At 46.2% G+C, this 71,663-nt stretch overlaps 4 protein-coding genes across 4 annotated transcripts; 3 read left to right on the top strand and 1 right to left on the bottom strand.

Annotated features, from left to right (window-relative positions):
• Nucleotides 1–18,718: 18,718 nt before the first annotated feature.
• Nucleotides 18,719–22,852, top strand: LOC109762054 (hsp70 nucleotide exchange factor FES1). Its single transcript, XM_020320867.3, has 8 exons — nt 18,719–19,077; nt 19,495–19,586; nt 20,309–20,459; nt 20,830–20,957; nt 21,353–21,511; nt 21,586–21,768; nt 22,124–22,324; nt 22,412–22,852. Exons 1-8 carry the CDS (start codon nt 18,777–18,779, stop codon nt 22,433–22,435), a joined length of 1,239 nt encoding a protein of 412 aa, XP_020176456.1. The 5' UTR covers nt 18,719–18,776; the 3' UTR covers nt 22,436–22,852.
• Nucleotides 22,853–23,144: 292 nt separating this feature from the next.
• Nucleotides 23,145–26,751, top strand: LOC109762055 (DNA repair RAD52-like protein 2, chloroplastic). The gene is made up of 4 exons (XM_020320868.4): nt 23,145–23,755; nt 25,523–25,560; nt 26,009–26,100; nt 26,369–26,751. The coding sequence occupies exons 1-4, from the start codon at nt 23,466–23,468 to the stop codon at nt 26,513–26,515; spliced, it is 567 nt and encodes a 188-aa protein (XP_020176457.1). The 5' UTR covers nt 23,145–23,465; the 3' UTR covers nt 26,516–26,751.
• A 3,180-nt stretch (nt 26,752–29,931) lies between these two features.
• Nucleotides 29,932–32,074, top strand: LOC109762060 (UPF0664 stress-induced protein C29B12.11c). Its single transcript, XM_020320876.4, has 5 exons — nt 29,932–30,245; nt 30,996–31,107; nt 31,248–31,319; nt 31,425–31,639; nt 31,735–32,074. The coding sequence occupies exons 1-5, from the start codon at nt 30,136–30,138 to the stop codon at nt 31,838–31,840; spliced, it is 615 nt and encodes a 204-aa protein (XP_020176465.1). The 5' UTR covers nt 29,932–30,135; the 3' UTR covers nt 31,841–32,074.
• A 251-nt stretch (nt 32,075–32,325) lies between these two features.
• LOC109762059 (putative disease resistance RPP13-like protein 1) lies at nt 32,326–36,357 on the bottom strand. The gene is made up of 4 exons (XM_020320874.3): nt 36,074–36,357; nt 35,570–35,999; nt 32,802–35,234; nt 32,326–32,726 (listed from the first exon to the last, which is right to left on the bottom strand). The coding sequence occupies exons 2-4, from the start codon at nt 35,978–35,980 to the stop codon at nt 32,634–32,636; spliced, it is 2,937 nt and encodes a 978-aa protein (XP_020176463.1). The 5' UTR covers nt 35,981–35,999; nt 36,074–36,357; the 3' UTR covers nt 32,326–32,633.
• Nucleotides 36,358–71,663: the final 35,306 nt, after the last annotated feature.

Consider the following 71,663-nt stretch of genomic DNA (forward strand, 5'->3'; position numbering starts at 1 on the left):
TCTCCTTACCAAAAGAATCTGGATCTAAAATAATTGCAACCTCTACAAGACCCCTTTTGGGAGTTGGGAAAAAGAAAGCATATAGAGAACCATATTTGTGAGGACAGAATTGATCAAGACCAGCCGTCCTCCCATAGAGAGCAACTTGCCTTTCCAACTGCTCAGTCGTTTCTCTAAGTGCTCCTCTACATGTTTCCACTCTACATTAGTGAGACGTCGATAATGTATCAGAATTCCCAAATATGTAATCTGGAAATGGCCTTACGCACAACCAAACAGTTCAGTGTAATGTACAAAAAACCTCACTAGCTTCTCCAAAGTAGGCAAGCCGAGCATGGATTTTCCTGGCCTGAGTCTGAGCAACCCCATAGCTACTAGATCAGGATCCGAAGATGAGGAAGTCGGTGTGCTGGTCGATCGCCCCCTCAGAAAAATGTGAGGCGGGGCTGCACCTACCGTCGCTGAAAAACGCAAGCTTTGGAACTGACATGGCGTGTAGGTGGATGAGGTTAGGGAGGCAACAGGGCAGAGAGGCGACATGAAGGGATGGGTAGCGACTGTCGCCGTCGGCAAGTCAAGAACCGAAAGGGAATGCAGGTCTGAGATGGCAGAGACGGAGCCGCTGGAGCGCCGATGAGCCGAAGGAGCTAGAGGAAGCACAACAACCGGAGCACCGGGGCCAAATATCGCACCGGCGGGCGAAGCCGTCAAGCCATGGATGTTGGAGAATGCAGGTCCCTGGCTCGACAAGACCGGAGTGGTGCCCACAAATATCCACCGCTAAGCTTCAACCTCCCGTAAAATTCTCGCCCTCACTTCTACCATGATTTTTTACATCATGGAAGGCCCAAATAACGTCATGCAGGTGCGCCGCCGGCCCACCCAGAATGAAAATCTCATTTTCTGTCATTGTCATATAAGTGGGTGCCCACCACATCCAAGATGACACGTGTTTTTGTCAATATTATCATCACTCCATGATAGAAAATGCTTTCGTTCGGATCAAAAGGTCCTGGATGTGTCTTTTTCTTGTAGCAATTTCATGTATTTGTGGTTCAAATTTTGAATTATATCCATTAAATTTCAACTGAAAACTATATTAGATGGGTTGGGGGCACAAGAGACCACTTGTATCTTATTGCAGGATTTCTCAAGAGGATAATACATTCATCCTACACCTCCTGCAAATTGATAAACCTTAGGTTGTCCACTGATCATTGGTTGTATTTCAAGCATTGCTACTGGTTCGATAAACCTTAAGTTCATCCACTTGAGGGCAAATTGATGTTTTCTACAAGCCTCTGCATGCCCCAACTCCTTACTAATAGAGAGGAAGCAGGTGTTGGAGAGAGCAAACTAGCATGATGATGGTCCATGTGTGTTCGTGCTCCTCTATCACTCCGGCCTCCTCAAGGTCAATCTCGACGAGTTCCTCTTCCATCTGTTGATCTTTCCCTCCAACAAAATCCTCCAATCCGTTCACCTCTGACCGCTCATCCATCGCACCTCCCTGATCAACTGGCGACTCCTCTTCTACTCCTTGGCCTGCAGTGACGATCACGAGTGCATTAAGACTCATTGTGAGAAGCATCGCATATTCCCCATCAGTCGGCTTCAAACGGGCAGCATCTGCAAGGGAACCCATTCTTCGCCATCTCCGACGCCCGGTGTCACCTTGGACGCCTTCGATGTGCCTTCCACTTATAGCACGAGCTTCATTACCGCAGAAGGTTTCACTGTCATCGCGTGCTGTCGATATGGGGGAGCGTTGTGATCAGGAGGGCGTTCAAGGTGCCCTCCCCTGATGCCCTTGACTGCCTTAAGTATGCCATATCCGAGGTCGGGAAGGGGGTAGGATTCGTATGAGTTTTCAAATCTATCCGTTATACTGAAACATGACTCCCATCCTCAACCTTCCTGAGCCGATATACAACAAGCTCGCCCGGGACATGAAGACCTAGCGATGGAGGGGCGGACATGGTCGTGACTGGTCCATCACATGCCTAGGGACGTACATGGCTGCATCGCAGGAGGGCACAAGGCCAGGACGAGGTAGTGGTGGTGGCGGCGGCAAGGCTTTGCCCCTTGGTAGCCTAACCCTGACATGGAGACGTATGACAATATGACATTGGCACGATCCGATTTAACATCCATCAACCCATTTGTATTGTTGCATTTGTTTATTGTTTGTTCAAGTTTGGCGTTAGTGTAGGGGAACGTAGCAGAAATTCAAAATTTTCTACGCATCACCAAGATCAATCTATGGAGTAATCTAGCAACAAGAGGAAGGGGAGTGCATCTACATACCCTTGTAGATCGCTAAGCAGAAGCGTTGCAAGAACGCGGACGAAGGAGTTGTACTCGTAGCGATTCAGATCGCGGTTGATTCCGATCTAAGCGCCGAACCACGGCGCCTCCGCGTTCAACACACGTGCAGCCCGGTGACGTCTCCCATGCCTTGATCCAGCAAGGAGAGAGGGAGAGGTTGGGGAAGACTCCGTCCAGTAGCAGCACAATGGCATGGTGGTGATGGAGGAGCGTGGCACTCCAGCAGGGCTTCGCCAAGCACTGCGAGAGACGAGGAGGGAGAGGGGTAGGGCTGCGCCAAGAGAGAGATGTTCTCATGTCTATGGAAGCCCCAAAACCCCCACTATATATAGGGGAGGGAGAGGGGCTGCACCCCCATCTAGGATTCCCCCCAAGGGGTGCGTCCAGCCCTAGATGGGACTTGGAGGGGCGGCCAAGGGGGAGAGAGGGGGGCGTACCACTAGGTGGGCCTTAGGCCCATCTGAGCCTAGGGTTTCCCCCTTCCCCCCTTCCCTGCGCCTTGGGCCCCTTGTGGGAGGCGCACCAGCCTACCTAGGGGCTGGTCCCTTCCCACACTTGGCCCACGCAGCCCTCTGGGCCCGGTGGCCCCACCTGGTGGACCCCGGGGACCCTCCCGGTGGTCCCGGTACGTTACCGATAGCACCCGAAACTTTTCCGGTGACCAAAACAGGACTTCCGATATATAAATCTTTACCTCCGGACCATTCCGGAACTCCTCGTGACGTCCGGGATCTCATCCAGGACTCCGAACAACATTCGGTAACCACGTATATCTATTCCCTATAACCCTAGTGTCATCGAACCTTAAGTGTGTAGACCCTACGGGTTCGGGAACCATGCAGACATGACCGAGACGTTCTCCGGTCAATAACCAACAGCGGGATCTGGATACCCATGTTGGCTCCCACATGTTCCACGATGATCTCATCGGATAGACCACGATGTCGGGGATTCAATCAATCCCGTATACAATTCCCTTTGTCTACCGGTACAGTACTTGCCCGAGATTCGATCGTCGGTATCCCGATACCTTGTTCAATCTCGTTACCGGCAAGTCTCTTTACTCGTTCCGTAACACATCATCCCGTGATCAACTCCTTGGTCACATTGTGCACATTATGATGATGTCCTACCGAGTGGGCCCAGAGATACCTCTCCGTTCACACGGAGTGACAAATCCCAGTCTCGATTCGTGCCAACCCAACAGACACTTTCGGAGATACCTGTAGTGCACCTTTATAGCCACCCAGTTACGTTGTGACGTTTGGTACACCCAAAGCATTCCTACGGTATCCGGGAGTTGCACAATCTCATGGTCTAAGGAAATGATACTTGACATTAGAAAAGCTCTTAGCAAACGAACTACACGATCTTGTGCTAGGCTTAGGATTGGGTCTTGTCCATCACATCATTCTCCTAATGATGTGATCCCGTTATCAACGACATCCAATGTCCATGGTCAGGAAACCGTAACCATCTATTGATCAACGAGCTAGTCAACTAGAGGCTTACTAGGGACATGGTGTTGTCTATGTATCCACACATGTATCTGAGTTTCCTATCAATACAATTCTAGCATGGATAATAAACGATTATCATGAACAAGGAAATATAATAATAACCAATTTATTATTGCCTCTAGGGCATATTTCCAACAGTCTCCCACTTGCACTAGAGTCAATAATCTAGTTCACATCACCATGTGATTAACACTCACAGGTCACATCACCATGTGACCAACATCCAAAGAGTTTACTAGAGTCAACAATCTAGTTCACATCACTATGTGATTAACACTCAATGAGTTCTGGTTTGATCATGTTATGCTTGTGAGAGAGGTTATTAGTCAACGGGTCTGAACCTTTCAAATCCGTGTGTGCTTTACGAACATCTATGTCATCTTGTGGATGCTACCACGCGCTACTTGGAGCCATTTCAAATAACTGCTCTACTATATGAATCCGGTTTACTACTCAGAGTCATCCGGATTAGTGTCAAAGTTCGCATCGACGTAACCCTTTACGACGAACTCCTTTTCACCTCCATAATCGAGAAAATTTCTTAGTCCACTAGATACTAAGGATAAGTTCGACCGCTGTCATGTGATCCATTCCCGGATCACTATTGTACCCCTTGACCAACTCATGGCAAGGCACACTTCATGTGCGGTACACAGCATAGCATACTGTAGAGCCTACGTCTAAAGCATAGGGGACGACCTTCGTCCTTTCTCTCTCTTCTGCTGTGGTCAGGTCTTGAGTCTTACTCAATACTCACACCTTGTAACACAGCCAATAACTCCTTCTTTGCTGATCTATTTTGAACTCTTTCAAAATCATGTCAAGGTGTGCGTTCTTTGAAAGTATCATCAGGCGTCTTGATCTATCTCTATAGATCTTGATGCCCAATATGTAAGCTGCTTTATCCAGGTCTTCCTTTGAAAAACTCCTTTCAAACAACCCTTTATGCTTTCCAGAAATTTTACATCATTTCGGATCAACAATATTTCATTCACATATACTTATCAGAAATGTTGTAGCGCTCCCACTCACTTTATTGTAAATACAAGTTTCTAACAAACTTTGTATAAACCCAAAAACTTTGATCACTCCATCAAAGCGTATATTCTGACTCCGAGATGCTTGCTCTAGTCCATGGAAGGATCGCTGGAGCTAGCATACCTTTTAGCATCCTTAGGATCGACAAAACCTTTCTGATTGTATCACATACAACCTTTCCTTACGAAAACAAGTAAGGAAACTTGTTTTTGACATCCATCTGCCAGATTTCATAAATGCAGCTAATGCTAACATGATTCCGACGGACTTAAGCATCGCTACGGATGAGAAAATCTCATCGTAGTCAACTCCTTGAACTTGTGAAAATACTCTTTGCCACAAGTCGAGCTTCATAGACGGCAACATTACCGTCCATGTCCGTCTTCTTCTTAAAGATCCATTTATCTCAATGGCTTGCCGATCATCGGGCAAGTTCACCAAAGTCCATGCTTTGTTCTGATACATGGATCCTATCTCGGATTTCATGGCTTCTAACCATTTGTGGGAATATGGGCCCACCATCGCTTCTCCATAGCTCGTAGGTTCAGTATTGTCTAACAACATGATATCTAAGACAGGATCACGTACCACTCTGAAGTAGCACGCATCCTCGTCGTCCTACGAGGTTTGGTAGTGACTTGATCCGAAGTTTCATGATCACTATCATAAGCTTCCACTTCAATTGGTGTAGGTGCCACAGGAATAACTTCCTGTGCCCTGCTACACACTAGTTGAAGTGACGGTTCAATAACCTTATCAAGTCTCCACCATCCTCCCACTCAATTCTTTCGAGAGAAACTTTTCCTCGAGAAAGGACTCGTTTCTAGAAGCAATTACTTTTGCTTCCAGATCTGAAATAGGAGGTATACCCAACTGTTTTGGGTATTCTATGAAGATGCATTTATCCGCTTTGGGTTCGAGCTTATCAGCCTGAAACTTTTTCACATAAGCATCGCAGCCCCAAACTTTTAAGAAACGACAACTTAGGTTTCTCTAAACGGTGTCGTCTCAACGGAATTGCGTGGTGCCCCTTTTAAAGTGAATGCGGTTATCTCTAATGCCTAACCCATAAACGATAGTGGTAATTCGATAAGAGACATCATGGTATGCACCATATCCAATAGGGTGCAGTTATGATGTTCGGACACACCATCACACTGTGGTGTTCCAGGCGGTATTAATTGTGAAACACTTTCCACAATGTCTTAATTGTGTGCCAAACTTGTAACTCAGATACTCATCTCTATGATCATATCACAGACATTTTATCCTCTTGTCACGACGATCTTCAACTTCACTCCGAAATTACTTGAACCTTTCAATAATTCAGACTTGTGTTTCATCAAGTAAATACACTCAGCATCTACTCAAATCATCTGTGAAGTAAGAACATAACGATATCCACTGCATGCCTCAGCACTCATTGGACTGCATACATCAAAATTTATTACTTCCAACAAGTTGCTCTCTTGTTCCATCTTACTGAAAATGAGGCCTTTCAGTCATCTTGCCCATGTGGTATGATTTGCATGTCTCAAGTGATTCAAAATCAAGTGAGTCCAAACGATCCATCTGCATGGAGTTTCTTCATACGTTCTATACCAATATGACTCAAATGGCAGTGCCACAAGTATGTGGTACTATCATTACTATTTTATATCTTTTGGCACGAACATGTGTATCACTGCGATCGAGATTCATTTTAGATGCAAGACCATTGAAGGTATTATTCAAATAAACAGAGTAACCATTATTCTCCTTAAATGAATAACCGTATTGCGATAAACATAATCCAATCATGTTTATGCTCAACGCAAACACCAAATAACAATTATTTAGGTTTAACACCAATCTCGACGCTTGATCACATCAACCTTGGAAACACTTCCAACACATATCGTCATCTCACCTTTAGCTAGTCTCCGTTTATTCCGCAGCTTTTATTTCGAGTTACTAACACTTAGCAACCGAACCGGTATCTAATACCCTGGTGCTGCTAGGAGTACTAGTAAAGTACACATTCATATAATGTATATCCAATATACTTCTGTCGACCTTGCCTGCCTTCTCATCTACCAAGTATCTAGGGTAGTTCTGCTTCAGTGACCGTTCCCCTCATTACAGAAGCACTTAGTCTCGGGTTTGGGTTCAACCTTGGGATTCTTCACTAGAGCAGCAAATGATTTGTTGTTTCATGAAGTATCCCTTTTTCCCTTGCCCTTCTAGAAACTAGTGGTTTTACTAACCATCAACAATTGATGCTCCTTCTTGATTTCTACTTTCGCGGTGTCAAACATCGCGAGTTGCTCAAGGATCATCATGTCTATCCCTGATATGTTATAGTTCATCAGAAGCTCTAATAGCTTGGTGGCAGTGACTATGGAGAACCATCACTATCTCATCTGGAAGATCAACTCCCACTCGATTCAAGCGATTGTGGTACTCAGACAATCTGAGCACATGCTCAACGATTGAGCTTTTCTCCCTTAGTTTGCAGGCTTAAGAAACTTGTCAGAGGTCTCATACCTCTTGACGTGGGCATTAGTCTGAAATCCCAATTTCAGTCTTTGGAACATCTCATATGTTCTGCGACGTTTCAAAACCGTCTTGTCGCCACAATTTTAAACCGCTAGCATCACACACTGAACTATCACGTAGTCATCAAAACGTGTATGTCAGATGTTTCGTAACATCTACAAACGACGCTCGAGGTTCAGCACACCGAGCGGTGCATTAAGGACATAAGCCTTCTGTGGAGCAATGAGGACAATCCTCAGTTCACGGACCCAGTCCGCATAATTGCTACTATCAACTTTCAACTAAATTTTCTCTAGGAACATATCTTAAACAGTAGAACTAAAGTGTAAGCTATGACATAATTTGCAAAGACCTTTTGACTATGTTCATGATAATTAAGTTCATCTGATTATTTAATGAACTCCCACTCAGATAGACATCCCTCTAGTCACCTAAGTGATACATGATCCGAGTCAAACTAGGCCGTGTCCGATCATCACGTGAGACGGACTAGTCATCATCGGTGAACATCTCCATGTTGATCGCATCTACTATACGACTCATGTTCGACCTTTCGATCTCTTGTGTTCCGAGGCCATGTCTGTACATGCTATGCTCGTCAAGTCAACCTAAGTGTTTCACATGTGTTCCGAGGCCATGTCTGTACATGCTAGGCTCGTCAACACCCGTTGTATTCGAACGTTAGAATCTATCACACCCGATCATCACGTGGTGCTTCGAAACAACGAACCTTCGCAACGGTGCACAGTTATGGGGAACACGTCTCTTGAAATTTTAGTGAGGGATCATCTTATTTATGCTACCGTCGTTCTAAGCAAATAAGGTGTAAACATGACAAACATCACATGCAAATCATAAGGTGACATGATGTGGCCAATATCATCTTGCGCCTTTTGATCTCCATCTTCGAGGCGCGGCATGATCACCTTCGTCACCGGCATGACACCATGATCTCCATCATCATGATCTCCATCATCGTGTCTTCATGAAGTTGTCTCGCCAACTATTACTTCTACTACTATGGCTAACGGTTAGCAATAAAGTAAAGTAATTACATGGCGTTTTTCATTGACACGCGGGTCATACAATAAATTAAGACAACTCCTATGGCTCCTGCCAGTTGTCATACTCATCGACATGCAAGTCGTGATTCCTATTACAAGAACATGATCAATCTCATACATCACATATATCATTCATCACATCCTTTTGGCCATATCACATCACATAGCATACCCTGCAAAAACAAGTTAGACGTCCTCTAATTGTTGTTGCATGTTTTACGTGGCTGCTATGGGATTCTAGCAAGAACGTTTCTTACCTACGCAAAAACCACAACGTGATATGCCAATTTCTATTTACCCTTCATAAGGACCCTTTTCATCGAATCCGATCCGACTAAAGTGGGAGAGACAGACACCCGCTAGACACCTTATGCAACTAGTGCATGTCAGTCGATGGAACCTGTCTCACGTAAGAGTACGTGTAAGGTCGGTCCGGGCCGCTTCATCCCACGATGCCGCCGAATCAAGATAAGACTAGTAACGGCAAGTAAATTGACAAAATCGACGCCCACAACTACTTTGTGTTCTACTCGTGCATAGAAACTACGCATAGACCTAGCTCATGATGCCACTGTAGGGGAACGTAGTAGAAATTCAAAATTTTCTACGCATCACCAAGATCAATCTATGGAGTAATCTAGCAACGAGAGGAAGGGGAGTGCATCTACATACCCTTGTAGATCGCTAAGCGGAAGCGTTGCAAGAATGCGGACGAAGGAGTTGTACTCGTAGCGATTCAGATCGCGGTTGATTCCAATCTAAGCGCCGAACCACGGCGCCTCCGCGTTCAACACACGTGCAGCCCGGTGACGTCTCCCACGCCTTGATCCAGCAAGGAGAGAGGGAGAGGTTGGGGAAGACTCCGTCCAGCAGCAGCACAACGGCATGGTGGTGATGGAGGAGCGTGGCACTCCAGCAGGGCTTCGCCAAGCACTGCGAGAGACGAGGAGGGAGAGGGGTAGGGCTGCGCCAAGAGAGAGATGTTCTCATGTCTATGGCAGCCCCAAAAACCCCACTATATATAGGGGAGGGGGAGGGGCTGCGCCCCCATCTAGGATTCCCCCCCCCCAAGGGGTGCGGCCAGCCCTAGATGGGACTTGGAGGGGCGGCCAAGGGGGGAGAGAGGGGGGGCGCACCACTAGGTGGGCCTTAGGCCCATCTGAGCCTAGGGTTTCCCCCTTCCCTGCGCCTTGGGCCCCTTGTGGGAGGCGCACCAGCCCACCTAGGGGCTGGTCCCTTCCCACACTTGGCCCACGCAGCCCTCTGGGCCCGGTGGTCCCACCTGGTGGACCCCCGGGACCCTCCCGGTGGTCCCGGTACGTTACCGATAGCACCCGAAACTTTCCCGGTGACCAAAACAGGACTTCCCATATATAAATCTTTACCTCCGGACCATTCCGGAACTCCTCGTGACGTCCGGGATCTCATCCAGGACTCCGAACAACATTCGGTAACCACGTATATCTATTCCCTATAACCCTAGTGTCATCGAACCTTAAGTGTGTAGACCCTACGGGTTCGGGAACCATGCAGACATGACCGAGACGTTCTCCGGTCAATAACCAACAGCGGGATCTGGATACCCATGTTGGCTCCCACATGTTCCACGATGATCTCATCGGATAGACCACGATGTCGGGGATTCAATCAATCCCGTATACAATTCCCTTTGTCTACCGGTACAGTACTTGCCCGAGATTCGATCGTCGGTATCCCGATACCTTGTTCAATCTCGTTACCGGCAAGTCTCTTTACTCGTTCCGTAACACATCATCCCGTGATCAACTCCTTGGTCACATTGTGCACATTATGATGATGTCCTACCGAGTGGGCCCAGAGATACCTCTCCGTTCACACGGAGTGACAAATCCCAGTCTCGATTCGTGCCAACCCAACAGACACTTTCGGAGATACCTGTAGTGCACCTTTATAGCCACCCAGTTACGTTGTGACGTTTGGTACACCCAAAGCATTCCTACGGTATCCGGGAGTTGCACAATCTCATGGTCTAAGGAAATGATACTTGACATTAGAAAAGCTCTTAGCAAACGAACTACACGATCTTGTGCTAGGCTTAGGATTGGGTCTTGTCCATCACATCATTCTCCTAATGATGTGATCCCGTTATCAACGACATCCAATGTCCATGGTCAGGAAACCGTAACCATCTATTGATCAACGAGCTAGTCAACTAGAGGCTTACTAGGGACATGGTGTTGTCTATGTATCCACACATGTATCTGAGTTTCCTATCAATACAATTCTAGCATGGATAATAAACGATTATCATGAACAAGGAAATATAATAATAACCAATTTATTATTGCCTCTAGGGCATATTTCCAACAGTCTCCCACTTGCACTAGAGTCAATAATCTAGTTCACATCACCATGTGATTAACACTCACAGGTCACATCACCATGTGACCAACATCCAAAGAGTTTACTAGAGTCAACAATCTAGTTCACATCACTATGTGATTAACACTCAATGAGTTCTGGTTTGATCATGTTATGCTTGTGAGAGAGGTTATTAGTCAACGGGTCTGAACCTTTCAAATCCGTGTGTGCTTTACGAACATCTATGTCATCTTGTGGATGCTACCACGCGCTACTTGGAGCCATTTCAAATAACTGCTCTACTATATGAATCCGGTTTACTACTCAGAGTCATCCGGATTAGTGTCAAAGTTCGCATCGACGTAACCCTTTACGACGAACTCCTTTTCACCTCCATAATCGAGAAAATTTCTTAGTCCACTAGATACTAAGGATAAGTTCGACCGCTGTCATGTGATCCATTCCCGGATCACTATTGTACCCCTTGACCAACTCATGGCAAGGCACACTTCATGTGCGGTACACAGCATAGCATACTGTAGAGCCTACGTCTAAAGCATAGGGGACGACCTTCGTCCTTTCTCTCTCTTCTGCTGTGGTCAGGTCTTGAGTCTTACTCAATACTCACACCTTGTAACACAGCCAAGAACTCCTTCTTTGCTGATCTATTTTGAACTCTTTCAAAATCATGTCAAGGTGTGCGTTCTTTGAAAGTATCATCAGGCGTCTTGATCTATCTCTATAGATCTTGATGCCCAATATGTAAGCTGCTTTATCCAGGTCTTCCTTTGAAAAACTCCTTTCAAACAACCCTTTATGCTTTCCAGAAATTTTACATCATTTCGGATCAACAATATTTCATTCACATATACTTATCAGAAATGTTGTAGCGCTCCCACTCACTTTATTGTAAATACAAGTTTCTAACAAACTTTGTATAAACCCAAAAACTTTGATCACTCCATCAAAGCGTATATTCTGACTCCGAGATGCTTGCTCTAGTCCATGGAAGGATCGCTGGAGCTAGCATACCTTTTAGCATCCTTAGGATCGACAAAACCTTTCTGATTGTATCACATACAACCTTTCCTTACGAAAACAAGTAAGGAAACTTGTTTTTGACATCCATCTGCCAGATTTCATAAATGCAGCTAATGCTAACATGATTCCGACGGACTTAAGCATCGCTACGGATGAGAAAATCTCATCGTAGTCAACTCCTTGAACTTGTGAAAATACTCTTTGCCACAAGTCGAGCTTCATAGACGGCAACATTACCGTCCATGTCCGTCTTCTTCTTAAAGATCCATTTATCTCAATGGCTTGCCGATCATCGGGCAAGTTCACCAAAGTCCATGCTTTGTTCTGATACATGGATCCTATCTCGGATTTCATGGCTTCTAACCATTTGTGGGAATATGGGCCCACCATCGCTTCTCCATAGCTCGTAGGTTCAGTATTGTCTAACAACATGATATCTAAGACAGGATCACGTACCACTCTGAAGTAGCACGCATCCTCGTCGTCCTACGAGGTTTGGTAGTGACTTGATCCGAAGTTTCATGATCACTATCATAAGCTTCCACTTCAATTGGTGTAGGTGCCACAGGAATAACTTCTTGTGCCCTGCTACACACTAGTTGAAGTGACGGTTCAATAACCTTATCAAGTCTCCACCATCCTCCCACTCAATTCTTTCGAGAGAAACTTTTCCTCGAGAAAGGACTCGTTTCTAGAAGCAATTACTTTTGCTTCCAGATCTGAAATAGGAGGTATACCCAACTGTTTTGGGTATTCTATGAAGATGCATTTATCCGCTTTGGGTTCGAGCTTATCAGCCTGAAACTTTTTCACATAAGCATCGCAGCCCCAAACTTTTAAGAAACGACAACTTAGGTTTCTCTAAACGGTGTCGTCTCAACGGAATTGCGTGGTGCCCCTTTTAAAGTGAATGCGGTTATCTCTAATGCCTAACCCATAAACGATAGTGGTAATTCGATAAGAGACATCATGGTATGCACCATATCCAATAGGGTGCAGTTATGATGTTCGGACACACCATCACACTGTGGTGTTCCAGGCGGTATTAATTGTGAAACACTTTCCACAATGTCTTAATTGTGTGCCAAACTTGTAACTCAGATACTCATCTCTATGATCATATCACAGACATTTTATCCTCTTGTCACGACGATCTTCAACTTCACTCCGAAATTACTTGAACCTTTCAATAATTCAGACTTGTGTTTCATCAAGTAAATACACTCAGCATCTACTCAAATCATCTGTGAAGTAAGAACATAACGATATCCACTGCATGCCTCAGCACTCATTGGACTGCATACATCAAAATTTATTACTTCCAACAAGTTGCTCTCTTGTTCCATCTTACTGAAAATGAGGCCTTTCAGTCATCTTGCCCATGTGGTATGATTTGCATGTCTCAAGTGATTCAAAATCAAGTGAGTCCAAACGATCCATCTGCATGGAGTTTCTTCATACGTTCTATACCAATATGACTCAAATGGCAGTGCCACAAGTATGTGGTACTATCATTACTATTTTATATCTTTTGGCACGAACATGTGTATCACTGCGATCGAGATTCATTTTAGATGCAAGACCATTGAAGGTATTATTCAAATAAACAGAGTAACCATTATTCTCCTTAAATGAATAACCGTATTGCGATAAACATAATCCAATCATGTTTATGCTCAACGCAAACACCAAATAACAATTATTTAGGTTTAACACCAATCTCGACGCTTGATCACATCAACCTTGGAAACACTTCCAACACATATCGTCATCTCACCTTTAGCTAGTCTCCGTTTATTCCGCAGCTTTTATTTCGAGTTACTAACACTTAGCAACCGAACCGGTATCTAATACCCTGGTGCTGCTAGGAGTACTAGTAAAGTACACATTCATATAATGTATATCCAATATACTTCTGTCGACCTTGCCTGCCTTCTCATCTACCAAGTATCTAGGGTAGTTCTGCTTCAGTGACCGTTCCCCTCATTACAGAAGCACTTAGTCTCGGGTTTGGGTTCAACCTTGGGATTCTTCACTAGAGCAGCAAATGATTTGTTGTTTCATGAAGTATCCCTTTTTCCCTTGCCCTTCTAGAAACTAGTGGTTTTACTAACCATCAACAATTGATGCTCCTTCTTGATTTCTACTTTCGCGGTGTCAAACATCGCGAGTTGCTCAAGGATCATCATGTCTATCCCTGATATGTTATAGTTCATCAGAAGCTCTAATAGCTTGGTGGCAGTGACTATGGAGAACCATCACTATCTCATCTGGAAGATCAACTCCCACTCGATTCAAGCGATTGTGGTACTCAGACAATCTGAGCACATGCTCAACGATTGAGCTTTTCTCCCTTAGTTTGCAGGCTTAAGAAACTTGTCAGAGGTCTCATACCTCTTGACGTGGGCATTAGTCTGAAATCCCAATTTCAGTCTTTGGAACATCTCATATGTTCTGCGACGTTTCAAAACCGTCTTGTCGCCACAATTTTAAACCGCTAGCATCACACACTGAACTATCACGTAGTCATCAAAACGTGTATGTTAGATGTTTCGTAACATCTACAGACGACGCTCGAGGTTCAGCACACCGAGCGGTGCATTAAGGACATAAGCCTTCTGTGCAGCAATGAGGACAATCCTCAGTTCACGGACCCAGTCCGCATAATTGCTACTATCAACTTTCAACTAAATTTTCTCTAGGAACATATCTTAAACAGTAGAACTAAAGTGTAAGCTATGACATAATTTGCAAAGACCTTTTGACTATGTTCATGATAATTAAGTTCATCTGATTATTTAATGAACTCCCACTCAGATAGACATCCCTCTAGTCACCTAAGTGATACATGATCCGAGTCAAACTAGGTCGTGTCCGATCATCACGTGAGACGGACTAGTCATCATCGGTGAACATCTCCATGTTGATCGCATCTACTATACGACTCATGTTCGACCTTTCGATCTCTTGTGTTCCGAGGCCATGTCTGTACATGCTATGCTCGTCAAGTCAACCTAAGTGTTTCACATGTGTTCCGAGGCCATGTCTGTACATGCTAGGCTCGTCAACACCCGTTGTATTCGAACGTTAGAATCTATCACACCCGATCATCACGTGGTGCTTCGAAACAACGAACCTTCGCAACGGTGCACAGTTATGGGGAACACGTCTCTTGAAATTTTAGTGAGGGATCATCTTATTTATGCTACCGTCGTTCTAAGCAAATAAGGTGTAAACATGACAAACATCACATGCAAATCATAAGGTGACATGATGTGGCCAATATCATCTTGCGCCTTTTGATCTCCATCTTCGAGGCGCGGCATGATCACCTTCGTCACCGGCATGACACCATGATCTCCATCATCATGATCTCCATCATCGTGTCTTCATGAAGTTGTCTCGCCAACTATTACTTCTACTACTATGGCTAACGGTTAGCAATAAAGTAAAGTAATTACATGGCGTTTTTCATTGACACGCGGGTCATACAATAAATTAAGACAACTCCTATGGCTCCTGCCAGTTGTCATACTCATCGACATGCAAGTCGTGATTCCTATTACAAGAACATGATCAATCTCATACATCACATATATCATTCATCACATCCTTTTGGCCATATCACATCACATAGCATACCCTGCAAAAACAAGTTAGACGTCCTCTAATTGTTGTTGCATGTTTTACGTGGCTGCTATGGGATTCTAGCAAGAACGTTTCTTACCTACGCAAAAACCACAACGTGATATGCCAATTTCTATTTACCCTTCATAAGGACCCTTTTCATCGAATCCGATCCGACTAAAGTGGGAGAGACAGACACCCGCTAGACACCTTATGCAACTAGTGCATGTCAGTCGATGGAACCTGTCTCACGTAAGAGTACGTGAAAGGTCGGTCCGGGCCGCTTCATCCCACGATGCCGCCGAATCAAGATAAGACTAGTAACGGCAAGTAAATTGACAAAATCGACGCCCACAACTACTTTGTGTTCTACTCGTGCATAGAAACTACGCATAGACCTAGCTCATGATGCCACTGTAGGGGAACGTAGTAGAAATTCAAAATTTTCTACGCATCACCAAGATCAATCTATGGAGTAATCTAGCAACGAGAGGAAGGGGAGTGCATCTACATACCCTTGTAGATCGCTAAGCGGAAGCGTTGCAAGAATGCGGACGAAGGAGTTGTACTCGTAGCGATTCAGATCGCGGTTGATTCCAATCTAAGCGCCGAACCACGGCGCCTCCGCGTTCAACACACGTGCAGCCCGGTGACGTCTCCCACGCCTTGATCCAGCAAGGAGAGAGGGAGAGGTTGGGGAAGACTCCGTCCAGCAGCAGCACAACGGCATGGTGGTGATGGAGGAGCGTGGCACTCCAGCAGGGCTTCGCCAAGCACTGCGAGAGACGAGGAGGGAGAGGGGTAGGGCTGCGCCAAGAGAGAGATGTTCTCATGTCTATGGCAGCCCCAAAAACCCCACTATATATAGGGGAGGGGGAGGGGCTGCGCCCCCATCTAGGATTCCCCCCCCCAAGGGGTGCGGCCAGCCCTAGATGGGACTTGGAGGGGCGGCCAAGGGGGGAGAGAGGGGGGGCGCACCACTAGGTGGGCCTTAGGCCCATCTGAGCCTAGGGTTTCCCCCTTCCCTGCGCCTTGGGCCCCTTGTGGGAGGTGCACCAGCCCACCTAGGGGCTGGTCCCTTCCCACACTTGGCCCACGCAGCCCTCTGGGCCCGGTGGCCCCACCTGGTGGACCCCCGGGACCCTCCCGGTGGTCCCGGTACGTTACCGATAGCACCCGAAACTTTCCCGGTGACCAAAACAGGACTTCCCATATATAAATCTTTACCTCCGGACCATTCCGGAACTCCTCGTGACGTCCGGGATCTCATCCAGGACTCCGAACAACATTCGGTAACCACGTATATCTATTCCCTATAACCCTAGTGTCATCGAACCTTAAGTGTGTAGACCCTACGGGTTCGGGAACCATGCAGACATGACCGAGACGTTCTCCGGTCAATAACCAACAGCGGGATCTGGATACCCATGTTGGCTCCCACATGTTCCACGATGATCTCATCGGATGAACCACGATGTCGGGGATTCAATCAATCCCGTATACAATTCCCTTTGTCTACCGGTACAGTACTTGCCCGAGATTCGATCGTCGGTATCCCGATACCTTGTTCAATCTCGTTACCGGCAAGTCTCTTTACTCGTTCCGTAACACATCATCCCGTGATCAACTCCTTGGTCACATTGTGCACATTATGATGATGTCCTACCGAGTGGGCCCAGAGATACCTCTCCGTTCACACGGAGTGACAAATCCCAGTCTCGATTCGTGCCAACCCAACAGACACTTTCGGAGATACCTGTAGTGCACCTTTATAGCCACCCAGTTACGTTGTGACGTTTGGTACACCCAAAGCATTCCTACGGTATCCGGGAGTTGCACAATCTCATGGTCTAAGGAAATGATACTTGACATTAGAAAAGCTCTTAGCAAACGAACTACACGATCTTGTGCTAGGCTTAGGATTGGGTCTTGTCCATCACATCATTCTCCTAATGATGTGATCCCGTTATCAACGACATCCAATGTCCATGGTCAGGAAACCGTAACCATCTATTGATCAACGAGCTAGTCAACTAGAGGCTTACTAGGGACATGGTGTTGTCTATGTATCCACACATGTATCTGAGTTTCCTATCAATACAATTCTAGCATGGATAATAAACGATTATCATGAACAAGGAAATATAATAATAACCAATTTACTATTGCCTCTAGGGCATATTTCCAACAGTTAGATGATCTACTTGCTCTAGTTTCCATCTTTTGCAATTTGGTATTAGCTTGCACATCAGTGAGAGTTGGTTCCAAACACTATTTTGCCATTTGGAACTAGTATTTGGCCATACGTTGTGGATGTCCTAAATGTCAAAAACAGTCGCCCCAATTTACCCAATAGCGGGTGGTCCTGAATATTTATAATATAACGCCTTGTCTCCAAGATATTTCAAATGCAGTTGAGGCAGAGCTGGCGGCCATGGAGGAGGGCCTCAGTCTGGCGTTGTATGCCCCCTCCCTTCGGCGGATCGTGGTAGAGACGGATTACGTGGAAGCCCTCGAGCTAGTGAATGTCAAAGACGCCAAACTCACCCCATTACGCTTCGAGTATCACCCGGTGAGAAAATCATGGAAAACTATGTAAGAATTTTAAAGGTCAATCGTGACGCGAATATGGTGAGCCACGGTCTGGTAAAGCTTTGCGAGACTGTGGCTTAAGCAAGAATTTTAACTCTATTGCTTCAAGAACAAACTATTGCCTGGCTTAAGAATTTTGCCCTGGGAATTGCCGACACTATGAACTATGATTGTAACTCTATTGCTAACCACATACTCCATCCGTTCCATATTGTAAGATGTTATTACGTCCAATGTACTCACATATTTGATGCAGTAACGTCTTATATTTATGGGACAAAGGGAGCCCTGCAAAAAGAAAGATATTAAATAAGGTGTGAAAACAGTTTTGAACAGGGCACACACGCGATGTGTCATCGCGCCGTCCACTTCCGAACGCACGGTCGGCGCGTACCTTCTCCGGCGTGATGTCACCCAGCCAATGAGAGTGTCCCGAACACCGAACCAGGGGCTCCACGCAGTCGCGTTTATCCAGAATTCCCCCTAAACAACCACAGTTCTCACAAACCCATCCCTAGACCCGCTGTAATCGGAGTCCAACGCGAATACTGCGTTCCTCACGAACTCACGAGAAACAACGCAATTACCGAACCATACAAAATGCAGAGACCGCCTCGACATCTCGAAAATTCCAAACAGCAGAAAAGAAGAACCCTCTTCCGAACCCCACTCCTGCTGCTCCGTGGCCATGGCGAAGGCGAGGCCGCACTCGGAGCGATCCAGTCACCGCCGCCGCAACCTCCTCCTCGCGGTCGCTCTCCTGTCGGCGGCTCTCCTCCTTCCAGCGGCGACGGCCTCCGCGGCGGTGGCGGTGGCGGCGGAGGGGGACGAGGAGAACAGGTCGCGCGGGGCGGCGACGCAGTGGGCGACGGGGAAGGACGAGGGGGAGCTGGCCGCGGAGCGGGAGGCCGTTGGCGTGGGCTTGGTGGTGGAGGACGACTTCGCGGGAGGCTTCGGCTCCCTCGACAGCATGCTGCAGTGGGCCATCGGTACGGGAAGCTCCCAACCCCCTCAGATAGTCAGATACTCAGATTCTACGATCAGTTGTTTCGATCCGCTTTGGAAAATGTTGGATTATGAGTAGCGGAACTTCTCAACTGTACTGTTGCTTGCTGGTTGTCGCTTAGTAATTGGATTGCAACGAATTCTCCCGAAGTGTTACTGGTTTTTAGTCAGGCTTTCGATGTTTTATTAGTGGCTAGTACAGAATACAGTAGCTAGTACCATAAAAATTGGTAATCTATCCTTGATTTATTAGTGGATAAGCTGAACTTGGTTTAAGATGTAGGAACTTGCAGCTTGATGCTGCAGTTGCGCTGTAAACTTGTAACTCTGGTTGGTTTTGGAGACACTGCTGCATTTTACTGAGTTCTATCTGGTATTGGTGGTTGGTTTTGGTGACGCAGGGAATTCAGATCCAGGAAGGCTGAAAGAAGAGGCGGCGGATGTGCAGAAGTTATCAGAGGATGAGCTGCTCAAGCGGCGGCATGAGATTAAGGTGAGAAATGCGGCTTCAGGATTCATGTTTTGGGTTTTGTTGTGTCATATGTATAAACTTGCCATGTCTGCTTCTATTCACATCAGAACCTAGTAGTGCTTTTCTGGATTGGTCAGCTGCATTGTACTTGTACACTATACCTAGCTGTTGAAGTGGTTTGTTTGTAGCTTCAGATGTGTGCTTGTTGTGATTTCGATTATCATCACATTTGCTCCGATGTCAATTTAACAAACTTATTATTTATTGTCATATTGAGAATTTGCCTTAATATCCTTAATGACCGCCCACCACTGACGTATTCATGTTTAAACTTTCCAACGTTGCATTATGCCTTCCATTGTAATTGTTACTCCCTCCGTTCCTAAATGCAAGTCTTTTTAGAGATTCCACTACAAACTACATACGGATGTATATAGACATATTTCAGAGTGTAGATTCACTCATTTTGCTCCGTATGTAGTCCATAGTGGAATCTCTGAAAAGACTTATATTTAGGAACGGAGGGAGTATATGTCAATCAAAAGACAAATCATTATTATGTTATCCCTATGTTAATTTTCCTTAGAAAAGTATGCTAACTAGATGAGGCATGCATTATTTTGGGAACTGAGTTTTATTATGATTAGGCAGACAGCTGGTATGTGGTCTCCTCTATATATAGATGAAACACAAAGCATAAGCATGATTGCACGCTATGCTGAATCTTATCAATTTTCTTACAGGGCTTGATGGAAAAGTTAAAGATGCCATCAGATGCTGACTTAATGAAGATTGCAATTGCTGACTTAAATAATGCTTCCATTTCACTGGAGGATCGCCAGCGTGCATTGCAAGAGCTTTTAATTCTTGTTGAGCCCATTGATAATGCAAATGGTAAATTTATATTTTCTTTTAGTGGTACATCAATATGGGAGTATCTCACTGTTGTGCAAATCAACCAGAGTTATCTGCCTATAACTATGTAGTATAACTGAAACATCTAACTTTTAACATTTAGAGTTTATGCCAATGAAATAATCTACAGTTTTGCCATAACCACTGTTTTAGACTTTGTAGGATACTAGGATTTACTAGGGTGCTCCGTGTATCAAGTGTATATGTAGTTTACCAGCTTTTGCAAAAGAAAAAAAAAGAGAACCAAAATCAAATTTGGATGCAAGTATACAACAAAGGCTTATAGTTGTGTGTGTGACCTTTTGGAAGGTTTTCTGAAACTGTATCTTGCTCATGGATTTGTGACCAGACCTTGACAAAATTGGGGGCCTTGTTCCTGTGATTCAAGATCTTAATAATGCAAATGAAGAAATACGGATCACCTCTGCATGGATCCTGGGTACAGCCAGTCAAAATAATGCCCTTGTCCAAAGCCAGGTAATGCTATTAATCGCACACAAAGGAGCATTTTGATTCAACGATGTATCTTGTTTCTGCAGAGTATAACGCTTCATTAATCACTATTTTTGGGAGTAAATTTTATTTTCTAGTGAGCGAAATGTGTGGTTTCTGTGTTGTTCAAACAAACTTCATTAAATATGCTTGAAAATGATGTTTATATGTCTCTCATTTCACCATTGCTATACACTCGTAGTGGTTTCTTCTATTCTTTTCTCAAACTGATTGTCAGCTGTGCATGCCATTTTATTAAGAGCTGATTTGCTTGTATGTTTCCCCCATTGAGCACAGGAGTGCCTTGGGTTGAAGTATTTGTTATAATCATTTTCTGTTCTAACCATGTAACATGTGCTGACTGTTTCTTTCGTGGTCAGATTCTTGGTTATGGAGCTTTGGCAAGATTAGTGAAGATGGGTTATTCCACTTCGGCAAAAGAAGCTGCGAAGGCAATGTATGCTATATCGGCTTTGATCAGAAATAATGTAAATGGTCAGGAGGCATTCACTTCAGAAAATGGGAACGCAATGTTGCAGGTAGTGAAGCATCCTATCTTGGGAATACAAGCAAATAACCGGTTCAGCTGTGACGAAATTTCCCACTTTTGCAGCACATACTAGGAAGCAACAGTGTTGATGTTCGGCTTCAGAAGAAGGCAGTGTTTTTAATAACTGACCTAGCAGACTTTCAGCTAAATTCTGGAAGCTCAGGGCTCCCATTCTTAAGTGAACGTGTTTTTCTGAAGTCAGTCACTGATATGTTATCGAAGTTTGACCTTGACCTTCAAGAAAAGGTAAGATCAGTGTCTCCTTCAGTTTTGTAGACCATTATGATTACTATTGGTTACCAGTTCATAGTCTGCTCTCTTAATGACAGTTGTTCCTTGTGTGGACTTGTCTTGCCATTTGGTGCATGAATATGCATTTTTAGCGCTTGACAGTATTATTAGTTTAATACGCATGGATTTTATTGTTCAATGCTATTTATGCTCTTAGCAAGCACTTGACAAGAATGTTGTAGAAAGGCAAGTATTCCTACACCTGTCAAGGAATGAAAGTAACGACTAAGTGCACTTGACGAAATTTCCGAATGCCATCAGTAAGACCTGCACTGCTACATGTTTGGACTGACATTGGTTTTTTCTGCAGGTTTTGTTGGCCATTAGGAGTCTGCTGAAGCTTCCCTCGACGGACGGCACGGACTTGGAGTCATGCGGCCTAGACAGCGTGCTGTACAGACTGGGGGTGCAGCTGGAGGAGCTGCCATCAGAGGAGCAGAAGGAGTACGCCGGGGAGGTTGACGCCCTCCGGAGAGAAGTAGAGATGCTCTTCCAACAGAAGCTCAAGCGGGTAAATTAAGTTTTTACAAGCCTTGTTTATTTATATTGACAGTTGTGAGTCTATGTGATCCTGGCTAACTCGCTTTGTGGCCTGCAGGGTACAGCTACGGCGGCATTATAGATACTCGGATGAACGCAAGGGAAAACTGGCAGGCGTTTCCGATCCAGTGAATTAGTGCTGGCTGCCAAACGTTTGAAAGAGTAGATTATTTTTTCAAAAGAGTCTGGCTGCCGGGTTGAGCCCCTTTACTTTTGCCGGAGGGTTATTATAGTGGTGTGGGATTCGATGCAACGATAGGTTAGAGAGACTTTATATGATACGGTTAGTTTTCCCATTTGCATTTGCAGGACTAGTTATGACCTCCCCTGTGTTTCTTGGGAGATTTCCTTTCTTTACTGTTGTAGAAGTGCAAAAATGTCTTCGTATGTACTAGCTACATATAGGTAGTAGTAGCTCGTACAATGGGTTTAGTGGAACACACCATTGTCATGTGCTGTTACCTGCACTTTGAGATGATGTGGTATTTGAACTACTTAAGACAGTAGACTTGGCCTTGGGCAAGATAGTGGGTACGTTTTGTTGGGTCTGGGGTGGCGTGGTCTCATCTGAGCCACCGTCTTCCATGAATCCGGCTGCGGCTGGAACAGTCGCGTGTTCGTGGATATACGCTGTCGTTGGCATGGCATGGGCATACTACCAAAATTGCGGCTATTCAACGGGGGTAAACGCATTCGCAGCGGCAGTCAGCGGAGCACGTGCCACGGAATGGGACGCGGATCCGTCCCTTGCATCGACCCACCTGCGCGCCGTGGTCCTCCGCCGTGACCACCGTACGCAGCTCACCAACCCCACGCCGCTCTCGGGCCTCTCACGCTTACCGGAAGCGGTAGTAGCAGTAGTAGTTGGCAGGCGCGGCGCACGGGTAGGTAGCCCCCCGGCTGCTCCTGTTCTCGCCGCAACCAAACCTTCCGCTTCCGCTTCCGCGCGGCTGGCCATTTCCCATCCCCGGAACCGGAGCCGGAACCCCCGGTCCTTTTCTACTCCCCTCCTCCTCCTCTCCCAGAACCCAGACCTCTGGCCTCTCCCCCCTCCCACCGCTCGCACGATCGACCACGCAGAGTCAACCCCGGCGCGGCGGCCAAGGCCAAGCATGGAGGCCGCGGCGGCCACGGGGCTCCGCCCCTTCGCCGCGCCGCTCGGGGCAGCGACGAGGGCGGGCGCGGGCTGGCGGTGCGCGCCGGGCCAGCGGCGGCTTGGGAGGGGCGCGCGCGTGGCGGCGAGGCTGGACGGGGGCGTCGGGAAGGGGGTGCCCACTACCAACTACGTCGTGCCGCTCGACAAGGCCACCGGGATGACCCGCCCGCTCGTCGAGATCCTCAGGGACCTCAACAAGCGCGTCCCCGACAAGATCATCGACCCCGACACCAACACCGTCCCCTGGTACGCTCAGCGCAACCACCCAACTCATTAACTCCCCCGACGCCCATCCACCTTCTCGTTTGTTTGCTCGATTTGATCTGCTCCTCCGCGTCCCAGCTGCGTGCTACTGCTGCCGTTCGCCGTCAGCCACCGTGGTCGGTCGCTAGATGCTGGTTCCCTTCTAGCGATTCCAGAGATTCATGGGAATTTAGTGGGCGCACAGTTTTCATAGGATCGGTTCCTGTAGTTTGCTTCTCTAATTGTTTACCCTCTGAATTCGGGTGGTGGGATTGGACAAATTGAAATGGCCCGGACAAACGCATTTGGTGCCGGCATACCTTTTCTACTGCAGGATTAATACCTTGGTAGCTCATCCAAGTTCCACCTCGCACAGTAATACGGTTCACTCTTGTCTAGTTGTTCTTGCATAGTAGGGTTGTTCACTGTTGTCCTCGAAAAGAACCAAGTAGGTATCCAACTAGGAGCTGTTAGATTTGACAGACGAGCAATGAAGATAGGATGGCTGTGAAGAAGACCTGACCTGCTTTTCATGATTTCACCTGTCTGAGTCGATAACTTTCTCTTGGCCTAGTTAGAATAAAATAAGTCTTGGTACTAACACTAGATTGACCATACTTGTGATTACATAGTTTAATGTTCTGCAACTTAGGCTGTTGCTTGCTTTGTTGGTAGGTCCGAAACATCCGCTAGATTGGAAGGTTACTTGAGCAACTTTTCTTCTGTTCCACTTTCAGGGTTTGGTAGATATAAGGTATTTAAAGTCAGTGGTCAATTATTTGGTGTTGTTGATCAAGTTATGCGTCCTAGACAACGACAGGTTGGACACTTCTATTAATCTAACTAAATAAAAAGCGGAAGAGTTCTGGTACTTTGGACTTTGTAAGAGGATAACAGCAGCAGTTATGTGTATGCTGTCATATCATCTTTTCTTAACACCGTCGTGCCTATATTGCTTTTAAAATGGAGCGTGGGCCTCTGGTTTTAAATCTACAAAATACTGTATATTTTTCGGATAAAACAATGAAGTTTACATAGTCTTTTTAGCTGGAACGCTATACAGTTACTAATCATTTCGTGACTGTTAAATTCGGCCGCGGCTGTGAGCTGACTTACATAATTTTGGTCTCCTTTTCTGTAAAGAGAAAATAATACAGTGCTGTCTGTATGCTTTCAGTTATGCCAAATCAATTAAATCACCTTGATATTAGCCTATCTTAGCCAGTGCAGAAACTATTCTGAGGTTAAATAATACTAGGAGAGTAGAGTGCAGCTCAAGTATGAGTTACTTTTGTCATTTACCTCTTGTCAGAAGAGTGACGTGTCTAGCCTATCTGAAGACCTCTTAAGCTAGACATTCCAACAAGCTACCTTTTCCATTTGATAAAAGATTGTTGCTATCTAGATCCCCTAATCTTAAAGCTAGTTCTGTCTACTCATTAACATGATTGCTTCAGGGCATTTTCTTTCGCCATGGGTTGGATTTGTTGGATGAAAGGTGGAATAATTAACTTACTGCTCGTAGTCTTTTGATAAGAGAGGCTGTAGTTGCATATCCCGTGTTAAGCTGGCGATGAATTGCTTGGATTCACTGAAACTTTATTTTAATGGATATAGTGGAAGTAAGCCTGACATACACTGGCATACAGTATCAGTTATTGGCAATAATTTGTACTGACATAACTTGGATTTCTACTATGACTACTTCTTTTTACAAAGTTTGATACCTTTCCCCTTACAGAATCTGTTTTTTAATCTCTGATTGTGCAGGTACCATGCCAACAGAATGCTGAGCTTCTATGCACCAGGTGATTTCTCGTTAAAATTACAAACGCCCACTTGTGATTAATATTTACTTTTCTTGTAGATTCCTCTCTATTTGTTTCAATTGAACTTTAGTTCCAAGTCTGTATTTTGGGTCCATGTACTTGTCTCCTCACAAACTTCATATTGAGAAATACCATCTTATCAAGAACACATGATCAGCTTGTACCATGCCTTACCTATTAGTTTGTTACAGAGAATCAGAATGATGGCTCCTTATGCTCTTTTGACATTGTGTTTGGTGAAGGTGCCATGTTTCAGCTACTAAAAGTTTTGAGTCTTATTAGATTGGATAATTGAACTACTGTGATCATACATCAATGCTTGAAGATACCCACATAGTAAAATAGGAGGAAAACAAATGTGAAACGTCAAATACAGAAATTACCAGGTGGACTAAAGAGAAGTGATCAACGATTACTGTACTTTCAGGTTGGTGTGGTGAAGTTCGTGATGTTATTTATTCCAACAGTGGAACTGTGACCGTGGTCTATCGAGTGATTCTGAAAGGAACAGATGGAGAGGTATATGTTCTCTTCTTTCTTTTTGGCAGAACTAGCATCTATCTGTCCAGCATATATTCTCAATTAATAGCTTTCGAATGTCAACTTTTTGAGTTAACATAGAGTGGAAATTGGTGAAGTAATACATGGACTTATGGAGAGTCGAACCCACTGTACCAATTTTATTTAGTTGATCATCATAACAACCTTTATGCACCCATTGAACCAACCTTCTTCTTGTCCTCATTTTCTTGCAATTCAACTCAACACTTGTAACTGCATGGTATAGGCTTTCAGAGACGCCACAGGCACGGCAAAGGTGCACGAGGGACGCAACGATGACGCTGTCGCGGCTGCGGAGGAGGCAGCATTCAGCAAGGCCTGCGCACGGTTTGGTTTCGGCCTGTACCTGTACCACCAGGATGAGATCCCGTAGGGGGGACGTCACAGCTTTGAGATTCATTCTGCAATGGAAGCTGGTCGTAACGTGGGTAGGCACGCCCGTGGAGAGTTGGAAATGCTTCGCTGGTGCTTAATGCTTGTGCAAGAAGCCTGTAAATTGTTCCTTCTGTTACGTTTTTGTTGTTGTTGTCGGTGTAGGCTCGCAAGATTCATCCAGCTAGAGAAAGGAAAAGAACATATGGAATAATGTGCTGTTACTTCTCTGGTGCATTTTCTGCCTTATGTAGTTTTTAGAGATTTTTTTTTGTTTTGTCTTGTTTTCTCTTGCAGCACTTCAGATCTTTTGAATAGGCGACACCACATTGACAAAAATTGTGTATCATTTGTTGCCAATCTTTTTACATACATAAACCAATTTTCCTTTTTGCAAATGATATGATTTTATTACACAACAAAGATGTCTATATAAAACCAAAAGTTACATTAAGTTCATTTTAAATCTTCATGTTCAGCTTCACATTTTGCATCTTGATTTTCATTTAGGTTCCTTAAAGGTTTTGAGTAATCACATGAATCATCTATAAACTTAGGGCATCTCCAACGTTGACCCTCAAATCGGACATCGCATCTGGCCATCCAACATGTTTGGTTACATTTCGAACAGAATTGAATAAAGATAAAACAAATTTGATGCAAATTTAAATAAATCAGAAAAATTTCAATCAAATTTTGATAATTTTTACATAAATTCAGATGATTTTTGACATATTTGAATTAAACCCTATTCTAACTTAGTCTAAATGATTGCTGGCTGGCCATGAGCCACGGAAAGTGAAACTCCGCCTCCGCAAAGCTGGCAAGCGGCTAACCAGCCGATGATGAAGAAACTGCCAAGCCTAGCTTCAACGGGATGGGGAGTGGTGGCCTTTGTGGGACCCAAGTATCGGCGGCCTCCCATGCTCTACTCTTCCTAACTGCCGGCGGTGCCCACGGACGTGTCGGTTTCCTCGTCGTGGCGTCGGGGCGCGGCCGGCTCGAAGCTGGCGACGTCATCCGTGCCCTAGTCAAATTCTGCCGCCGCCTCGTTGATCTCCACGAAGGCGGCTTCTTTTTCCGCCAACAGGATGCGTTGGCACTAGAGCTCGCGGCAGATGTCGCGGGCGACACATAGGATAGAAGCAGTGCCTCCTACTCGTCCACGTCCACGTCTGCCAAGATGCCCGTGCCGACAGTGAGTTGCTTCTCTATGCGTCGATGCTCGTCGAAGAGTGGAGGTTTGTACGCCTGGCCGACATGCGCATGCCTGCCCGCGGTCCAATGATCCACCTATGTTTGTGTTGGATCTTATCCATGCTGCAACCAGGCCGTGGAATATGGAGGTGGTCAGAGAACATATGTATGAGGCAGTAGCTCAGCCCGTTTCGGGCCTTCCTTTACTGAATCTATTAGTAGTTGCACTTTTCGACATATGCCTTTATTTAGGCATTGGTTGTAGGCGTTCTATCCATGTTCAGCAGTCCCTTTCCATCTTGGTACTGTTGATGGCAGTACCGCTCAACTACGAGATGCTTGAATGTCGATGTATCAATAATGTTCCCAAGAGTAGCATTGAGCCTCGAAACGGCAAGCCATGCTTCAAGCTAAGTCAGTATGGATCTAATTGATTGCTAAACTGAAGGAACGATCTCCGTCGAAGATTCTCATCATTATTCAAACAAACCCTTCGATGACTTATCGGCTGCCTTGCTTGAGGAAGAGTGTCACTAAAATGGAGACGAACCGGAATCACGTCCGATCTTGTTTCTTGATTGAGTAAAAAAGCCTAATACATATTATTATGAGATTGCTTCCAAAAAGTAATATTAAATTAAAAGGATCCAATGAAGAACTGGGGAATAGCTTATATCCAATCCTTCTCTATGACTTGCCGAATAGACTTATTCACAGCCATACACTGTCTTCTTATTTAAAAGAGTCCTCTGTCTCGTGAACGATCGAACTTGTGTCTCAAGGGATTGAGACACGCACTAACAGGCCTCATGCGTAAAGAGAGCCCACCTCTAAGGGTGGGCCCTTTACTACAGAGGAAGACATACGAATCTTACCCCCATCGAGTCCGGTCTCCGGGGGCGCTAATACCAGGTACTGATCTGCAAGGTACCGATGCCAAAGCAAAGCCTAGCTTGGCTGAGATAGGAAGTTTCGATGTATATGTAGATTTGGTTCTAGTGCCCGGTGCCCCCACCCTTTTCGAGGTCTGTGAGGATTAGCAAGATGTTCTGGTGTAAACTATAGAGAAATGGAATGAATGAAATGTATCTAAGAAGAAAGGAAGCCATTGTGCCGTTGGTAATGATTCTACTACGGTGTTGCAAATTCACAAGCTGATCCTAAGTAATCGTTGTTGTTCATTGGATTCCTCTAGAATGACTTCGTTAGGATTGAAGAATTGTTGCAATTCTTCCTGAATAGACTCGATTCTCCCGTCGAGAGTTTCTTTGCCGAAACATGACATGTCGCCCTTCTAGCACCATGTCGGTGTAGTGAGCCGCGCCTCCCCCATGGTGATGCCGGCATGGGCCAGCGAGGACGGTGGCACCGGCTCGTCATCAACCGCCTCCTCTATTGGCTTGTCCACATCATTAGCCTTCGGAGAGCTCGTCTGTTTACTGGCCTGCCAGCCGGCCGTAATGGCGATGATCTCCTTTTTCTGTTCGGACGATCCCACCGAGCTTTGGAGCTCAAGGAAGCCATGACGGGGTGTGGTGCCGAGAGGATATAGGGAGCGGAGGAGGTTGGATGCGGCTGTTCCCGGGGCTGGCATTTAAATCGCGGATGGATGGCAGGCGAGGCGGCTAATGGTGGGCGGCAGACGGACGGACAGGTAACGCCGGAGTAGGTTCCTCGGCAACCGCTCATGTTTATTGGAGGGAGGAGGACAAACGGGTTGCCGTTTGGACGCGGAGGCGTGAACCAAGAAACGGCGAGGATGGCATTCTCGGCCGGCACGCCTCTTCAATGTCGGCTCCAGTGTAAGGTCACGTCCGCTCGGTGCCGGCATGAATGCGGCGCTGGCTGCTTCGGACGGGAAAGGACGTGGTCAGATTGTCGGAGGCATGCACCACAGCGGTCCGGTCACTCACAAGCCCCATGTTTGCTTGCATTTTCAGTGAAAAGGACGCTCGGACCGGTCAACGGTGAGTACAGGACCAAAACACATACGAACCGCACGGTCCGGACGAATCGACCATATCATCTCGTGAAGAAAAAAAACTTAGTAACAAACAATTTGGCTGAGGTAAACAAAACCACGGTTATGGTATAGCGCACGGGTCAGCGGTAGGGACACGCTTCGGCCCGCGTCTGGAACGCTCTCCGCCTCGCACGAGAGATCGAGCGGTCCACGCGATGGATCCCCTCTCGCATAAACGCGACCACCCCCAACCCAACCCCAACCCCAGAGCCGCAACGAAACCAAACCACCCGAACCCGAGTCGACCGCTTCGAGAAGCGTCGCCACCAAGGCACCCAGACCCCCCAGACCTCCTCCTCCCGGGAATCGGAACCGCGTCCCATTCGTCGCTCCCCTGATCCATCCGGCGACGCGGCGGAGCAAGGAAGGAACCAAGGCTCGAGCAGCGGGCGGCCGGAGAGATGGCGGAGAACCCGCAGCTGTTCGGGAACGGGATGCCCGTGCCCTTCCACGGCGAGATGTTCGTCCTCGCCCGCGACGGCGTCGAGTTCCACGTCGACAAGATCCCCTCGTGCGTAATCCCCTTCCCTCCCTCCTCTCGCCCCGGTTGCTTTCGCCTCGCTTGGACAGATTGATATTTTTTTTCCCCGATCTAGCATCGCGGGCGATCGCGCTGTCTGGATGGGGATTTTTAATCGGGGTCAGGTTAGGGTTGGACGCGAGGAAACGGCGGGGGATTGGTTGATTGGCTTCGAGGAGGATGGCTTTAGCAGCTCTTCGGAATTGGCCCGTCTGAGATTCAGGGTGTTGCGCGCTGCCTGAATTGTGCTGGGCCCTTGGTTTGAGAGGGGAATTCTGCCCTTCAGTGGCTGGCACGTCGCCTTGCAACTAATTTAGCTTTTCAAGGGTTGCAAACATACAATTTCGAAGGCTTGATGTGTTGGTGATGCGTGGTTGACCTGTATGTATAGCTTGTATCCATCACTACATAACTTGGAACGCTTGGTTGGAACTGCTAGGTGACAAGGAGAAAAATAATGCTGCTGCTGCATATTGTATGGTTTGGGATTTATTTAGGAACGGTTGGTGCACGGAAACACCGTGCCGCAGTCTGTAGTAGATCGTGAGCTACAAATGCGGCACCCATGCATTTATCTCGTTGTGCACGAGTTAGATGAGGAATGCTTTCATTGTTGTAGTCATTTAGAAGGCTTTCTCATTATGTTCAGCTTGGGATTTATCTTATTAAACACTGTTTGCATAAAAACAACTAACTGGAGTCTTATCATCAGTCTCATATGGTTGCTTCGCCTGTTCTCAGGGCGCCCGGCGGTCACGCAAAAACAAAGGGCACCATATACCTTTCTAACATAAGGATGGTGTTTGTCGCCGCCAAGCCTGTTGGGAACTTCTTTGCCTTTGATATGCCTCTGGTGAGCAAATGCATCCTGAAATGACCCTATCTCCTGTGAATCAGTTAAAGGAACCATTGATGTTGCTTCCTTAATAATTTCATCACATCATGAGTTTAGGGCAAAATGTAAATTCTCTGACATGACAAACTTGTTTGCAGCTGTACGTGCACGGTGAGAAGTTCAACCAACCGATATTTCACTGCAACAATATTTCTGGATTCGTTGAGCCGGTGAGTTGTCTCTGAACATTTTATGATCAAACTGGAGAATATTTGTACATCCTACATTCCTAAACACACATACGAAGATATTAACCATGGATGGTTTCAATCCAGGTTGTTCCAGAAAGCCAGAACAGGGCTCTGTACTCGACCCACACCTTCAAGATCTTGTTCAAGGAAGGTGGATGTGGTACCTTTGTGCCACTCTTCCTGAACCTGATCACATCAGTGCGGCGCTACAATCAGTTTGAAGCCCAGCCCGCTACTGTGCCCCGTGTGGACCCCATGCAGGCAGCGCAAACTCCTGTCGACGACATGATGCGCCATGCGTGAGTGCACCAATCTGACATTTCCCAATCTCCTTGTTCCAGCCATTCCTCTGTTGCGTTGCGTTGTGAACTCACAGCTGCTCTGATGTTTACAGGTACGTCGATCCACATGATCCTACCAAGATCTTCCTCCAGCAGCCCGCAGCGGAATCCCAGCTGAGGAGGAGAAACTACCACGGCCCCGCTGAGAATGTGTACTGATGCTTTGGCCTGATTGCAAAGTGCATGTGTTTTCGGTGATCTATGTGGCGCACACGAGCAATATATCTGTTTGGTGTCAGGATGTGATGGAAGTATAGTAGTATGATTGTGTGTTCCACTGTTGGATTCAATCCAGATCTAAGTATAATAATGTACATACAAGGTGATGTGCTGGATTATATGTTGCTGATCTCGTCGTATAGAGTTATAAAACTGGTCTGAATGCTGAGTGAATCTGTGTCGACATCTTCAGATGTGTGCGATGGTTTGGTCCATTCAGCCCCTTGAGCCTTGGATGGCAATCAGAATCAGAATATACCGAACCTAGGATGGCAACCTCTCAGTCATAATGTGCATATAAAGTGGTCTGCTTGGCTATATGTTTGCTGATCCGCTGCAGCACTAGTGTCCCTTGTAATCATCAAACACTTGGATTGGAATAAACACACCACAGAGAAGGCTAGAGATTGAGCAACGTCTTGGGGTTTGGGGCAAGGAAGAAAATATTACTACAAGCAGTTCACTGTAAACCAATCGGAAACAAATAAATGTGGATGTTGAGCATCTATCTCTCGTGCAATAGTATTACAAACCATCGGAAATACGCAAGCTCAGCGTTTATGGTTTCACAGCATTATATATTACAGGCATAGTCGCACTTTGTTGACAAGGATCATCAAATTCTGCACCGTGTAGCTGGCTGATGACGCAGCAGCGCCACTTGACTCGCAAACTCAGCAACATACTACTAGTACAATAGACGAGGTATATTATTGGCAGGCAGGTTTAAGGATCACACTGCCTCCACGCTCGAGGGAGTCTTGGGCGCTGATGATGATGAAGAGCCGCCGCCATCTACATGGGCTGTCCGTATCCATTCTGTCGACTGGTGGGTGTTTGACAGTTTAGCAAACAGATTAAGAATGATGACAATGCCAAGGAAGATATGGTGATTTATTACCTCTAAGTCGTTGACACATACATAAGGAATGTGCTGAGTCTTTTCCCAGTTGGGGTCTCCAGCTCTTCTGCACGCACTCATCAGCATCTCATTGCAGAAGAAGAGACTCAAGTACTCAAGAGACCGCGGCAGCGTCGGAAGCGACCGAATGTTCGGGCACCAGTTGAGGTCCAGGTGCGTGAGCGACGTCAGGTGCTCCATGTGATCCGGCATGGTGGACGAGCTGCAACGGTACATGTGGAACGAACGGAGGTGAGGCCAGAACCCACCAAGCACTCGCCCAAGCTCTGTGCTGGAATGGTTGAGGCTGAGTTCGTTCAGATACTTTGGGCCGCCGTCGTGCTGGCCCATCATCCAGCTCGGGTATCTCAAGCCATGGTAGGAGTAGATCGACAGTGATTCGAGATGCTTGGGTGGGCAGAGACCCTCCAGCACCTCTGTCTGAGCCTCCTGTTTCTTCAACTCTCCTCTCGTATCATGACACCACCACAGTTCCAATGCCGTGAGCCCTTCTTTGTCGCCCAGCTTGGCTTCAAGGGCTTCCTGCCGGGTCTCGACGTTTTCGAGGCCCGCGATACTCAGTTTGCCGCGAAGCTGGTTTAGGCCGCCGAGTTGCTTTAACTCGCACCCTTGTTCCTTTCCCACTATAATTTTTTGCAGCGTTCGAAGCAATGTCATCCTGCCAACTCTTGGAATTTTCAGAAACGGCATTCCGGCCATATGTCGCAAGTTGATGAGGCTAAACATGTCATCACGCGAGCTGAACACCAAGTTTTGAATATCAAAAAAATCTAGAACCTGCATGTGGTAAAGCTTGCTCAAAGTGCTTGGTAAAACCAGCTTCTTGCCGTATCTAGTCTCAAAACGAAGATGCCGTAGATACCGTAGATGCCTTAGCTGACCAATAGATTCTGGGACTGAAAATGTACCTTGATCATTATAGACAGGTATGATAAGCACCCGCAACTTCTTTAGCCTCACAAACAGACTCTTGACGACTTTCTCCTCAACTTGTTTTCTGTCATCTACGCCATCAATGATGAGAGTGCGCAGCTTGTCCAATTTACATATCTTCTCATTTATCAATTCTGAACCATAGGTCTGAACAAAAAGATGGCGAGCGTCTGGGGGAACTTCATCTTCACATCCTTCCATTACCAAGCTATCTCCTATCTGTTTCCATTGATTCTCTATTCTGAAACAATCACTTCCAGCAACCTTATCTGCTAAATCAAGCAACAGATCATGAACTATATAAGTATCCTTTTTACTGGAGTACTTCTTTACTTCAGATTGCAGAAATGAGGCTGACACTAGTTCATCAAAGTATCCCTGGCAAACATCTTCCAAATCCTTCCCTTCATTGCTACTTCTAGCAAACCCTTCTGCAGCCCAAAGCTTAACTAACTCATGTCGTTCCAAGTAACGTCCTCGAGGAAAAATACTGCAGTAAGCAAAGCATCGTCTGACCTGTTCATCAAGATGTTGGTAGCTCCACCACAGAGCTCCCATGGTGTCATCCAAGTGGTTTCCATCTCGGGAACTTCTCCAGTAATCAATGTTTGGCCTCATACGTAGCTGCCCTCCAACAATTTTGGCCGCCAGAGGTGATCCCTTCAGCTTTTTTGCAATGTGAGTCGCAATGTCTTCGAGTCTTTTTCGGTCATCAGCAGCAACGCACACGTTGTGAAATGCATAGTGCTTGAACAATTTCAGGAAGACATCTTCACCTAGGACTGACATGGGAATACATCTATGCTCTGCAGCACCCAGAGCTATCAATGCGTCTTTAGTTCGACTAGTCACCAGGACCTTGCTTCCTGCCTCTCCAGCGTTCAGCGGTGAAAGTATCTGTTGCAGCTTCTCATACTGCCTCACATCTCTATTATTGTACCAAACATCATCTAGTACCAAGAGGAACCGTTTTCCATGCAGTTTCTTCTCCAAATTAGTCTGTAAGGTGTCAAGATTATTGAACTGAGGGCACGGGGTCCTGCTAGCGGCCTCAGACATCTGCCTGAAAATGGTATCCACACTAAAATCCTGCGAAACGTGAACCCACATAACAAGGTTGAAATGACCATCCTTTTCCTCACGAGCACAAACAAGTTGTGAAAGGGTTGATTTTCCAGAACCACCGATGCCATGAATGCCGATTACGGAATAACATTGAGCCCTATTGGTGTCTGGTTGAGCATCTTCTTCCTTATCATGAAGCATTGCAACTATGCTATCACAATCTTTATCTCTTCCGATTACCAGAGGTGGAGGCCTCGCCGTAGTGACCGCACCTCGTGAGTTGGCAGGTTTGCTCAAATTAGCATTACTTTTGTTTGGCAAGTTCATCTGTTCAAAAAATCCACATGCATCATTTATGACCTTTTCTATTTTCTCTAGGCTCTGCTTCAACTCGATTTTTGACATGCCACACTCCTGCAAAACAAAATAGCAAGCGAGGAAATCGATGAATGAGAAAATATTTCTACGGATCCGAGAAACATACATTAAAAAAACTGAAGATAGTTTTATTTTTCAGCTTGATTAGCAAAATAAGATTATTTTTAATATTATCCAACTCAGTTTTTGTTCGTCAGCTTGATATGGTTGCTAAGTTATAAAGCCAGTGAGCCCCAAATAAACCAGGAAATCAAAGGTAGAGTTGATACTCCCCTTTTGCAATTATTCTAACATAATTCATGCTACAATTTAACAAAAAACCTTTTTATGCCCGAGAGAAAATACAAACACATATAGAGGCAGTAAAGGACCTTGTCTTTCAGGAAGTTGCACTTTTTCTTGGCAGACGTCAAGAGCTTCTTCACATGATTCTTGTTGCGTCGAGGCGCGGCCACCTCTAACTTGCGATAGTCATCTTGTATCTGTTTCTCTAGGAGGTAATACTCAACATCATCCAAGATGTCCTCTGCTTCGTAGAAAGCAGACTTAAGATCGTTGAACAGCTGCTGCAGACGAGGCCTGTAAGGGCTCTCCTCGACTATTTCCATCACGCGCTCCAGAAGCAAAATCTTTGGCTCGAGTTCCTTGAGCTTCTGCGATGCATCAAAGTTGAGGAGGGAGGAGGCTTTCTTGTAAAGCTCGGAGATGATGGGCGAGGCGACCCACCCAGCGGCCTTCATGGCCCACCCAACAGCGACCGCAGCGGACACCGGATCCGCCATTAAGTCGTCCGGCGATTTGCTGGAGAGTATGCCGAGATGAGAGTAAAATCCAGATGGAACTCAAAAATCAGGCTGGGGGTGGGGGTAAATTACCTTGGCAGAAACCGGTGAGGGTCAGGTCAAATCCGGCGGCTGAAGGTCAGGAGATGGTGGAAGGTGCTCGGCTGATGGAGGTCCGGACGGCGTTCAGCGGCTGGAGGTCAGGGACGGCCGACGGTGACTGGAGGCGGTCGGCGTGTCTTGGTTTCCGGCAGCGGAGCCGGAAATGCAAGGGCGCTGGACCCTGGAGGCCGGACGAGAGGTGTGGCGAGAGTGAAGTCTCAAGTCTCCCTCCCTCGTTTAACTTTTCAAACTGCCCCCCTCAATTATTGATCTGGTGCAATACAATTCCTCGCTCAATTGGAAGAAAGAAAAACCTCACAGCTGTCCCCTCAAACGCGTGACAACAGTCAAAGGTGGTCTACATCGGTTTTGACATCCTTAGAGCATCTGCAACCGGACCCCATACCTGCCCGAACGGATTGCCTGGTAAGTGACCGAACACAAAAATCGCACCTACCAGGCGCCCCAAATCAGTCCGGAACGCCCGGACTAACTGGCAACCCTCATATCCAGTCTAAATTTTGTGCGCATATGGGGACGCCCGGACGCGGCTAGGCATGCCTGCCCGTCGGATCTGGCCCATCCAACCCCACATAAAATGGACCCTATCTGCACCTTCGGTCGAAACCCTAGCCGCATTCCACTCCACTCCCTCCCCTCCAGTCCACTCCACTCCGCCACCCGAGCTCTTTTCGGACGACCACCGGCCTTCTCCGGCATGGCGGGCAGCGGATCAGAGTCCTACACCTCCAGATCCGTTGACCCTGAGCTCATCCCACACGACCCCGAGGAGGAGATGACCATCCAGTTTGCGCTCCGCCGCTTCTGAGAGGAGGCCGCCTGACAGGTATCCATTTGCGTCCGCCCAAATGACTCATGAATCCACCGCGAGGTGTGTCGTCGCTGCCTCACCATAGGTGGTGCGGTCCATCTGGTGTCCGAACGTGTTGGCGGACGCGCAACCCTTTTGTTGGCGTCCGCCTGGGCATCGTATGACGCAAATATGGCGTGGCGTGCCCGCCGGGCTAGGCAGCGGCAGCCCTCGCGGCAGTGGACATTGGCGAGGCGGAGTCGTATTTTCCGGCACCCCGTATGGTGCACCAGTCCGAGCGCCGCAACCGTGTTGTGGTGGACATCGCCGGCTCCTCCCAGGTCGGATTCAGCATCGATCTCACGTCCACGGGCACCGTGAAGGTTACGGACTCCAACGAGGAAGAGTAGGCCATGGGAGACAGCAGCGCCATGACTCCTGTGAGCCGGTCCGTGTCCCATGTTCGACTCTATCTCGCTGGCGACCGGACCAACACTCTGAGGGGCTCAGCCGGTCGCTGGACTTGGGCACGGCAGAGCCGGACGAGCTCCACTTAGATTAGGTTTTACGTCTGTATGTAATAATATGGATCAGGTGATTTGGAAATGGTGTTTGTGGTTGTGGAATCAACTTTTTATGGGTTGTCTGATCACTGTCCGTGGACGCGCCCGGGCGCGTTCGCGGGCGTTTGGGGTGGGGGTCTGGGGTCGGATTTAAGCAACTACGGTTGTAGATGCTCTTAGGGTTTCCGTCCTAAAATTTTGCATATATTTACCATATTTTAGCAAGCCAAATGTGAGATGAGATAAAGACGTTCGCAGGTGAGGGTGTTCGTGAAACAATGGTGTTAGTGTAAAATCAGGCAGACCCCTCAATAAGATATCTTTTACCATTTTGTTTTTTAACCAAGTGTATTCCGTCGGATATTGTTCTAGCTGGTAAGGTGCCACTATAAGGAGTCATTTTTTTATTTTTCAATTTCTTTTCTTATTTTTGCCATTTTTTAGTTTCTCCCACTATTTTTATTTTGGTTTATTTTCTTTCACAACTCTTCTATTTTTATTTATCTCAAGGAAGCTATGATGATCTTTTTGGAGTAATTACTTATCAAGTTATTTTAGTTTTTTAGCATCTCATGTCAAGTTTTCTGTTTGTTTTCTTCTTCTCATTTATTCATTAGAGTCAATTACACCGGTGATGCTAGAATTGGCGTAAACGGTCACTTTAGTGCTAGAACTTGCGGTATACATCAAAGTGATGAATAACTTGAGTTTGTCATGCAAATACGCTGCAAATCTCGTTGTATATGGTCGCCACCCTAACAAGGCATGACAGTGTGGCGTAGGGCCCGCTGTCAGTGACTGCATGGTGAAGACGAGGCGTGTAGCGTGCCCTTTTGGCGAAAACCCCCACGGCTGTTGTGACGCCCCCAATTCAATCGTACACTAATCATACACGCAAATGTGTACGATCAAAATCAGGGACTCACGGAAAGATATCACAACACAACTCTAGACACAAATTAGAATAATACAAGCTTTATATTACAAGTAAGGGGCCTCGAGGGCTCGGATACATCAGCTCAAATACAAACGAGTCAGCGGAAGCAACAATATCTGAGTACAGACATGAGTTAAACAAGTTTGCCTTAAGAAGGCTAGCACAAAAGTAGCAACGATCGAAAAGGCAAGGCCTCCTGCCTGGGACCTCCTAACTACTCCTCGAAGCCGAAGTTCACGTAGAAACATCCTCGGGATCCTCTGGCTCCTGGACTCCATCATCTGGTTGCGACATCCGAGAAAAATGGAAAAAAGGGGGAGCAAAGCAACCGTGAATACTCATCCAAAGTACTCGCAAGCAAGGATCTACACTACATATGCATTGGTATCAATGAAATGTGTAGTATCTGTGGACTGAACTGTAGAATGCCATAATAAGAGGGGGATAGCTAGTCCTACCGAAGACTACGCTTCTGGCCGCCTCCATCTTGAAGCATGAAGGAGAGAGTAGCAAGTGCAGCATCAAGTAGCAACACATAGCATAATCCTACCCGGCGATCCTCCCCTCGTCGCCCTATGGGAAAGGATCATCGGGTTGTATCTGAAACTTGTAAGAGGTGTGTTTTATTAAGTATCCGGGTCTAGTTGTCATAAGGTCGAAGTACAACTCCGGGTCGTCCTTTTACCGAGGGACACGACTATTCGAATAGATAAACTTCCCTGCAGGGGTGCACCACATTACCCAACACGCTCGATCCCTCTGGCCGGACACACTTTCCTGGGTCATGCCCGACCTCGGAAGATCAACACGTCGCAGCCCTACCTAGGCACAACAGAGAGGTCAGCACGCTGGTCTAAATCCTAAGCGCGCAGGGGTCTGGGCCCATCTCCCGTTGCATACCTACACGTTGCGTACGCGGCATGTGAGCAGACCTAGCAACCTCCATTACAAAGGAAGTTGCGCTACGCGGTCCAACCCGGTGCACGCCGCTCAGTTGCAGACGTCAAGAAGGCTTCGGCTGATACCGCGACGTCGAGTGCCCATAACTGTTCCCGCGTAGTTGGTTAGTGTGTATAGGCTCGTAGCCAGACTCAGATCAAATACCAAGATCTCGTTAAGCATGTTATTTTGAAGTAACCGCGGACGCCGACCAGGGACCAGGCCCACCTGTCTCCTAGGTGGTCGCAACCTTCCCTGTCGCACCGCCACAAGTAACAATCAGGGGGCTGCCGGGAACCCAGGCCCACCACTACCTGGGTGGAACCACCTGCCCCTTCAGCCCCCCAGCTCCGAATCATCAACATAAGTATGTAATATTATAGTATATACCCGTGATCATCTCCCGAGTGATCACGGCCCAGTAGTATAGCATGGCAGACGGACAAGAGTGTAGGGCCATTGATGTAATACTAGCCACCTATACTAAGCATTAGAATAGCAGGTAAAGGTATCAACAATTGTAGCAACAATGACAGGCTATGCAACAGAATAGGAGCTATCGAATCAACAACAGTAGCAAACCTAATGAGAGAATAAGAGAGAAGAGAGTGGGCGATATCTGGTTGATTAAAGGGGGTTTGCTTGCCTGGAAGCTCGGCAGAGAAGGACAGGTCGTCAACACCGTAGTCGATCGAGGCAGCAGCAGTGGCGTCAGTCTCGAAGTCTAACGGAGAGAAGAGGGGGAAGAGACAATGAATACAATGCAAATAGATGCATGACGATGCATAACATGACATTAAGCAAGGCTAGGTGTGCCCTAACGCAGAACTAGGTGCTACTGGCGAAGGGGGAAGACATCCGGGAAAGTATTCCCGATGTCTGGCATTTTCGATCAAACGAAACGGAGGGGAATGGTTGCAGGTTCGCTATGCTAGGGACGCGTGACAAACGAACGGACTGCGCATTCGGATTCGTCTCGAAATTCTGAGCAACTTTCATGTACAAAGTATTTTCATCCGAGCTACAATTTATTTTATATGAATTTTCAAAGTTTTAAACAATTTCTAGAATTTATTTTAGTTATTAAATTCGAATTAAAACAGTAAATACATTTTATACACAGCAGCAGCTAGCCACTGTGTATGACATGTGGGTCCAGTGGGGCTAAGTCAGCCCAGTCAACTGTTGACTGGTCAACTAAGTCAAACGGGGCCCATTTGTCATCTGGCCGCAGCCACTGACGTCTGGGCCAGTCAAAGGCCACATCAGCCAGGTCAAAAGTGACGCGTGGGACAGGTCAATTAGCTAACACTAGCCAGAAAGTTAAGCAGGGTTAATTAGTGGGTGGGGCCCGCTGTCAGTCTCTCTGTGCTAATCTAAAAGGCGTCATTAGTGACTAACGACGCCGGACAGGTCAGCATCACTGGATCTTCGCTGGCGACGACCAACCGACGGCAGTAGTTTATTGTACGGTCGATATAGGGCCCCAATCTTCACGCGGTTTGCGGCTACGAGAAGCTGGCGCTCGCGCGTGGCCATTCGGACAAGCAGGAGGAGCTGGGGTGGACTGTGCTCGCCGGAATCGAGCTCACGACGGCTGTCGGAGTTCGGGCGTCGAGCGGGTCACGCGCTGGGGCTCGGGTTTGACAAGCGGATGGGTCCGGCGGCTTCACCGGGAAGCCCTGAGCACACTGATGTCTACTACGCAACTTTATTCTTGTAGACTCGTGTTGGGCCTCCAAGCGCAGTGTTTTGTAGGACAGTATCAATTTTCCCTCAAGTGGATGACCTAAGGTTTATCAATCCGTGGGAGGTGTAGGATGAAGATGGTCTCTCTCAAGCAACCCTGCAACCAAATACAAGAAATCTCTTGTGTCCCCAACACACCCAATACAATGGCAAATTGTATAAATGCACTAGTTCGGCGAAGAGATGGTGATAAAAGTGTAATATGCATGGTAGAAATATATTTTTATAATTTGAATAAATAAAAACAGCAAGGTAGCAAATAGTAAATGGACACAAAAACGGTATTGCAATGCTTGAAAATGAGGCCTAGGGTTCGTACTTTCGCTAGTGCAATCTCTCAACAGTGCTAATACAATTGGATCATATAATCATTCCTCAACGTGCAACAAAGAATCACTCCAAAGTTCCTTTCTAGCGGAGAACATGTTGGGGAACGCAGTAATTTCAAAAAAATTCCTACGCACACGCAAGATCTATGTGATGCATAGCAACGAGCGGGAGAGTGTTTGTCCATGTACCCTCGTAGACCGTAAGCGGAAGCGTTATGACAACGCGGTTGATGTAGTCATACGTCTTCATGATCCGACCGATCCTAGTACCGAAAGTACGGCACCTCCGCGATCTGCACACGTTCAGCTCGGTGACGTCCCACGAACTCTCGATCCAGCTGAGTGTCGAGGGAGAGCTTCGTCAGCACGACGGCGTGATGACGGTGATGATGAAGCTACCGGCGCTGGGCTTTGCCTAAGCACTACGACGATATGACCAAGGTGGATTATGGTGGAGGGGGGCACCGCACACGGCTAAGACAATGATCAACTTGTGTGTCTATGGGGTGCCCCCTCCCCCGTATATAAAGGAGTGGAGGAGGGGGAGGGCCGGCCCTCTCATGGCGCGCCCCAAGGGGAGTCCTACTCCCACCGGGAGTAGTTCCCCCCTTTTTCCAAGTAGGAGTAGGAGAGGAAGGAAGGAGGAGGGAGGGAGGAAGGAAAGGGGGGCCGACCCCCCTCCCAATTCGGATTGGGCTTGGGGGGGGGGGGCGCCCCCTCCTAGGCCGCCTCCTCCTCTCTCCCACTAAGGCCCAATAAGGCCCATACACTCCCCGGGGGGTTCCGGTAACCTCCCGGTACTCCGGTAAATGCCCGAACTCATCCGGAACCATTCCGATGTCCAAACATAGCCATCCAATATATCAATCTTTATGTCTCGACCATTTCGAGACTCCTCGTCATGTACGTGATCACATCCGGGACTCCGAACAACCTTCGGTACATCAAAACACATAAACTCATAATACCGATCGTCACAGAACGTTAAGCGTGCGGACCCTACGGGTTCGAGAACTATGTAGACATGACCGAGACTCATCTCCGGTCAATAACCAATAGCGGAACCTGGATGCTCATATTGGTTCCTACATATTCTACGAAGATCTTTATCGGTCAAACCGCATAACAACATACGTTGTTCCCTTTGTCTTCGGTATGTTACTTGCCCGAGGTTCGATCGTCGGTATCTCAATACCTAGTTCAATCTCGTTACCGGCAAGTCTCTTTACTCATTCCGTAATGCATCATCCCGCAACTAACTCATTAGTTACATTGCTTGCAAGGCTTATAGTGATGTGCATTACCGAGAGGGCCCAGAGATACCTCTCCGACAATCGGAGTGACAAATCCTAATCTCGATCTATGCCAACTCAATAAACACCATCGGAGACACCTGTAGAGCACCTTTATAATCACCCAGTTTCGTTGTGATGTTTGGTAGCACACAAAGTGTTCCTCCGGTATTCGGGAGTTGCATAATCTCATAGTCATAGGAACATGTATAAGTCATGAAGAAAGCAATAGCAACATACTAAACGATCAAGTGCTAAGCTAACAAAATGGGTCAAGTCAATCACATCATTCTGTAATGATGTGATCGCGTTCATAAAATGACAACTCATGTCTATGGCTACGAAACTTAACCATCTTTGATTAACGAGCTAGTCAAGTAGAGGCATACTAGTGACACTCTGTATGTCTATGTATTCACACATGTACTAAGTTTCCGGTTAATACAATTCTAGCATGAATAATAAACATTTATCATGATATAAGGAAATATAAATAACAACCTTATTATTGCCTCTAGGGCATATTTCCTCCAGTCTCCCACTTTCACTAGAGTCAATAATCTCGATTACACGGTAATGATTCTAACACCCATGGAGTCTTGGTGCTGATCATGTTTTGCTCGTGAGAGAGGCTTAGTCAACGGGTCTGCAACATTCAGATCCGTATGTATCTTGCAAATCTCTATGTCTCCCTCCTTGACTTGATCGCGGATGGAATTGAAGCGTCTCTTGATGTGCTTGGTTCTCTTGTGAAATCCGGATTCCTTTGGCAAGGCAATTGCACCAGTATTGTCACAAAAGATTTTCATTGGACCCGATGCACTAGGTATGACACCTAGATCGGATATGAACTCCTTCATCCAGACTCCTTCATTTGCTACTTCCGAAGCAGCTATGTACTTCGTTCCACATGTAGATCCCGCCGCGACGCTTTGCTTAGAACTACACCAACTGACAGCTCCACCGTTCAATATAAATACGTATCCGGTTTGTGACTTAGAGTCATCCGGATCAGTGTCAAAGCTTGGATCGACGTCACCATTTACGACGAGCTCTTTGTCACCTCCATAAACGAGAAACATATCCTTAGTCCTTTTCAGGTGTTTTAAGATGTTCTTGACCGCTGTCCAGTGATCCACTCCTGGATTACTTTGGTACCTCCCTGCTAAACTAATAGCAAGGCACACATCAGGTCTGGTACACAACATTGCATACATGATAGAGCCTATGACTGAAGCATAGGGAACAATTTTCATTTTCTCTCTATCTTCTGCAGTGGTCGGGCATTGAGTCTGACTCAACTTCACACCTTGTAACACAGGCAAGAACCCTTTCTTTGCTTGATCCATTTTGAACTTCTTCAAAAGTTTATCAAGGTATGTGCTTTGTGAAAGTCCAATTAAGCGTCTCGATCTATCTCTATAGATCTTGATGCTCAATATATAAGCAGCTTCACCGAGGTCTTTCATTGAAAAACTCTTGTTCAAGTATCCTTTTATGCTATCCAGAAATTCTATATAATTTCCAATCAACAATATGCCATCCACATATAATATTAAAAATGCTACAAAGCTCCCACTCACTTTCTTGTAAACACTACAGGAATCAGCTACTTTGCCGTCCGCGAAGGCAGACGGCAAATGCATGGATGGCGGACGGCAAAGGCCTTTGCCGTCTGCCGCGGACGGCAAAAGGCGCCGGCAAAGATAGCATCGGTAAAGACCTTCTTTGCCGTCTGCTTTCTGAAGCGGACGGCAAAGGGGCATTTGCCATCAGCGGCTGACGGCAAAGAAAGCCGACGGCAATAAATTCGCTGTTAGTTCGTTAGGTGGCTAACGGCAGTCTTTGCCGTCCGCGGCTGACGGCAAAGAGCAGACGGCCTTTGCCGTCGGCCAAATGATGTCAGTTGGACGTCACTGCCCACCAAGGCTTTGCCGTCTGCCACTATAGGCAAAGGCTTTGTCGTCCGCCACTGTAGGCAAACTGACCAAATGGGTCAGCTTTCAGGAAACACAGGTGGCTGCCACATGGCTTCTTTTCCGTCCGCGGCGGACGGCAAAGAGCCCGTTGCCGTTAGTGGCAGACGGCAAAGAGCCTGCATTGCCTCTTTTTTTCTTTTTTTTAATCCAACTATTTTCACAGCAAAAATATATATGACATATATATATATATCACATGGCTATTTCACAGTAAATGTATGACATATCCTGCACATAAGTTTCATCGTACATACATATATAGTTCCATCCATTCATACATAGCAAGTTGCACATACACATTGTTCCATCCATACATATTACAATGCAAAGTTTCATCAAGATAACAAGTTCCATCATAGCAAGCTAGAAGAATACTCGAAGAGAATGAAAGAAAAAAACAAGCACTCCATCATAGCAAGCTAGCTTCCGTGAAGTGAATGAAATCTGCAAAATGGCAAATAAGAAAGTTAGAAAAAGGTGACTAGAAGAAGAAGACTAGAAGAAGAAGTATATGTCATTTATGAGCTAACTTAGGTGAAATGGATAACTTAGGTGAAATGGATCATTTATGAGCTAACTTAGTTGAAATGGATCGTTTATGAGCTAACTAAGGTGAAATGGATCATTTATGAGCTAACTTAGTTGAAATGGATCGTTTATTTGCTAACTAAGGTGAAATTGATCATTTATGAGCTAACTTAGGTGAAATGGATCGTTTATGAGCTAACTTAGGTGAAATGGACCGTTTATGAGCTAATTTAGGTGAAATGGATCGTTTGCGAGCTAACTTAGGTGAAATGGATCGTTTATGAGCTAACCTAGGTGAAATGGATCGTTTATGAGCTAACTTAGGTAAAATGCATCATTTTAGAGCTAACCTAGGTAAGATGGGTCATTTTGGAGCTAACCTAGGTATATAAAATGGGTCATTTTAGAGCTAACCTCGGTAAAATGGATCATTTTGGAGCTAACCTAGGTAAAATGGGTCATTTTAGAGCTAACTTGGGTAAAATGGATCATTTATGAGCCAACTAAGGTAAAATGGGTCATTTTAGAGCTAACTTAGTTAAAATGGATCATTTATGAGCTAACTAAGGTAAAATGGATCATTTTAGAGCTAACTTAGGTAAAATGGATCGTTTATAAGCTAACTAAGCTAATTATGCCATTTTTGACATAAGTAAGCTAAGTACATGTCATTATTGAGCAAACCTAGTTTACTAAGCATATTAGAGCTAACTTAGGTCATTTTCGAGGAAACCAAGCTAAGTATAGATCGTTTTAGAGCTAACTTAGGTAAAATGGACGGTTTTGGAGGTCAGTAAGCATATTAAGTCATTTTGGAGGAAATAAAGCTAAGTCTAGGTCTTTATGCATTTGTTAAGCAAAACACTAGAGAAACTTACCGTGATCATGGAGGTGTAGGAGCGGGCTGGCTCGTGCCGGTAGCTGGAGAAGGATCGTGCGATGCTTGTCTGGAGTTACGCTGCACCAAAGATCATTTCCAATATCTCGTTAGCATGATGACACTCAAATGTTAAGACTAGCAAGTAATGTCCATTCAAATTAAACTCACCGTGGTCCCAGGAGCAATCTATGGCATCGGTGGAGCGGTCTGACCGTACTTCTCGCACACAGACTGCACATTTGGTTTTGACGACTCAGTCATACTAGTTAGTAATGAGACAAACACTACATGAATGTTTTGGCTAATCTGCAGAAGAAACTTACCACAAGGAGCTTGTACATGGCCCTTGCATGCATGTCATTCCGTGCCCTCTCCTCCTCCAACATCTTTGTCGTCCTCTCCTCCAACTCCCGCTGCCTCTCCGCCGCCTCCGCCAGAAGTTTCTCCGTTCTATCTCTCTCACTCTGTATAGCAGCATGCAACACCACTCCTCGTTAGCATTTGTAATCATTGATGGAAGCGCACACAATGTAATGGAGAAAGATAGCTGAGTACGTATAACTAACCTTGAAGGCGAGTTGGACTGGCCGTTCACGAGGCCTTATCTCAGGAGCGGACCTCGACTAGCGTGCCTTGATCTCTGGGAGAGTGCTAGGACAACGGATAAGTCCATATCCAATGGCTATCGAGCCATGGGACCTCCCGTCACCAGCTATCATCACCAGCTCTGGATCAATGGGACCCTGGCTCGGGTTAAAGTCCTCCCCTTACCTCGCCTTCCCCTGATCTCTATATTTCACGAGCTTGTCGTGGGAGGAGATGTTGGTGAAGTTGTTTGGATCATCGAGGTCAGACGGAGAGAATGCCTTGGCTTTCTTGTAAGAGGGAGTATGGGCCATGGCATAGAGGTCGTAAACCTCTGGCACCTTAACCGCCTTATTGTAGCGTGCCTGAAAGAGAGAAACAACGTAAATTAGTAATTAAAGGGCTCAAGCTAGCATGATGAATGAATTGCATGAATCATCAAGCAAACCACATACCCAGTTCCGCCCGAACTGATATAAGTTGGAGCTGCCTTGATGGTGTGGCACACCTTCCATTTGGGCACGTTTGTCCTTGGCCTTGTTGTGGACGGCTAGCCATTCTTTTGAGCACCACTCATTGGTCAACATCTCTCAACAATCCATCCGATCCGCACACCATCTCGGAGGCGCCTAAGTTAGCAAATACAAACTTGAGCGCTACGGCTATGAATTACTAAATGAAGGAAGTAAGTACAATGCCTTAAGAATTACCTTCATGTACTGCTCCTTACTCAGGAACTTCTCGCGGCACACCGGCTTGGGCTTCTTGATACCACGCAAGGCGTAGTAGTCTCGAACAGCCTGCACCCGAGCCTCGTGCCGTAAGTTCTGTAGTAGGCGCTTGCAGACGTTATCGATAACATTTGCCGCTTCCTCCTCGTATCCCTCCTCACACCTGTAGAATGTCTGCAATCAAATGAGACAATATTGATTAGTACAATTAATAACTAGCTAGTTGAAGATTTTTAATTGTGTAAAGGAGAAATTACCCAGAACTTTCTGATCACCACGTCTGCCCTCGTGTCGCACAAGACACCGTCGATAATCTCACCCGGCGGGGCCGGGGCAGCCAAGTAGTGCTCCCAGCTCAATCCGAGCTCTGGAAGCCGACCCTCACCAGGCAACGTGACAAACCCCGAGAAGTTTTGCCGGTAAAGCACTCCAAGGACGGAGTTGGGCCGGCGGACTTTCTCATGGTGGCCCAATCCCTGCAGCATGACAAGGCCAACGCATTAGATATTTGAAGAAACGTGAATGCAGAAGGTACAAAAAGATTAAATGCACTTACCTCTCCCCATCAGGGAAAATCAACCACCTCTGCTCGCAGGTCACCGGCACGGACGGGAGCCGTGTACAACCACGCTGGTAGACGGTGCCCCCTCCTCCTCAATATCAGTCGTCTCCCCGCCATCATCAGCATGGCCACTCGGCCCCTCAGGCTGATCCGGCCAGGTACCCCATCCAGACTTGTGCTCGTCCGGGGTCTCGTGGGCTGAAGGCCCGTCGACCCGAGGCTCCTAGGCTGAAGGCCCATGGACCCGAGGCTTGTGGACCGGAGTCCGTGTAGCCTCCTCCTCGGACGAGTCCACCCTAGCAGTCACGTGCTCGGGTGAAACAACTGGGGGTGGCAGCGAGGAAGGCACCCTAGCAGTCACCCTACCTCCTCTCCCGCGACCACGTGCTCCAACTCCTCTCTTCTTCCCTCCCTTACCTCGTCCCCTGCTGGGCACCGCGATCGACGAAGAAGGGCCTGGCGGTGTCGCCATACTGTCCAGCAACGCTCGGCGGAGAGGTGCGTGTGGAATGGAAGACCTCCCACCACGCGCCGACGAAGAAGGGGCCTCGGAGCGCTCCGGACCAGCGCCCACCATCTTTCAACACCTGCCATGACAAAGAGTAAACGAAATTACTACAACATAAAAAATACCGACATGAATAATAATATGTATATCACTTGCACATTTAAATCAAACCTCGCAGCGACGAAACAACTGCGCATTTAAATCTACCCGATCAACACAATTATATATGATGTTTTTCATAACAAAATCGAAAAATATATGACCTAACTCATAATTCACAAATATATGACCCAGTCGGCCTCTGGTGTCGTGGGTGTCGTGTCGGGGTCGGGGTGCTGTTTCGGGGTCGGGGTGTCGGGGTGTCGGGGGTCAGGGTGTGGCGTCAGGGTGTCGGGGGTCGGGGGTCGGGGTCTCGTGCCGGGGTGTCGGGGTGGCGTGTCGGGGTCGGGGTGTCAGGGTGTCGGGGTCGGGGTCGGGGTGTGGGTCGGGGTGTGGTGTCAGGCTGTCGGGGTCTCGGGGTGTTTTCTTTCTTCTTCTTCTTCTTCTTCTTCTTCTTCTTCTTCTTCTTCTTCTTCTTCTTCTTCTTCTTCTTTTCTTTCTTCTTCTCCCTCCTCCTCTTCCTCCCTCCTCCTCCTCCTTCTACTCTTGTTCTTCTTCTAAACTAAAACTAAAACTAATCTAAAATAAACTAAACTAAAAATAAAACTAAAACTAAACTGAAACTAGAACTAAAACTAAAGTAAAACTATAACTAAAACAGAAACTAAATTGACTAAAAGAAACTAAACTAAAAAAGGGGGGAAGATCACTCACCTGCAGGGGATCGCCGGTGGAGGGGGAGGCGGCGGCCCGGTGGAGGGGGAGACCGCGGCGGGTGGGAGCGGCGGCGGCCTGGTGGAGGGGGAGGCCGCGGCGGGTGAGGGCGGCGGCGGCCCGGTGGAGGGGGAGGCCGCGGCGGGACGGGGCGGGGACGGCCACGCAGGGGAGGGGGCGGGGCGGCTGGACGGCCGCGGCGCGGCTGGCCGGCGTGGAAGGGGCGGCGGGGGGCGCGGTGGACGTCGAGGCGCCGCAGGGGAGGGGTGCGGGGCGACGGGGCGAGGGGGCGGCGGCGGGTGGTGGGGCGACGGGGCAAGGGGGCGGCGGGTGGTCGGGGCGGCGGCGGGTGGCTGGTGGCGGGGGCGGCGGCGGTGGTCTCGTCGGGGAGAGAGGACAGAAAGAGAGAGAGAGGGAGGGGGCGAGATGGGGAGCCGTTAGTTAGGTTATCTCTTTGCCGTCCGCCCCCCTTTGTTGTCCGCTTTTTTGCTCTTTGCCGTCTGCTAGCAGACGGCAAAGAGGGGGCCGTTAGGTTTTTTCTGGGCAGCTCGTTAGTGGGGCCCACCTCCCTCTTTGCCGTCCGCCAGCTGACGGCAATGATTCTTTGCCGTCTGGTAGAAGACGGCAAAGAACTGGCTGATGGCAAAGACCTTCTTTGCCATCAGCCAATTCTTTGCCGTCCGTTTTCTGTAAGCGGACGACAAAGACCTTCTTTGCCGTTAGCCAGCAGATGGCAAAGAATTGGCAGACGGCAAATAAGCTAATTCCAGTAGTGAAATACATGCTTCTCCAAAAGTCTGTATAAAACCATATGCTTTGATCACACTATCAAAGTGTTTATTCCAACTCCGAGATGCTTGCACCAGTCCATAAATGGATTGCTGGAGCTTGCACACTTTGTTAGCATCCTTTGGATTGATAAAACCTTCGGGTTGCATCATATACAACTCTTCTTCCAGAAATCCATTCAGGAATGCAGTCTTTACATCCATTTGCCAAATTTCATAATCATAAAATGCAACAATTGCTAACATGATTCGGACAGACTTAAGCATCTCTACGGGAGAGAAGGTCTCATCGTAGTCAACTCCTTGAACTTGTCGAAAACCTTTCACGACAAGTCGAGCTTTGTAGACAGTAACATTACCGTCAGCGTCAGTCTTCTTCTTGAAGATTCATTTATTCTCTATGGCTTGCCGATCATCGGGCAAGTCAACCAAAGTCCACACTTTGTTCTCATACATGGATCCCGTCTCAGATTTCATGGCCTCAAGCCATTTCACGGAATGTTGGCTCATCATCGCTTCCTCATAATTCGTAGGTTCGTCATGGTCAAGTAACATGACCTCCAGAACAGGATTACCGTACCATTCTGGTGCGGATCTTACTCTGGTTGACCTACAAGGTTCGGTAGTTACTTGATCTGAAGTTTCATGATCATTATCATTAGCTTCCTCACTAATTGGTGTAGGGATCACAGGAACTGATTTCTGTGATGAACTACTTTCCAATAAGGGAGCAGGTATAGTTACCTCATCAAGTTCTACTTTCCTCCCACTCACTTCTTGTTGGGGAATGTAGTAATTTCAAAAAAATTCCTACGCACACGCAAGTTCATGGTGATGCATAGCAACGAGAGGGGAGAGTGTTGTCCACGTACCCTCGTAGACCGTTAAGCGGAAGCGTTATGACAACGCGGTTGATGTAGTCGTACGTCTTCACGATCGACCGATCCTCAGTGCCGAACGTACGACACCTCCGCATTCAGCACACGTTCAGCTCGGTGACGTCCCGCGAACTCACGATCTAGTAGAGCTCGAGAGAGAGAGTTTTGTCAGCACGACGGCGTGGTGACGATGTTGATGAAGCGACCGACGTAGGGCTTCGCCTAAGCACCACTACGATATGACCGAGGTGGATTATGGTGAAGGGGGGCACCGCACACGGCTAGGAGAGATCAATGATCAACTTGTGTGTCTTGGGGTGCCCCCTGCCCCGTATATAAAGGAGCTAGGGGGGAGGCGGCCGGCCAAGGAGGAGGGCGCGCCAAGGGGGGAGTCCTACTCCCACCGGGAGTAGGACTCCACCTTTCCTAGTAGGAGTAGGAGAAGGGAACGAAGGGAGAGAGTAAGAGAAGGAAAAAGGGGGGGCGCCCCCCTCCTTGTCCAATTCAGACTAGAGGGGGAGGGGGCGCGCGGCTGCCCTGGCCGCCCCTCCTCTTCTCCCACTAAGGCCCATTAGGCCCAATATACTCCCCGGGGGGTACCGTAACCCCCCGGTACTCCGGTATATATCCGAAACCTTTCCGGTGTACGAACATAGTCGTCCAATATATCGATCTTTACATCTCGACCATTTCGAGACTCATCGTCATGTCCGTGATTATATCCGGGACCCCGAACTACCTTCGGTACATCAAAACATATAAACTCATAATACCGATCATCATAGAACTTTAAGCGTGCGGACCCTACGGGTTCGAGAACTATGTAGACATGACCGAGACACGTCTCTGGTCAATAACCAATAGCGGAACCTGGATGCTCATATTGGTTCCCACATATTCTACGAAGATCTTTATCGGTCAAACCGCATAACAACATACGTTGTTCCCTTTGTCATCGGTATGTTACTTGCCCGAGATTCGATCGTCTGTATCTCAATACCTAGCTCAATCTCGTTACCGGCAAGTCTCTTTACTTGTTCCGTAAAGCATCATCCCGCAACTAACTCATTAGTCACATTGCTTGCAAGGCTTATTGTGATGTGCATTACTGAGAGGGCCCAGAGATACCTCTCCGACAATCGGAGTGACAAATCCTAATCTCAATCTATGCCAAATCAACAGGTACCATCGGAGACACCTGTAGAGCACCTTTATAATCACCCAGTTACGTTGTGACGTTTTGTAGCACACAAAGTGTTCCTCCGGTAACCGGGAGTTGCATAATCTCATAGTCATAGGAACATGTATAAGTCATGAAGAAAGCAATAGCAGTAAACTAAATGATCAAGTGCTAAGCTAACGGAATGGGTCAAGTCAATCACATCATTCTCCTAATGATGTGATCTCGTTAATCAAATGACAAATCATGTATGTGGTTAGGAAACTCAACCATCTTTGATCAATGAGCTAGTCAAGTAGAGGCATACTAGTGACACTATGTTTGTCTATGTATTCACACATGTATTATGTTTCCGGTTAATACAATTCTAGCATGAATAATAAACATTTATCATGATATAAGGAAATAAATAATAACTTTATTATGGCCTCTAGGGCATATTTCCTTCAGTCTCCCACTTGCACTAGAGTCAATAATCTAGATTACACAGTAATTATTCTAACACCCATGGAGTCTTGGTGCTAATCATGTTTTGCTCGTGGAAGAGGCTTAGTCAACGGGTCTGCAACATTCAGATCCGTATGTATCTTGCATATCTCTATGTCTCCGACCTGGACTTGATCCCGGATGGAATTGAAGCGTCTCTTGATGTGCTTGGTTCTCTTGTGAAATCTGGATTCCTTTGCTAAGGCAATTGCACCAGTATTGTCACAAAAGATTTTCATTGGTCCCGATGCACTAGGTATGACACCTAGATCGGATATGAACTCCTTCATCCAAACTCCTTCATTTGCTACTTCCGAAGCAGCTATGTACTCTGCTTCACATGTAGATCTCGCCACGACGCTTTGTTTAGAACTGCACCAACTGACAGCTCCACCATTCAATGTAAACACGTATCCGGTTTGCGATTTAGAATCGTCCGGATCAGTGTCAAAGCTTGCATTGACGTCACCATTTACGACGAGCTCTTTGTCACCTCCATAAACGAGAAACATATCCTTAGTCCTTTTCAGGTATTTCAGGATGTTCTTGACCGGTGTCCAGTGATCCACTCCTAGATTAATTTGGTACCTCCCTGCTAAGCTAATAGCAAGGCACACATCAGGTCTGGTACACAGCATTGCATACATGATAGAGCCTATGGCTGAAGCATAGGGAACAGCTTTCATTTTCTCTCTATCTTCTGCAGTGGTCGGGCATTGAGTCTGACTCAACTTCACACCTTGTAACACAGGCAAGAACCCTTTCTTTGCTTTATCCATTTTGAACTTCTTCAAAACTTTATCAAGGTATGTGCTTTGTGAAAGTCCAATTAAGCGTCTTGATCTATCTCTATAGATCTTGATGCCCAATATATAAGCAGCTTCACCGAGGTCTTTCATTGAAAAACTCTTATTCAAGTATCCTTTTATGCTATCCAGAAATTCTATATCATTTCCAATCAGCAATATGTCATCCACATATAATATTAGAAATGCTACAGAGCTCCCACTCACTTTCTTGAAAATACAGGCTTCTCCAAAAGTCTGTATAAAACCATATGCTTTGATCACACTATCAAAATGTTTATTCGAACTCCGAGAAGCTTGCACCAGTCCATAAATGGATCGCTGGAGCTTGCACACTTGTTTAGCTCCCTTTGGATCGACAAAACCTTCCGGTTGCATCATATACAACTCTTCTTCCAGAAATCCATTCAGAAATGCAGTTTTGACATCCATTTGCGAAATTTCATAATCATAAAATGCGACAATTGCTAACATGATTCGGACAGACTTAAGCATCGCTACGGGTGAGAAAGTCTCATCATAGTCAACTCCTTGAACTTGTCGAAAACCTTTCGCAACAAGTTGAGCTTTGTAGACAGTGACATTACCGTCAGCGTCAGTCTTCTTCTTGAAGATCCATTTATTCTCTATGGCTTGCCGATCATCGGGCAAGTCAACCAAAGTCCATACTTTGTTCTCATACATGGATCCCATCTCAGATTTCATGGCCACAAGCCATTTTGCGGAATCTGGGCTCACCATCGCTTCTTCATAGTTCGTAGGTTCGCCTTGGTCAAGTAACATGACCTCCAGAATAGGATTACCGTACCACTCTGGTGCGGATCTTACTCTGGTTGACCAACGAGGTTCGGTAGTAACTTGATCTGAAGACTCATGATCAACATCATTAGCTTCCTCACTAATTGGTGTTGGTGTCACGGAAACTGATTTCTGTGATGAACTACTTTCCAATAAGGGAGCAGGTACAGTTACCTCATCAAGCTCTACTTTCCTCCCACTCACTTCTTTCGAGAGAAACTCCTTCTCTAGAAAGGACCCATTTTTAGCAACAAATGTCTTGCCTTCGGATCTGTGATAGAAGGTGTACCCAACAGTTTCCTTTGGGTATCCTATGAAGACACATTTCTCCGATTTGGGTTCGAGCTTATCAGGTTGAAGCTTTTTCACATAAGCATCGCAGCCCCAAATTTTAAGAAACGACAACTTTGGTTTCTTGCCAAACCACAGTTCATAAGGCGTCGTCTGAACGGATTTTGATGGTGCCCTATTTAACGTGAATGCAGCCGTCTCTAAAGCATAACCCCAAAACGATAGCGGTAAATCAGTAAGAGACATCATAGATCACACCATATCTAGTAAAGTACGATTACGACGTTCGGACACACCATTACGTTGTGGTGTTCCGGGTGGCGTGAGTTGTGAAACTATTCCGCATTGTTTCAAATATAGACCAAACTCGTAACTCAAATATTCTCCTCCACGATCAGATCGTAGAAACTTTATTTTCTTGTTACGATGATTTTCCACTTCACTCTGAAATTCTTTGAACTTTTCAAATGTTTTAGACTTATGTTTCATTAAGTAGATATACCCATATCTGCTCAAATCATCTGTGAAGGTGAGAAAATAACGATACCCGCCGCGAGCCTCAATATTCATCGGACCACATACATCAGTATGTATGATTTCCAACAAATCTGTTGCTCGCTCCATTGTTCCCGAGAACGGTGTTTTAGTCATCTTGCCCATGAGGCATGGTTCGCAAGTACCAAGTGATTCCAAAAGTCCATCAGTATGGAGTTTCTTCATGCGTTTTACACCAATATGACCCAAATGGCAGTGCCACAAATAAGTTGCACTATCATTATCAACTCTGCATCTTTTGGCTTCAACATTATGAATATGTGTATCACTACTATTGAGATTTAACACAAATAAACCACTCTTCAAGGGTGCATGACCATAAAAGATATTACTCATATAAATAGAACAACCATTATTCTTAGATTTAAATGAATAACCGTCTTGCATCAAACAAGATCCAGATATAATGTTCATGCTTAATGCTGGCACCAAATAACAATTATTCAGGTCTAAAACTAATCCCGAAGGTAGATGTAGAGGTAGCGTGCCGACGGCGATCACATCGACTTTGGAACCATTTCCCACGCGCATCGTCACGTCGTCCTTAGCCAGTCTTCACTTAATCCGTAGTCCCTGTTTCGAGTTGCAAATATTAGCAACAGAACCAGTATCAAATACCCAGGTGCTACTGCGAGCTCTAGTAAGGTACACATCAATAACATGTATATCACATATACCTTTGTTCACCTTGCCATCCTTCTTATCCGCCAAAAACTTGGGGCAGTTCCGCTTCCAGTGACCAGTCTGTTTGCAGTAGAAGCACTCAGTCTCAGGCTTAGGTCCAGACTTGGGTTTCTTCTCTTGAGCAGCAACTTGTTTGCCGTTCTTTTTTAAGTTTCCCTTCTTCTTCCCTTTACCCTTTTTCTTGAAACTGGTGGTCTTGTTGACCATCAACACTTGATGCTCCTTCTTGATTTCTACCTCCGCAGCCTTTAGCATTGCGAAGAGCTCGGGAATTGTCTTATCCATCCCTTGCATATTATAGTTCATCACGAAGCTCTTGTAACTTGGTGGCAGTGATTGAAGAATTCAGTCAATGACACTATCATCCGGAAGATTAACTCCCAGTTGAATCAAGTGATTGTTATACCCAGACATTTTGAGTATATGTTCACTGACAGAACTATTCTCCTCCATCTTGTAGCTATAGAACTTATTGGAGATTTCATATCTCTCAATCCGGGCATTTGCTTGAATTATTAACTCCAACTCCTGGAACATCTCATATGCTCCATGACGTTCAAAACGTCGTTGAAGTCCCGGTTCTAAGCCGTAAAGCATGGCACACTGAACTATCGAGTAGTCATCAACTTTGCTCTGCCAGACGTTCTTAACATCGTCAGTTGCATCTGCAGCAGGCCTGGCACCCAGCAGTGGTTCCAGGACGTAATTCTTCTGTGCAGCAATGAGGATAATCCTCAAGTTACGGACCTAGTTTGTGTAATTGCTACCATCATCTTTCAACTTTGCTTTCTCAAGGAACGCATTAAAATTCAACGAAACAACAACACGGGCCATCTATCTACAACAACATACACAAGCAAAATACTATCAGGTACTAAGTTCATGATAAATTTAAGTTCAGTTAATCATATTACTTAAGAACTCCCACTTAGATAGACATCCCTCTAATCATCTAAGTGATCACGTGATCCATATCAACTAAACCATAACCGATCATCACGTGAAATGGAGTAGTTTTCAATGGTGAACATCACTATGTTGATCATATCTACTATATGATTCACGCTCGACCTTTCGGTCTCAGTGTTCCGAGGCCATATCTGCATATGCTAGGCTCGTCAAGTTTAACCCGAGTATTCTGCGTGTGCAAAACTGTCTTACACTCGTTGTAGATGAACGTTGAGCTTATCACACCCGATCATCACGTGGTGTCTCGGCACGACGAACTTTGGCAACGGTGCATACTCAGGGAGAACACTTTTACCTTGAAATTTAGTGAGAGATCATCTTATAATGCTACCGTCAAACAAAGCAGAATAAGATGCATAAAGGATAAACATCACATGCAATCAATATAAGTGATATGATATGGCCATCATCATCTTGTGCCTTTGATCTCCATCTCCAAAGCACCGTCATGATCACCATCGCCACCGGCGCGACACCTTGATCTCCATCGTAGCATCGTTGTCATCTCGCAAACTATTGCTTCTACGACTATCGCTACCGCTTAGTGATAAAGTAAAGCAATTACAGGGCGATTGCATTGCATACAATAAAGCGAGAACCATATGGCTCCTGCCAGTTGCCGATAACTCTGTTACAAAACATGGTCATCTCATACAATAAAATATAGCATCATGTCTTGACCATATCACATCACAACATGCCCTGCAAAAACAAGTTAGACGTCCTCTACTTTGTTGTTGCAAGTTTTACGTGGCTGCTACGGGCTGAGCAAGAACCATTCTTACCTACGCATCAAAACCACAATGATAGTTTGTCAAGTTAGTGATGTTTTAACCTTCTCAAGGACCGGGCGTAGCCACACTCGGTTCAACTAAAGTTGGAGAAACTGACACCCGCCAGCCACCTGTGTGCAAAGCACGTCGGTAGAACCAGTCTCGCGTAAGCGTACGCGTAATGTAGGTCCGGGCCGCTTCATCCAACAATACCGCCGAACCAAAGTATGACATGCTGGTAAGCAGTATGACTTGTATCGCCCACAACTCACTTGTGTTCTACTCGTGCATATAACATCTACGCACAAACCTGGCTCCGATGCCACTGTTGGGGAACGTAGTAATTTCAAAAAAATCCTACGCACACGCAAGATCATGGTGATGCATAGCAACGAGAGGGGAGAGTGTCATCCACGTACCCTCGTAGACTATTAAGTGGAAGCGTTATGACAACGGCGGTTGATGTAGTCGTACGTCTTCACAATCGACCGATCCTCAGTACCGAACGTACGGCACCTCCGCGTTCAGCACACATTTAGCTCGGTGACGTCCCGCGAACTCACGATCTAGTAGAGCTCGAGAGAGAGTTTTCTTAGCACGACGGCGTGGTGACGATGTTGATGAAGCTACCGACGCAGGGCTTCGCCTAAGCACCGCTACGATATGACCGAGGTGGATTATGGTGGGGGGGGGCACCGCACACGGCTGGGAGAGATCAATGATCAACTTGTGTGTCTTGGGGTGCCCCCTGCCCCCGTATATAAAGGAGGTAGGGGGAAGGCGGCCGGCCAAGGAGGAGGGCGCGCCAAGGGGGGAGTCCTACTCCCACCGGGAGTAGGACTCCACCTTTCCTAGTAGGAGTAGGAGAAGGGAAGGAAGGGAGAGAGGAAGGGAAGGAAAAAGGGGGGGCGCCCCCCCTCCTTGTCCAATTTGAACTAGAGGGGGAGGGGGCGCGCGGCTGCCCTTCCTCTTCTCCCACTAAGGCCCATTAGGCCCAATATACTCCCCGGGGGGTTCCAGTAACCCCCCGGTACTCCGGTATATGTCCGAAACCTCCCGAAACCTTTCCGGTGTCCGAACATAGTCGTCCAATATATCGATCTTTACGTCTCGACCATTTCGAGACTCCTCGTCATGTCCGTGATCATATCCGGGACTCCGAACTACCTTCGGTACATCAAAACATATAAACTCATAATACCGATCGTCACAGAACTTTAAGCGTGCGGACCCTACGGGTTCGAGAACTATGTAGACAAGACCGAGACACGTCTCTGTTCAATAACCAATAGCAGAACCTGGATGCTCATATTGGTTCCCACATATTCTACGAAGATCTTTATCGGTCAAACCGCATAGCAACATACGTTGTTCCCTTTGTCATCGGTATGTTACTTGCCCGAGATTCGATCGTCAGTATCTCAATACCTAGTTCAATCTCGTTACCGGCAAGTCTCTTTACTCGTTCCGTAAAGCATCATCCCGCAACTAACTCATTAGTCACATTGCTTGCAAGGCTTATTGTGATGTGCATTACCGAGAGGGCCCAGAGATACCTCTCCGACAATCGGAGTGACAAATCCTAATCTCGATCTATGCCAACTCAACAAGTACCATCGGAGACACCTGTAGAGCACCTTTATAATCACCCAGTTACGTTGTGACGTTTGGTAGCACAAAAAGTGTTCCTCCGTTAATCGGGAGTTGCATAATCTCATAGTCATAGGAACATGTATTAGTCATGAAGAAAGCAATAGCAGTAAACTAAATGATCAAGTGCTAAGCTAACGGAATGGGTCAAGTCAATCACATCATTCTCCTAATGATGCGATCCCGTTAATCAAATGACAACTCATGTCTATGGTTAGGAAACTCAACCATCTTTGATCAACGAGCTAGTCAAGTAGAGGCATACTAGTGACACTATGTTTGTCTATGTATTCACACATGTATTATGTTTCCGGTTAATACAATTCTAGCATGAATAATAAACATTTATCATGATATAAGGAAATAAATAATAACTTTATTATTGCCTCTAGGGCATATTTCCTTCACTTCTTTCGAGAGAAACTCTTTCTCCAGAAAGGATCCATTCTTAGCAACGAAAGTCTTGCCTTCGGATCTGTGATAGAAGGTGTACCCAACAGTCTCCTTTGGGTATCCTATGAAGACACATTTCTCCGATATGGGTTCGCATCGCAGCGCCAAACTTTAAGAAACGACAACTTGGGTTTCTTGCCAAACCACAGTTCATAAGGTGTCGCCTCAACGGATTTAAATGGTGCCCTATTTAACGTGAATGCAGCCGTCTCTAATGCATAACCCCAAAAAGATAGCGGTAAATCAGTAAGAGACATCATAGATCGCACCATATCTAATAATGTGCGGTTACGACGTTCAGACACACCATTACGTTGTGGTGTTCCGGGTGGCGTGAGTTGCGAAACTATTCCGCATTGTTTCAAATGAAGACCAAACTCGTAACTCAAATATTCTCCTCCATGATCAGATCATAGAAACTTTATTTTCTTGTTACGATGATTTTCCACTTCACTCTGAAATTCTTTGAACTTTTCAAATGTTTCAGACTTATGTTTCATCAAGTAGATATACCCATATCTGCTCAAATCATCTGTGAAGGTGAGAAAATAACGATACCCGCCGCGAGCCTCAATATTCATCGGACCACATACATCAGTATGTATAATTTCCAACAAATATGTTGCTCGCTCCATTGTTCCGGAAAACGGAGTTTTAGTCATCTTGCCCATGAGGCATGGTTGCAAGTACCAAGTGATTCCAAAAGTCCATCAGAATGGAGTTTCTTCATGCGCTTTACACCAATATGACCCAAACGGCAGTGCACAAATAAGGTGCACTATCATTATCAACTCTGCATCTTTTGGCTTCAATATTATGAATATGTGTGTCACTACTATCGAGATTCAACAAAAACAGACCACTCTTCAAGGGTGCATGACCACAAAAGATATTACTCATATAAATAGAACAACCATTATTCTCATATTTAAATGAATAACCGTCTCGCATCAAACAAGATCCAGATATAATGTTCATGCTCAACGCTGGCACCAAATAACAATTATTCAGGTCTAAAACTAATCCCGAAGGTAGATGTAGAGGTAGCGTGCCGACGGCGATCACATCGACTTTGGAACCATTTCCCACGCGCATCGTCACCTCGTCCTTGGCCAATCTTCGCTTAATCCGTAGTCCCTGTTTCGAGTTGCAAATATTAGCAACTGAACCAGTAGCAAATACCCAGGTGCTACTGCGAGCATTAGTAAGGTACACATCAATAACATGTATATCATATATACCTTTGTTCACCTTGCCATCCTTCTTATCCGCCAAATACTTGGGGCAGTTCCGCTTCCAGTGACCAGTCCCTTTGCAGTAGAAGCACTCAGTCTCAGGCTTAGGTCCAGACTTGGGCTTCTTCACTTGAGCAGCAACTTGCTTGCCGTTCTTCTTGAAGTTCCCCTTCTTCCCTTTACCCTTTTTCTTAAAATTGGTGGTCTTGTTGACCATCAACACTTGATGCTCCTTCTTGATTTCTACCTCCGCAGCCTTTAGCATCGCAAAGAGCTCGGGAATTGTCTTGTTCATCCCTTGCGTATTATAGTTCATCACGAAGCTCTTGTAGCTTGGTGGCAGTGATTGAAGAATTATGTCAATGACACTATCATCAGGAAGATTAACTCCCAGTTGAATCAAGTGATTGTTATACCCAGACATTTTGAGTATATGTTCACTGACAGAACTGTTCTCCTCCGTCTTGCAGCTGTATAACTTATTGGAGACTTTATATCTCTCAATCCGGGCATTTGCTTGACATATTACCTTCAACTCCTGGAACATCTCATATGCTCCATGACGTTCAAAACGTCGTTGAAGTCCCGGTTCTAAGCCGTAAAGCATGGCACACTGAACTATCGAGTAGTCATCCGCTTTGCTCTGGCAAACGTTCACAACGTCCGGTGTTGCTCCTGCAGTGGGTCTTGCACCTAGCGGTGCTTCCAGGACGTAATTCTTCTGTGCAGCAAGGAGGATAATCCTCAAGTTACGGACCCAGTCCGTGTAATTGCTACAATCATCTTTCAACTTAGCTTTCTCAAGGAACGCATTAAAATTCAAATGAACAGTAGCACGAGCCATTGATCTACAACAACATAGACATGCAAAATACTATCAGGTACTAAGTTCATGATAAATTAAAGTTCAATTAATCATATTACTTAAGAACTCCCACTTAGATAGACATCCCTCTAATCATCTAAGTGATCACGTGATCCAAATCAACTAAACCATGTCCGATCATCACGTGAGATCGAGTAGTTTTCAACGATGAACATTACTATGTTGATCATATCTACTATATGATTCACGCTCGACCTTTCGGTCTCAGTGTTCCGAGGCCATATCTGCATATGCTAGGCTCGTCAAGTTTAACCCGAGTATTCCGCGTGTGCAAAACTGGCTTGCACCCGTTGTATGTGAACATAGAGCTTATCACACCCGATCATCACGTGGTGTCTCGGCACGACGAACTTTCACAACGGTGCATACTCAGGGAGAACACTTGTACCTTGAAATTTAGTGAGAGATCATCTTATAATGCTACCGTCAATCAAAGCAAAATAAGATGCATAGAGGATAAACATCACATGCAATCAATATAAGTGATATGATATGGCCATCATCATCTTGTGTCTTTGATCTCCATCTCCAAAGCATCGTCATGATCACCATCGTCACCGGCACGACACCTTGATCTCCATCATAGCATCGTTGTCGTCTCGCCAACTATTGTTTCTACGATTATCGCTACCGCTTAGTGATAAAGTAAAAACAATTACAGGGCGATTGCATTGCATACAATAAAGCGACAACCATATGGCTCCTGCCAGTTGCCGATAACTTCGTTACAAAACATGATCATCTCATACAATAAAATATAGCATCATGTCTTGAACATATCACATCACAACATGCCCTGCAAAAACAAGTTAGACGTCCTCTACTTTGTTGTTGCAAGTTTTACGTGGCTGCTACGGGCTGAGCAAGAACCGTTCTTACCTACGCATCAAAACCACAATGATTTTTGTCAAGTATGTGCTGTTTTAACCTTCAACAAGGACCGGGCGTAGCCACACCCGATTCAACTAAAGTTGGAGAAACTGACACCCGCCAACCACCTGTGTGCGAAGCACGTCGGTAGAACCAGTCTCGTGTAAGCGTACGCATAATGTCGGTCCGGGCCGCTTCATCCAACAATACCACCGAATCAAAGTATGACATGCTGGTAAGCAATATGACTATTATCGCCCACAACTCATTTGTGTTCTACTCGCGCATATAACATCTACGCATAAACCTGGCTCGGATGCCACTATTGGGGAACGCAGTAATTTCAAAAAAAATCCTACGCACACGCAAGATCTATGTGATGCATAGCAACGAGCGGGAGAGTGTTTGTCCACGTACCCTCCTATACCGTAAGTGGAAGCGTTATGACAACGCGGTTGATGTAGTCGTACGTCTTCACGGTCCGACCGATCCTAGTACCGAAAGTACGGCACCTCCGCGATCTGCACACGTCCAGCTCGGTGACGTCCCACGAACTCTCGATCCAGCTAAGTGTCGAGGGAGAGCTTCGTCAGCACGACGGCGTGATGACGGTGATGATGAAGCTACCGGCGCAGGGCTTCGCCTAAGCACTACGATGATATGACCGAGGTGGATTATGGTGGAGGGGGGCACCGCACACGGCTAAGACAATGATCAAATTGTGTGTCTATGGGGTGCCCCCTCCCCCGCATATAAAGGAGTGGAGGAGGGTGAGGGCCGGCCCTCTCATGGCGCGCCCCAAGCGGAGTCCTACTCCCACCGGGCGTAGGATTCCCCCCTTTTTCCAAGTAGGAGTAGGAGAGGAAGGAAGGAGGAGAGAGGGAGGAAGGAAAGGGGGGCCGTCCCCCCTCCCAATTCGGATTGAGCTTGGGGGGGGGCGGGGCCTCCTAGGCCGCCTCCTCCTCTCTCCCACTAAGGCCCAATAAGGCCCATACACTCCCCGGGGGGTTCCGGTAACCTCTCGGTACTCCGGTAAATGCCCGAACTCATCCAGAACCATTCCGATGTCCAAACATAGCCATCCAATATATCGATCTTTATGTCTCGACCATTTCGTGACTCCTCGTCATGTCCGTGATCACATCCGGGACTCCGAACAACCTTCGGTACATCAAAACACATAAACTCATAATACCGATCGTCACAGAACGTTAAGCGTGCGGACCCTACAGGTTCGAGAACTATGTAGACATGACCGAGACTCATCTCTGGTCAATAACCAATAGCAGAACCTGGATGCTCATATTGGTTCCTACATATTCTACGAAGATCTTTATCGGTCAAACCGCATAACAACATATGTTGTTTCCTTTGTCATCGGTATGTTACTTGCCCGAGGTTCGATCGTCGGTATCTCAATACCTAGTTCAATCTCGTTACCGACAAGTCTCTTTACTCGTTCCGTAATGCATCATCCAGCAACTAACTCATTAGTTACATTGCTCGCAAGGCTTATAGTGATGTGCATTACCGAGAGGGCCCAGAGATACCTCTCCAACAATCGGAATGACAAATCCTAATCTCGATCTATGCCAACTCAACAAGCACCATCGAAGACACCCGTAGAGCACCTTTATAATCACCCAGTTACGTTGTGATGTTTGGTAGCAGACAAAGTGTTCCTCCGGTATTCGGGAGTTGCATAATCTCATAGTCATAGGAACATGTATAAGTCATGAAGAAAGCAATAGCAACATACTAAACGATCAAGTGCTAAGCTAATGGAATGGGTCAAGTCAATCACATCATTTTCTAATGATGTGATCGCGTTCATCAAATGACAACTCATGTCTATGGCTACGAAACTTAACCATCTTTGATTAACGAGCTAGTCAAGTAGAGGCATACTAGTGACACTCTGTATGTCTATGTATTCACACATATGTACTAAGTTTCCGGTTAATACAATTCTAGCGTGAATAATAAACATTTATCATGATATAAGGAAATATAAATAACAACTTTATTATTGCCTCTAGGGCATATTTCCTTCAGTCTTCCACTTGCACTAGAGTCAATAATCTAGATTACACGGTAATGATTCTAACACCCATGGAGTCTTAGTGCTGATCATGTTTTGCTCGTGAGAGAGGCTTAGTCAACGGGTCTGCAACATTCAGATCCGTATGTATCTTGCAAATCTCTATGTCTCCCTCCTTGACTTGATCGCGGATGGAATTGAAGCGTCTCTTGATGTGCTTGGTTCTCTTGTGAAATCCGGATTCCTTTGTCACAAAAGATTTTCATTGGACCCGATGCACTAGGTATGACCCTACGGGTTTTTTTTTGAGAAATCTCGCCCACTTTATTGATTCGTAGCAATGTTCCATAGGTTTCCCTCAAAAAAAAAGCAATGTTCCATAGGTACAAGATTTGGGTCATGAACTTGGGCTCTGGTAATATGCATCTGCTACAAGGTTGGGCAGGATTTTCAATCCGAACAAACTATAGTAGGCCCAAAACAGGGTTACACAAAAAGCTCACCGCCAGTCAGCTCATGGGCCAAGCAAAAACAAACAGACACACAAGCCCATATACATGTGCTAGTTGCAAACGCGTGCTGGGGAGAGGAAAGGAAGGTCCATGCGTGAAAAACTGAAAAATCTGGGGGCGCCGCTGCTCTACCTCGTTACGCTACGCCACCGTCTATGTGGAAGGGCCGCTGCATCAGGTTCTCGCGGCGCCGGAGCGGGCTCAGGGGCTGCTTCTGCCGGTGCTGACGTTGCGGAGCGGCTGCCGGTGCCGCGTGCGCTCCTCCTCTTCGTTCTCCAACTGATTTTTCGTGGCTCCCTGCAGTGGCTGTGCTGCGTTTTTTACTGTATGCGGTGTTGGTGGATCGTGAGTTCCTGTGTTTCCCTTGTTAGATCTCGTCGTGTATTAGTTCGTTTAGAGTTGTATAAAACTGGTCTGAATGCTGAGTGAATTTGTGTCCATCTTCAGATGCATGCATTGCCTTGTTTAGTGTCAGCTCTTGGAGTCTCCGATTGATACCGAGCTGCAGAGTTTGGTCAAAATCAGCACACAAGTAGAAATGTTTCACTTTTTAAACAAGGGAGGAGAGGTTTGAATTCCTCTGCTTCTACTCTGTTCGTTTCTTCAAGGAGAACACTCGTACCGTCACGTTGTAGTGTGTGATCCCTCCAGATTCAGTTGATTTGATCCGTAAATGCACACCACAGGGACGGGCGGGACGGGATTTTTTTGGGTATGGGCAAGGAAGAAAATAGTACTATGTGATACGAGAGCAGCGATATGGCTCATACTACTATATAGTAGTATTCAGATCAGGTAACCAGGGCACATTAAATGAATTCCAGCAATGCCCGTAGAAAATGAAGGAAATGAGGTGGGGCCGTCGTATGGGTTGCAGGTACGGCAGGAATACGCGGTGTGAGGTGCACGCTCGGTTGCCGGGAGCTGACGGACATGTACCAACGGCCCTTGTTTGAAGTTCGAGTTAAATACATCACGGGTGCCTTAACTTGTCCGTTGCGCTCGGTTTAGTGCCTAAACTTGTAAAATACACAAAAATCATGCTATAACTTGTCGCACGGTGCATATACGGTGCCTCCGCCCGTATGCCACCGTATGTGATGTCCACGTGGATTGACAACTGGTAGTTGACCCAGATATCAGAAGGTGTGAGCAATGCATGTGCTGGGTGAAATGTGTATGAGTTTTTTGTGCAAAAAATCCCCAAAGATTTAATTAAAGTCACAAATAAGCCCTTGCTCTGTATATGCCAATAAACTACGTCTTTGAATTGGTTTCGACCCTGGGACATCCAGGTTAAATAGGTGGTACACACGCTAGCCACCAGAACAAATAGTACTTTGTGTACAGTTGTTAGCTAGAAAGTCTATCTATCGCTCTGCAATTTCTATTCTGTTTTTTAAGTTACTGTTTGGTTTTTATGATATACAATATTCTGTTATTTAAATACAATAATTATCAATATGTGATTACTATCTATTTAAATTTTTATTCTAATTTGTATTATTTGTAGTTCAAAGATTTAAACATGAATTTTTTCTAAAATTTATGTTGATTTGAACAGTTCAATATATATTATAAAATATTACAAATTTGTTTTGCATCTTCACTCAGGACCACAAGCACGCAGAATTATTTTGTATCTACGTTGTATTTTTAGAATGCATAATTATTAAAAATCAACAACGTTGTATTTTGAAAATTGTTCAACATGTATTAAAAATCATTGTGTAGAAACAATAAATTCTATAAATGTGTAACACATGTTAAACATGTTTGTAGAAATGTAAGAATAATTTTACACTAATTTTTTAACACATATTGAACATTTTATGAAATAGATGTTGTAATTCTTTTGAATGCATGACGGTTATTTTTTAAAAACACATTTATAATTTCTGAATACACGTGAGAATTTTCCAAAAATATGATGATATTTTTAACAGTTTTGCTAAAGCACATCTAGATCTCTACTCTTAATGGACGAGTTGGTGAATCGTCTCCGCGATTTATTTTCGCTGGTTTTTTTCGTCTCTCCTCCCACCACCCCCTCCAATCCTGGTTCGCGGTTTATTTTCGCTGGTTTTTTCGTCTCTCCTCCCACCACCCCCTCCCACCCTGGTTCATCGGTTTATTTTTCTCTCAACTCTTTATTTCAACCAGATCTTTCCTAACTTATAACAAATCACGGATCTAACTTCCTTAAATTATGCAAATCAATCGATTCCTTTTGTTGGTTCAATTTGTCTTAGGAAACAAATAACAGATTTTCATGAAACAAATAATACATTTTAATCTAACTTCCTTAAATTATGCAAATCAATCGATTCCTTTTATTGGTTCAATTTGTCTTAGGAACAAATAATAGATTTTCAGGAAACAAATAATACATTTTAATCTAACTTTCCTAACTTATCTAAATCAATCGATTTCTCTTATTAGTGAAATTTGTTTTAAGAAACAAATAACAGACACGTCACAACTTTTCTCCCAGTAAATAGTTTCTTAACATTTGCAAACTTTCCTAATCAAACACGTCACAAACGGGCAGGTACTGATATCACGTTACCAAACAATAAAACCCCATTTGCATAGAAATCAGTTCAAAAATCCTAACTTTCCTAAATTTTTACCTTTCCTTGATAACAACCAATATTTCCTATGTTTTCCACCTATTGAAGAAAATCACCCCTCCATCGATATTAGCATTTTTTTGAACTGAGATCTCCGGGTTATAATTTTTTTTGCGATTCTTTCCAATTGTGACCTCTCCTTCCACTCCGGCTCCTTCTCACATAAACACCTCCACCACAATCAGGTGACACCACCCCAGACCTCCTGCCTCTCCACACCTTCTCCGCCACCTCCTTCTCGTACTCCATTAACAATCCCTCTGCCACATTTGTCCACGGCGGTGTCGAGGGCATGGCGCAGCAGCGTACCAGCGGTAGAGCAGCGCATAGCAGCAGGAAGCAACACGCAGCAGGCGAGGCGAGCGGCCGACGGTGGAGGGCAGAGATGCGACCGGCGTGGCTGAGGGGGTGGCCGGCAGAAGATGGCCACGACTGGAGGCGGCGCGAGGCAGGGGCGCGACAGCAGGGCGAGCGAAGGGATAGGCGACAGCAGACGGGGCGAGCGCAGCCAGCGAGAGTGTGGCGCTGTTGGAAATATGCCCTAGAGGCAATAATAAATTGGTTATTATTATATTTCCTTGTTCATGATAATCGTTTATTATCCATGCTAAAATTGTATTGATAGGAAACTCAGATACATGTGTGGATACATAGACAACACCATGTCCCTAGTAAGCCTCTAGTTGACTAGCTCGTTGATCAATAGATGGTTACGGTTTCCTGACCATGGACATTGGATGTCGTTGATAACGGGATCACATCATTAGGAGAATGATGTGATGGACAAGACCCAATCTTGAGCCTAGCACAAGATCGTGTAGTTCGTTTGCTAAGAGCTTTTCTAATGTCAATTATCATTTCCTTAGACCATGAGATTGTGCAACTCCCGGATACCGTAGGAATGCTTTGGGTGTACCAAACGTCACAACGTAACTGGATGGCTATAAAGGTGCACTACAGGTATCTCCGGAAGTGTCTGTTGGGTTGGCACGAGTCGAGACTGGGATTTGTCACTCCGTGTAAACGGAGAGGTATCTCTGGGCCCACTCGGTAGGACATCATCATAATGTGCACAATGTTACCAATGAGTTGATCACGGGATGATGTGAGTTACGGAACGAGTAAAGAGACTTGCCGGTAACGAGATTGAACAAGGTATCGGGATACCGACGATCGAATCTCGGGCAAGTAACATACCGATAGACAAAGGGAATTGTATACGGGATTGGTTGAATCCTCGACATCGTGGTTCATCCGATGAGATCATCGTGGAACATGTGGGAGCCAACATGGGTATCCAGATCCCGCTGTTGGTTATTGACCGGAGAGGCGTCTCGGTCATGTCTGCATGTCTCCCGAACCCGTAGGGTCTACACACTTAAGGTTCGGTGACGCTAGGGTTGTAGAGATTTTAGTATGCGGAAACCCGAAAGTTGTTCGGAGTCCCGGATGAGATCCCGGACGTCACGAGGAGTTCCGGAATGGTCCGGAGGTGAATAATTATATATAGGAAGTCAAGTTTCGGCCACCGGGAAAGTTTCGGGGGTCACCGGTATTGTACCGGGACCACCGGAAGGGTCCCAGGGGTCCACCGGGTGGGGCCACCTATCCCGGAGGGCCCCATGGGCTGAAGTGGGAACGGAACCAGCCCCTAGTGGGCTGGGGCGCCCCCCCCATGGTCCTCACCCTGCGCCTAGGGTTGGAAACCCTGGGGGTGGGGGGCGCCCACCTGACTTGGGGGGCAAGTTTCCCCCCTGGCCGCCGCCCCCGCTTTGTAGATGGGATCCAGGGCCGGCGCCTCCCCCTCCAGGGGGCCTATATATAGTGGGGGGGGGGAGGGCAGCAGCACCACCATAGCCCCTGGCGCCTCCCTCTCCCCCTGCAACACCTCTCCCTCTCGCAGAAGCTTGGCGAAGCCCTGCCGAGATCCCCAATACTTCCACCACCACGCCGTCGTGCTGCTGGATCTCCATCAACTTCTCCTTCCCCTTGCTGGATCAAGAAGGAGGAGAAGTCGCTGCTCCGTACGTGTGTTGAACGCGGAGGTGCCGTCCGTTCGGCGCTCGGTCATCGGTGATTTGGATCACGATGAGTACGGCTCCATCAACCCCGTTCACTTGAACGCTTCCGCTCGCGATCTACAAGGGTATGTAGATGCACTCCTTCCCTCTCGTTGCTAATACACTCCATAGATAGATCTTGGTGATGCGTAGAAAATTTTAAAATTCTGCTACGATCCCCAACAGTGGCATCATGAGCTAGGTCTATGCGTAGTTTCTATGCACGAGTAGAACACAAAGTAGTTGTGGGCGTCGATGTTGTCAATTTACTTGCCGTTGCTAGTCTTATCTTGATTCGGCGGCATCGTGGGATGAAGCGGCCCGGACCGACCTTACACGTACACTTACGTGAGACAGGTTCCACCGACTGACATGCACTAGTTGCATAAGGTGGCTAGCGGGTGTCTGTCTCTCCCACTTTAGTCGGATCGGATTCGATGAAAAGGGTCCTTATGAAGGGTAAATAGAAATTGGCATATCACGTTGTGGCTTTTGCGTAGGTAAGAAATGTTCTTGCTAGAATCCCATAGCAGCCACGTAAAACATGCAACAACAATTAGAGGACGTCTAACTTGTTTTTGCAGGGTATGCTATGTGATGTGATATGGCCAAAAGGATGTGATGAATGATATATGTGATGTATGGGATTGATCATGTTCTTGTAATAGGAATCACGACTTGCATGTCGATGAGTATGACAACCGGCAGGAGCCATAGGAGTTGTCTTAATTTATTGTATGACCTGCGTGTCAATGAAAAACGCCATGTAATTACTTTACTTTATTGCTAACCGTTAGCCATAGTAGTAGAACTAATAGTTGGCGAGACAACTTCATGAAGACACAATGATGGAGATCATGATAATGGAGATCATGGTGTCATGCCGGTGACGAAGGTGATCATGCCGCGCCTCGAAGATGGAGATCAAAAGGCGCAAGATGATATTGGCCATATCATGTCACTTTATGATTTGCATGTGATGTTTGTCATGTTTACATCTTATTTGCTTAGAACGACGGTAGCATAAATAAGATGATCCCTCACTAAAATTTCAAGAGACGTGTTCCCCGTAACTGTGCACCGTTGCGAAGGTTCGTTGTTTCGAAGCACCACGTGATGATCGGGTGTGATAGATTCTAACGTTCGAATACAACGGGTGTTGACGAGCCTAGCATGTACAGACATGGCCTCGGAACACATGCAAAACAGTTAGGTTGACTTGACGAGCCTAGCATGTACAGACATGGCCTCGGAACACAAGAGATCGAAAGGTCGAGCATGAGTCGTATAGTAGATGCGATCAACATGGAGATGTTCACCGATGATGACTAGTCCGTCTCACGTGATTATCGGACACGGCCTAGTTTGACTCGGATCATGTATCACTTAGATGACTAGAGGGATGTCTATCTAAGTGGGAGTTCATTAAATAATCAGATGAACTTAATTATCATGAACAAAGTCAAAAGGTCTTTGCAAATTATGTCATAGCTTACGCTTTAGTTCTACTGTTTAAGATATGATCCTAGAGAAAATTTAGTTGAAAGTTGGTAGTAGCAATTATGCGGACTGGGTGCGTAAACTGAGGATTGTCCTCATTGCTGCACAGAAGGCTTATGTCCTTAATGCACCGCTCGGTGTGCTGAACCTCAGCGTCGTCTGTAGATGTTGCGGAACATCTGACATACACGTTTTGATGACTACGTGATAGTTCAGTGCGTAATGCTAACGGTTTAGAATTGTGGCACCAAAGACGTTTTTGAAACGTCGCGGAACATGTGAGATGTTCCGAAGACTGAAATTGGGATTTCAGACTAGTGCCCACGT

Source organism: Aegilops tauschii, chromosome 5, assembly GCF_002575655.3.
Source record: "Aegilops tauschii subsp. strangulata cultivar AL8/78 chromosome 5, Aet v6.0, whole genome shotgun sequence".
Classification (NCBI taxonomy): Eukaryota; Viridiplantae; Streptophyta; class Magnoliopsida; order Poales; family Poaceae; genus Aegilops; species Aegilops tauschii.

Bases quoted from the DNA above. Each gene is read 5' to 3' on its own strand.
- LOC109762055 (XM_020320868.4), top strand. From the start codon at position 23,466: ATGGAGGCCGCGGCGGCCACGGGGCTCCGCCCCTTCGCCGCGCCGCTC. The intron at 25,561-26,008 runs GTGATTTCTCGT...CTGTACTTTCAG, and splicing joins GCTGAGCTTCTATGCACCAG to GTTGGTGTGGTGAAGTTCGT. The intron at 26,101-26,368 runs GTATATGTTCTC...TGCATGGTATAG, and splicing joins TGAAAGGAACAGATGGAGAG to GCTTTCAGAGACGCCACAGG.
- LOC109762054 (XM_020320867.3), top strand. From the start codon at position 18,777: ATGGCGAAGGCGAGGCCGCACTCGGAGCGATCCAGTCACCGCCGCCGC. The intron at 19,587-20,308 runs GTGAGAAATGCG...ATTTTCTTACAG, and splicing joins AGCGGCGGCATGAGATTAAG to GGCTTGATGGAAAAGTTAAA. The intron at 21,769-22,123 runs GTAAGATCAGTG...TTTTTTCTGCAG, and splicing joins ACCTTGACCTTCAAGAAAAG to GTTTTGTTGGCCATTAGGAG.
- LOC109762060 (XM_020320876.4), top strand. From the start codon at position 30,136: ATGGCGGAGAACCCGCAGCTGTTCGGGAACGGGATGCCCGTGCCCTTC. The intron at 31,320-31,424 runs GTGAGTTGTCTC...GTTTCAATCCAG, and splicing joins TTTCTGGATTCGTTGAGCCG to GTTGTTCCAGAAAGCCAGAA. The intron at 31,640-31,734 runs GTGAGTGCACCA...TGATGTTTACAG, and splicing joins GACGACATGATGCGCCATGC to GTACGTCGATCCACATGATC.
- LOC109762059 (XM_020320874.3), bottom strand. From the start codon at position 35,980: ATGGCGGATCCGGTGTCCGCTGCGGTCGCTGTTGGGTGGGCCATGAAG. The intron at 35,235-35,569 runs GTCCTTTACTGC...TTTGTTTTGCAG, and splicing joins GCAACTTCCTGAAAGACAAG to GAGTGTGGCATGTCAAAAAT. The intron at 32,727-32,801 runs GTAATAAATCAC...AACACCCACCAG, and splicing joins TATGTGTCAACGACTTAGAG to TCGACAGAATGGATACGGAC.